The sequence below is a fragment of the Brienomyrus brachyistius genome, chromosome 23, assembly GCF_023856365.1.
Source record: "Brienomyrus brachyistius isolate T26 chromosome 23, BBRACH_0.4, whole genome shotgun sequence".
NCBI lineage: Eukaryota > Metazoa > Chordata > Actinopteri > Osteoglossiformes > Mormyridae > Brienomyrus > Brienomyrus brachyistius.
In genome coordinates this window covers 8,685,915-8,757,646 of record NC_064555.1, presented here as the reverse complement: position 1 = coordinate 8,757,646, position 71,732 = coordinate 8,685,915, and the positions used below count along the sequence as shown (strand labels likewise).

Below are 71,732 nucleotides of genomic sequence, written 5' to 3'. Positions count from 1 at the left end.
GAAGCGTAGAGACATAAAAACAGGTTCAGAGGATAAACCCGTCATTCGGCACAGTTACCATTTTTAACAGGAATTTTAAACTATGGTTCAGAAATTTAAACAGAAGTTCAAGAGCTTCATAATTTCATTTTTTCAGTTCATTTTGGTCTTTGCTTCAGAATTCGACCCGACGATAAATGTAAGGTTCAGCTTTTTTGAACGCAGTCCTAGTCACAGCAACAGATGACCTGATTAGTTTATTCAGATCTTGGAACGTAGCCTTAGGCGGGGAAATTGATCTTCCGTTTTTTTGTAGTTTTTCCAGCACGCTGAATACGACCATAGTAACACAAACACAGCAACTGACTGCAAAGCAGACATTCTGTCATGGCAAAGACCCAGAAATTGTTTTTTTTCCCCTAGATGTCATATAATTTTCTCTAAAATGGCAAATGAGAGCCATTGATACAACTTTAATCTGACTTCAGATAATGAATTAAAAGTGGAAATTTAAGAAATGTGCCTCTTTTGAGCCATCAGCTATAATTAAAGGCTTGCTCGACTTCAGGCAGCCTAATGTTTTTTGGTGGGTGGCACAGCAGAGACCACAGGGAAATGCATTCCGGGGCGGGGGGGGGTTGCTTAGCTGAAGTGGAATACTACACACAAAACCTCTGCTAATCATTACAGAGATGTGCCTTTTTTGTTTGATGTCAGCCTGTTTTGGAAGGACTGCACCATTTATAGCTTTCAGCAGATTTAACAATGACATGCGGACTGAAATCCTTAAAGAGATATTTAAACAAGAAGTAGACTGTTTTTCATTTTTAATTCAGACACGCGGTGATGGGAACTGGCATTTCTAAATTGCCCATAGTATGTGTCTTTGAGTATGTGTGTCTGTGCCCTGTGTTGGACTAGCATCCTGTATGAAACATGCTGTTGCCTTGGGTTGTGTGCTGCCCTGGATAGGATAAACACCCCCCTCTCCCCCACCACTTATCAGGGGTGGGGAGATGGATGGATGAATGGATTTTACCATTTTAATTTAGCCAGAGTGTTAAATTGTTGGATGGATATCTAAAGCAGTGTTTCCTAACCCAGTCCTCTGGGAGCCCCAGACAGTCCATGTTTTTGCTTCCTCTCAGATCCCAGCGCACCTGTACCAGGTATTCGGTGTTCCTGATTGGCTGGGAGCTGGGAGGGAGCAAAAATGTGGACTGTCCGGAGTTCCCCGCGGACTGGGTTTCCTGGAGCAGGTAAAGCAGGGAAGCACAGAGGTAAGCCTTTAGGGTAGAGACACCACCACTGTCTAGCAAAGCAGCAGCCAAGAGCTTTAACTCCTCCTCCCAATGTCATATATGAAGATCCTTCTGGAAGGAGAGGGTGTTCAATAGGGCATCCACCATTTTCTGTAACTGTTTATCCTGGTTGGGGAAATGAACAGTCTGGAGCCTATGGGTGCAAGGCAGCGAACAACCCAGGATAGGCCGCCAACCCATCACAGGACACACACACACACACACACACACACACACACACACCGTTCACTCACACATGCATCATCTATGGGCAATTTGGTACGTTCAATTATCCTCAGCATGTTTTTGGACCGTAGGGCAAAACTGGAGTACCCAGATGGAACCCCATGATGACACAGCGAGAACATGCAAACTCCACACACATGGAGCCATGACGGAGTCTCAAATGCCGCTCCCAGATGTGTGAGGCAGCGGTGCTAATCGCTGCCGCCCCTCAGATTGTTTCTGCTGTTTCCCCATCTGAACAGCTGAAGGTTGGTACGTTTCTCAGTCGAACTGAGCTGGACTCTCACACAGCACCCTTAATGAAGAACGTGAGCCGCTACGCCTGAACCTGCTGAAGGATGCAATCTAGCTAATTCAGTACTTTGGCAGTTGGTCAGGGTGTCAATTAGTTGAGCAGATGTTGAGTGATGAGCATGAGGAGGGGGTTAGGGAGGGGTGGAATGTTACTTTCTCGCTATAAATATTCATGCATGACTGCAGACAGGTACAGAAGGGTCCCAATCGGAGCGCTGGGCTCTTAGACTCGCACTCTCTCTAGACGTCTGTTGCTCCTAAGAGCTAGATTCTCCCTCACTCTTCTGTTATTTCCATTACTGTGTCCACATTCCATTAAAAGATCATCATATTGAAAACTTCCCAGCTAAATTGATCTTATTTCACCCCCAATATGTTTTGATTATAAGTCTTGGAACACAATACTCTTGCAAGAAATGCATTAATTTCTTTTTTCTTTTTTTTTTTGAGCGAACTCATTTAAAATAAAGAGCAGACAATGAAAAAATAAGATGATTTCATTTTAATAAAGGAGCACGAGGCCATCCGACCTCATGAAATGAGCCTGCAGTCATTATTGCGTAAGGGCTGTACTTTGGAGGACAATTACAATTACAGTCCAAGTTAGGAGGCTTTTACAGTAGTGATTGGACATCATTTTCCATAACATCCAAGGAGGAAGAAGCACCCAAAACAAGGGACACCGAAACCAGACTGGTTCATAACAGGACAGGCACACATACACCAGACATGTGTCTGGTGAACCCCCCCCCCCCCCCCCCTCCCATAAGCCCAGTGGTGTGAGGCCACACTTCGGTGTGCTTGTTAAAATGATCGCTTGACAGAAACATACATGTTCCTCCAGACACCAGAAGGCACAATAACAGACTTAAAGCCTAAAAGGACTCTGGCCTATTCACGTTTCCCTGCATTTTAAGTGCTGAATTTTGATGTAAGAAAAGAAAAATAACCTGGGAAAGATTTAGCAACTAGTACAGTTCAGGAGGGACTGATTTTTAATATGATTTATTACACATTTTTAACATGACGTATCGCATTACTTCCTCGTTATCATAGAACAGGGCAGCTCATAATTGCTTTCCAGATGTTAGATTTATGTATTTTTAAAGACCATATCCCATGCAATAACAAAAATAGGACGTAGATCATTGCTGCAGTAAAATGAACTTGTCATCATTTTCCACACCACCGCTGAATTACTGTGCTGTTACATAAGTGTCAGTTCTGTATTGTAAATGCTGAATCACATCATGCAGGTTGTGTCGCTCTTTGTGCTGTGCAAGATAACCAACCTTCCTTCTTTGCAGTTGCAAAATAAGTGGACTTGACTAAGATGAGCTGGTTAGATGCCCGTATTACAGTTTCCTATCAATTAGCTTCGTAGGATGTCTTTGTAATTGAAAGTTCATCTATCGCAGCTTTTCTATAGTTTACGCCTGTCCCCTGCCCCACATATTTTGATTTTAATCATATTACATCATTTGATCTAATGAGTTAATTTTCAAAATATCATTAAAGCAAAAGTGGGATTAATTTTTCAGCCGTGGTCGAGATGTCGTCATTTTATCCATGGGAATAATCGTAAGTGAAGGCCAAAAACAAAGTGAATCAATATGAAAGACAAAAAAGACAAAGACACACAGATGGTAAAGACCCACGATGGCATTTTTCAATCCCATGTTATTCACCAAGATTCCCATTGAAATCTGCTTTCCAAAGGTGACAAAGTCAAGCAAGACAGGCAGAGGCTTTGCCATCACCAGCAGCGACACCTTTCCTGCTTATCCAGGAAGCACCTGCCAGAATCTGAGAGGGGAAATCTATAAACCAGCAAGCAACCTCCAGTCCACTATGATAACCGCAATGTAGCTGGAGTTCCTCCAAGCTAAGCGGCCCAATATGTTTCCGTGACGACTCAGCTAAGCGGGCGGCCTCATTCGGCAATGGGAGGTCTGCGTCAAGGTGCTTGTAATAAAAGGTACGGCGAAGATAAAAAGGCACTTTAAGACCAAGAAAGTAATCTTACAATGCATCCTCATTTGCTTTATCTTCAGAGTACAAAATATTGGCTATTGTGTCTAAAACAGGCTGTTGCACCTGGATCTGATTTTTCTCTAATCTCTAGCAAGAGGCTCTACAGAGGAGCTACTATGAAACCGATGCCAGCCTTTCCATTTTTTCAGCTGTTACCCAGGATGTTTATCCCTTTGTGGCCTCTTAAGAATGGGCAATTACCCTCCGCAACAGAGGCCGCAACGTCTTAACATTAAAAAAATTCTCATATGAAATTAATTATTACATTTAATTTTTTTCTGCGTTGTGTATTTTGCTAATGTTTGAGAATGTTTCACAATCGAGCAGCTGGGTCTGGCGAGCAGCTGAAGTCGACCCCAGAAGCTTCTCCGGATCTTCAGGGTCGCTTCTTTGCGGTGTTTACGCCGTCCTTCCACATTCCAGTGTGGTGAACATCCATATAAATCTGAACCAAAAAAAGCACTTTGGAAATGTTAAGAATTCCATTTAAAGACTTATCAAAGCAAAAATGAGAGTACATTTAGTTACTGTGGAGATGTTTCTGAGCAAAGCAGATCCACCCATTGATAAGGCTGTTTGGATTCAGTATGATGTTGAAGAGTAATAGAGCAAAGCTCCACCCCGAGAGGAGATCACTCCTGGTGTTGAAGGCCTCCTCCTTTCTCTAAACGCCATGTTACGCCCCGAGAGGAGATCACTCCTGGTGTTGAAGGCCTCCTCCTTTCTCTAAACGCCATGTTACGCCCCGAGAGGAGATCACTCCTGGTGTTGAAGGCCTCCTCCTTTCTCTAAACGCCATGTTATGCCCCGAGAGGAGATCACGCCTGGTGTTGAAGGCCTCCTCCTCTCTCCACACGCTGCTTGTTCTGCGCTCATAGCTGTCAGACTTAGGCTCCTAAGCAGTAAGATTAGGTTTCCGGTAGGTAAGTGCTCCAGGACACGGTATCCGCGATATCGCCGTGGCTACACTCTCCGGTACTGTACAAGGAAAGCCGACACCCAGCCCGTATCCCCTGTGAAAATCTACTCCCGCTACATCTCTCTGCCAGCCCGCCAGTGGCCCTTTGAAGCGGTTTCAGGTTCTCCGCTCGGTGCATAACAACGGCGGCTCAGTTTCACAACACTGAGTTGTTGACCCTGATGAGGTTAATCGCCAAATAAAGAAAGACCCCTTTCAGTTTACCATTGTGCAGCTGCTGATAAGGATCGGACCCCAGCGCAGAGAAAAAAGGTCGCTGTTGGACACTTGAACTTCATCCAGACACAGGAAATGCAGTCAGTTGTGTTTCTAGTACTGAAAGGGGAAAAGTGACCCTTTTTTCGAAACTTGTACTTGGATTGAGGGTTTCCCCACACAATGCACAGAGAGGCCAGTGACACCCTCTGAAAGACAGCTTTATATGCTAATATATATCTATGAAAGGTCAGCTCCCTCTTACCTCCCTGGCCCTTACTGTGACCTCTGAGATGACCTGTGTTGACATTCAAGCAAAATTAGTTTGTTTGACCTCTCATCCAATAAACAGTGGGATTAAAAGCTGCAGATTACTTCAGCATACCTCACAAAATATACCACCAGTGTTTTTCTTCGTGGGTTAAATCCATAAAAAATACAAATAGAGCATTAGTACTTCTGTGCCGAGACACTGAAACCCATTTTACGGAAATACTAACAGTGGTGAAGCTGGACACCATCAGCTGAGGACAGAATGAAGAGGCCGAATGTCCAGTCATGACTCCCACGTGGATGCCAGGTCATTGTCAGTTAGCTTAAAATCGCCTAAGACCGAAAACAGTACCAAAGATCATTATCACTTAAGAGCTTGTTACCCATTATTTTGGCTTTGCTGCCGTCACGCAATGGTTTCCGTAGAATATGAAGTAAAACAGAAAAGCACGTGGAACCATCGGTACACTTGTGAGCGCTGCTTACAGGTTGTTTCTCCACTAGGCGGCCAGTGTGGGAATCAGGATTGAGTGTCATAACAGGAGTAAGAACAAAAATGCTGGCTCTCGCTTAGAGAGCAAAGCCTGGGGTAGCATTGGGGTATTAAATCTGATGGAGGTACTGACTAGAAGTGAAAGCAATCGTGTGTATCTATCCTGCAGAGACGCTAAAAAGCTACAGCGTCTAATTGGGCAGTGACTGGGTTGGTAGCGAAGCAGCCAGGGGCTATGAGTGGCTAGTAGTAGATTTTAAGGAGTGGGTGGCTATTGACCTTTAGCTCTGAGACAGCAAGCTAACCACGGGCCATATAACAGAAGCCTGAAAAATACTGGAAATGTGCTGCAGGGCTGTATTAAAGGGCTGTCACAAGGATGCTCCGAAGGGTCACACAATCTGCACATACTGCTGGGTGGACAAGCATAATGTTCCAGCGAACGGGGGCTATGAGAGTGATTCAAGGATCGCCCAGGTGGATAGGTCCAGGTGAGTGCCGTGTGACTGTGACTCTCAATTGTAATTCTCTACTGGTTGGCTGGAGCAAAATCTCGTTCTGGATTTTTACTTTCTGGATCCAATAAGAATCTAATTTCAAAACTGAAAACAGTCAACACAGCCCTGAGGAGAAGCATTGATGATGAGTGGATGGATGGATCCAGTTTAATACGTTTATCCAATGACAGCTGTTGAGTTACAGGGTGATATAATTATCACACCTGTAAGTGACCTGTTTACCTAACCTGTACATTGCTTTGAACAGAAGTATCTATTTAATACAAAAATGATAACTAAAAATTAAATAGTAACCCAAAAAAGACTGTATTCCTTCCCTAAGAGTCTTGTTCCTCAGGAATACAAATTTATGTTATTGACACAATGTATTAGTAGATTCCAATTTTTGCGCATTTTCTTTATGGCGCTAACAAACGGTGAGCATCAAAATGTTTGCAGAGATTATTGTTATATTGCTCTAACCCTGTAAATCAAATGGAGACTGTCATAAAGGTTTCCTGCGCTGAGATCCCTACCCTGTTTCTCCATGGACAGCAGAGGAAGGAAACCTTAAGAAAACACATTTGCGGAAGATGAAGCTCTAGTATCGCCGATGTATCGCTGGTTTTCCAGACATAGGCACTGTGTGGTCAGTCCCCCTCCTCGTCAATCTCACTGTTAGCTCCTGGATCTTGGCCTGACTCCTTCCTATCAGATGGGTCCATCAGTTCTCTGAGCCCAGCAGACACATAAGGCTCATTTTCACAGCCCTCTTCTGTTCTTCAGAGTAAATTCCATCTTATGTGTGATCGTAAATCCCGGAAAACAAGTCTGCTTCTTTATGTGTGTGCTTGAAAGCGAGATTTATGCTGCTGGCTGTGTAACACTATGGGATGTACACCACATACGCACATGCTACTTGCTAAAAAACGTATTATTTTGTAAAACAAGGGATGAATTTACTGGTAATTGGGGGTAAAAAGCCTGTTGCAGTTGTGAGATGTGTTCTGTCCTGGTCATTCTGTTCATGGTTATTATTATGAGTAATGTTTCCTCCATAATGGCTCTGCTGTTAGGTTTATTCCTCATTAGATTGATTTCACTGCAGCTCCGCAGTTGGCATAATGTGACGCCCCCCCGCCACTGCCCCCCTTCCCGGCTTAATGCTGGATTAGTGGCTCTGCTCCACTTCACCTCCTGGAGCACCTCAGCTTAGGGCACAAGTACGCCAGTGAGACAAGCTGAGTAACACCGAAGCCCTCGTGACCTCATTTCCTCTCCGCCTCGCTGTGCGTGTGCTCCGCACTGGCCTCGCGCGCTTAACGGCCCCCGTGATTTAATTGTTGTTTAAGGTCAATTGGACCTTAATGTTTCTTTCTGGTGCCTCACGTGCTATTTAACAATGGAACTGAACAGAGACCTACACATTTACACACGCACTTGTACCACACACACAAATACCTTTGAAAGAGAACCTCAGTTCCCTGTGGTCTCCTCTGCATGTGTGTTCAGTGCATGGAAAGGTTTTTATTTCCTGACATAACCGGAGCGCAGATTGCTGCGCCTGATATAATGTGGGCTTCAATAGGAAGGAGCATTTTTATAAGGTGAATTGTAGCTTGCTGGCTCAAAAGAAACACTAATTTAGCATCTGTGAAATATGTAAGAGGCAAGCAGAACAGCATAGATTTGCAGCTGAGAGCTCGTTAGACTGTTTCGCAGTCACTTTGCAGAGTTTAAAAAGCATGGCAGCCTCTGGAAGAGACGTTCATTTGCACGTAATTGGAACAACAGCAGAATGAACTGATCTTTTAAGAGTGGGCAGCTTGCCACAAATACTTGCCTTGGAACGTCATCATGGCTTAATGTGATAGAGTGGCAGTCTGTCATTCAAAACAATGGGGTCGTTTGCAGAACAGGGGCCGAGAGGTCTATCATTGGTCATAATCCTTCCCAGATCGAACTGAGGTAACGGCTCCCTCATTTACTTTGTGCAATTAAGATTTTCACTCACAGAGACATGGGGGTGTCTTAATGGAGGCCAGCTTTGAGTACAAGTGTAGCAAAGATAGATAGAGTTTAACAATACATTAATGAACATGGCACTGAATACATTCAGAGTTTCTTTCAAAACGACAGCTGAAGGATATCGCCTTACAAATATTAAAAATATGGAAAATGAAAAAATATTATGGTACATAACAGAATGGCTACGATGGGTTGGCCCCCCATCCTGGGTTGTTCCCTGCCTCGTGCCCATTGCTTCTGGGATAGGCTCCAGACCCCCCGCGACCCAGAAGGATAAGCGGTTTGGAAAATGGATGGATGGATGGACGGATGGGTGGATGGATAATAGAAAGGTTGACATTTTTACACATTTTTCTGCTGTTGATATATTTGATATATATATCTATATTTATATCTATACATGTTTTTTAAAAATTCATTAGCTGGGCTAAACTATGAACAAGCACATACTTGCATTAGAATAGCTTAAGTGACAGAAATTTGGGGGAGAGGAAAAATAAAATAAAATAGAGGAACGTGGCTTTAATAATTTTTAAGGATAGATAAATCGTGTATTTATGACAAAATACTTTTTTTGGAGAAATATGGAACATTCATAGAAAGTGTAATTTCTGGGGTTTCAAATTTGACATTTGCTAATTTCTGTTAAATTTCCCTTGTGTTTCTGGTGTAAAAAGTGTCTCAGTGCTTGTATCTTTATACCCGATTATATCCATGTAATGAAAACGAGACAGAAATACAGACTGCGCCTAGACGAGGAGTATTGGATAAACGTGCAGGTTATTGAGGTTACTGAGTGATGGGCTGCTCTGGGCTGTATTCACAGCTCTGTAAAGGACAGGCCGTCACCTTGCTCACCGTAGCTGAGGTAATAAACGGCTTGGGCACAAAAGAGCCCGTCTTTACCGCCGGCCACTCCAACACGCTCGGCCTGCCGCCTCGTTTGCGTTGCGTGTTCGGAACGGCATGGAAGCCCAATCTCCCTATTGACTCAGGACGAGCCAGCAAGTGTGTTCACAGCCCTGGAATTTTAACGGTGGGTCCCTGAATGTCAACACCCCCCAGCCAAGACCCTTGTCCAATATGACCCCAGGGCACCTGGTTCCAGGGGGGACGGTTAACCTTTAGTACCTTGTAGCTTGTGGGCCATACAGCCTTTTGGGCATAAATCTCTAGGCATTATAGAACATGTTTCAAATGTTGCTAGAAAACATCCTGAGGAATTTCCATTAAAATCTCAAGCTCTTCCTTCTCTGTGTCCATTTCCGGTGTTCAGCACTAAACACACGCTGTGTGTCCAGCAGCAGCAGCCTAACAGAGTGTATCAGGATGCAGGTCACATGCGTAGCGGGCAGCACTGTGACCTCACACCTTCAGGCCCTCAGCCCCACCAACTCTTCCCTTATTTGTATGGGTTTCATCATGAAGTCCAAGTACATTTTCAGGGGATCAAATGTGATAAAAACTTGTGATTTTGACATGTGAGGACCACTGTTATTTTATTTTATAATATAATGCTGTGACTGCAATCAAAAACCTAAAATAGCCAAAAGTATTTTGTTTAGTTACTCGTGGTTAAGGTTATGGCTGCATAAGGCTCAGGGCTACCATTTTTGGGATTAAGGTTTTCTCCCCCACAAAGATATGAATGTTTTTTCCATTGAAAGACTTCTTACTCATTGTTATCCTGTACTGGAGAAGCAGTTTTTGAAAATAGATGGATAGACGCAGGGACGGATTACGGACCGGGCCAGCGGGGCCGCTGCCCAGGGGCCTTTGGGGAGGGGGGGGTTGGGGCCTCGCGAACGTTTTGCCCAGGGGCCCACACAACCCATAATCCGCCATATCATAGACGGACACCACACACATCTAACATATAATGGATTTTGGAATGGGTCTGTAGAAGTTTACTTGGAATATTAAAGATCTGTAACGGTGCGTTATATAACAATAGTGACCCAGCTCCAGATGACTGCATGCACATACGTATATTTGAGTTCACATTGGGTTTCCTCCAAAATCCCTTACATGCATGTTGATTAGAGACTGTACATTGTTGACTGTATGTGTGTATATGCAAGGAAGCATAGCAATTGTACTGTGTGTTAACACACTCCCCTTATACCCTCTGCTTCCCTGCCTGGTGCTGTTTTCCTTGTCATTTCCCCATTTGGCCAGCAGGTGTCGCTGGCCATCCTGTTCTTTCTTGTTGTTTCTTTAGGTTTTTGTGGGGGGGGGGGGGGGGGCACACTGGCATAAAACTAATATTTTATGTTAAATGTGGGGGGGTCCAAACGAATAATTATGGAATATGAGGGGGACAGGTCCCCCTCAGATTTAATGGCAGAGACGCCCCCATGCCGCAGGGCACTGTTCACAATGAAGCGGTCATCAGTGTGGGATGTGGCCAAAGGACGTCCACTTCTATACCTTTCTGCGACTCTTCCAGTCTCTCTGTATCTCTGTTACAACCTGCTGATGGCACTCTGCGACATTCTAAGCTCAGTGGCTATTTCCCTCTGAGAACATCCTGTTTGACACCTCGCAATGGCGAGGTCCTGGTGCTCAATTGTTAGGTGTCGTCTTGGTCTCATGATGTCAAGATGTGAACAGCATGATGAGGAGGACTGTTTAAATACCAACTCTGATTGAACCTGGAAGTCTATTGGTCGATTCATGGATCAAACACCTGTTGTGAATTTTGCCGTTAAGCTCCTTGTTAGAGAATAGCAAGTTGTGCAAAAGTACCGAAACACTGAATAGATGTGCCTTCAAAAGTTATGGGAAGGTCACATTAAGGTCACCTGTAAAGGTTATAGTGCACTTCAGGTTCATTCTGAGATTTCACCCGAAAGCCGAATATCCTTAACTTTTTTGTGAGTAGTATATGTGGCTGTCCTGTTACTCTGTCATTTTTTGTATGTGTTAAATGTTCCCTTGCCTTCCAGGTAAGTTCTAGTTAGTTTCTGTGCTATTTAACTGCCTTGGTTTAATGGCTTGTTATGGTTTCATGTCCTTCTTGAGTTCAGTTTATAATGAAGTTATCTATATATCAGCTGCAAATTGGAACGTCATTCCTCATGCCCTGCTGTGATCAACTGGATTCACATCGCCTCTTACACTGTATACATGCCAGACAATTAACTTCTGTTGTGTATTGGTTTCAAATGTGTGGAAACTATTACATACCAAAGCAAACCGTTTATGAATGCGATAAGGTAAAAACCTTACACATTTTACACATGAAAGCAAGATACATTGGCTAGGGGAATAACACACTGCAACATGACTGTGTTTATGACCAAAAGTGTTTAAATCGTTTTCAACTATCACTGTTCATCTTGAGTCTGCCACTTCCATATTTAGTCTCTGTTTTGATGATGTAGAGCTGATGATGTGTGCCAATGAATTTTAGGTGCTTTTGAATGATTTTTGCCACACATGTAGCAATAGAGATCTTGATTTTTTCCATTTTGAATAATTTAACAAATCATGCACCCCCCCCCCCCCAACACCTCAATCTCTCAAATGAGCCATTCCAAAAGAACGATCACTATATTTTTATTCATATTGCTTTAACAGCCTTTTCCCAGTGCAGCCGCAACTGCTGGTCAGTCCGACATTAGTTAATATTACCTAAACAGCACACCGCATTCCTCAGATTTATCATACAGTCTAGCTACAAAAATAGATCTGGAATGTTTCCTGTTGAGCAAGTGAAGTGAAACCCAAAGAGAAAAAGCAGGAATGGGGGGGGTGGGGGGGGGGGAGTCCCTCATAGCGACCTGCCACACTCCTCGGTTGTGGGATGGAAGAGAGGCGGTGGGGGGACATGCAGGTGCCGGCATGGCCATGTGGACCCCGGCCCCCCCAGTGCAGTGCCTTACACTCATTCTCGTCAAAGCGAACGCACATTACAAGTTTGAACAAAATATTTGAATAAATGCCAGTATTTTTATAGAGGAACCTAATGATGTCACAGCCTTATGTCACTTCTGTTAACAAGCTGGCATTGTGCTTCCTTTGGTATCAATTGAGGCCACTGGCATGCTGCATTAATTAGGAGTTTCACTTGGGTGACTGTTGATGGCCTTGTGGCTCCGGCAAGGGGGAGTGCATCACATTTTGAGAGGGAAATGAATTAGCTAATTATTGTTGTATTTGTTTTACGCAATACCTAGCCTGTGGGTTATTTTGCCTTTGCGTTTTCACTTAGCCTCTTGTTGTAGTCAGTCACCGCAGATGTCAAAGCAGATAGAGCTGCATCGTCTCCATCTTTAATTGACATAATCGTGTGTGAAATCAGCACAACAGTCAGCGCCAAAATGCTGAGCACCCCCAAAAGATGCCTGTCGTATGTTTTGCAAGATAAGACCATCGCTTTGGTGCAGAATTTTGTTTTTATAACTTATTCATTACAGGAAGCTGGAGGATTGAGATCAGAAGAAGAATTTGGATTCAGGGGTCTTTTCAGCTGGCTGCTGGGGGGAAAATAATGGAAAAGAATTTATTGACGATTAGTGATGAAGGATGACAGCATGGCTGCCAATAATGTTATTGTGTGAAGAGACTAAGGGAGACAAAAGCAAATGCAAAAGAAAAAACTTTATGGGCCGTTATCCCTCATAGCCAGGACTCCCCACCATCATGTATTTACACATTTTTCCCAGTCCGTTGCAGTTTCAGGTAGTAACAGGCAGTAGCTTCTGTTGCTGCCAATCTGCAATGACTCGGTAGATTGATTAATCCGTTTATCCCGCAAAGTCACTGCAGAGACAGGCAGATTAAGTAATTTCCCATTTCTCCTGGCTTGCTCCAGTGACATTTTAGCATATGACATTTATTAGGCTGCAGCTCCCCCCCCCCCCCCCGATGATTTTATAATCGTAGCTCAGTGACTTTAAGGTGCTCCCCGGCTGATCAGTTGCTCATGGAAACCTTTTCCTGTTTTAGTTCATGGCCTCAGTCTGGCGTAATGGATTGGAAGGACATGCATGTCAATGCGCTGCAGTGAATTAACACGAAGGAAGCGAATGCATCTCTTAAATGAGAATCACTGACCCATTTATCACCGAACTGCGTATCCCAGTCAGCAGGGGCCCGGAACTCCTTGCCAGACACACTGTACAGAGAAGGCAGCGGGATTCCCTTGGTTTCAAAAGTGGACAAAACATTTGCTCAGTACACAATATGGCAGAGGAGAGCCAGCAGGTCTGTTATTGAATAATCCCCTGTATCCTCTGGTGCCATGCAGGGTGAGTCAATGCTCAGCTTGTCTTTGATCAGGGAAAGGCATGTACACTCTTGTAATTTTGGGATATAATTGAAAATCTGATCTTAAGTACTGCAGCACACTTGTTTAATATGATGAAGTGATTTAATATTAAGTAGTTTGATGTCCAGCCTCAGTAATAACAAAGAATATTTAAGACAGGGCAGGTCATTGAGATGTACGTCTCGTGTATGTTTTCGGTACACGTGTTTTAAATTAAGTTACTTAAAACTGAAGCTGCATTCTGTGTAGCAATAATTTCTCCCATGTCTGTATAAATATTATTGAGTTGATGGATTATGTAGATTAAGTCTGTTTAAAATATCTTTTCAACTACCTACAGCTGAACCAATCTGAGGCAAAGATATTTTTCATCCTCGAATGTAATTCACCCCAGTGTGAATTCACTGTCACCATGGAAGAGACGGCAGTGCCACACTGTCCAGAACCTCCGCATCACTGCTGACAGTATAAAGTCTTCACTGGAAGTTGTAACAAGCTTCCTTTTATTAGAAAGACTATGTCACTTATCACTTGTGGTAAAAAAAACTAGTCTTCATTTTCCTATGCAGTGTGTCATCGTGTTCTGTTTATGCTCTTGGCTGTTCTACCTCCACATTAGTTGAACGGATGGATTATGAAATGGGATTAGGCAACTGAAATTCTTGGGGGGTCCTCTTTGCGAACAGAGACGGCAGTGTGATGGATGATCGCTCCATGCATTCTGGGAAGCGTCTCTCTTGTTCATCTGCGGTCTTCACCTTTGTGTGTGGAGCACACTTACATATCGTCCAGACCGCCATCCTAAACATCCTCTCTGCACAGACCCCGAAGAGCTTCTGTCTGATGACGGATTCTGAGAATAAAGTGCAATGGTGAAAGACGGTCCGCAAAGTTAAACAGAACCAAGGCTTTCCGTGAAGCTGTCTGGAAGACTTGCAAATGAATGAAGATAGTAAATGTTACGGTGATCCACACTTGGTAGGAACAACTCTGATAGCTTTGCTGTGATCCTGTCATCTGTACTTTCATACTGTGAACCTGTACAGCAGACATTACACTACTGGACCCTGTCCTGTAGATACCTGCCCTTCAGACTCCCTCCTCACCAAGTAATGAGTGTATTGCATTTTCCCAGACATCAAATACACAACGAATATATTCAGAGGCTTAAAACTGAGTGTGGATTAGATGATGTTCACCTTCAGAGTATTATTTTCCTGTGAGTAACAGCACAATCAGTTCCACCATCGCAAGTCATTAAATGTATGAAAAACGGTTGCGTGAATCACACATTGTTTACACCATATTTACAAAAATTTGCAAAATATGTGTCATGAAAATCCCCCAAGAACCGCAGATTTTGAAGGCAGATGTGGATGTCACACTCAGCTGGCTTCGCAGAATGTTCCTAGATTAACTGGTTAACGTCCCATCTGATGGTTTCAAGTTGCCCCCAATTTTCCTACAGTGGTGTCATGTCCAAGGGGAGTTATGAGAAGAACTGTAAATTCTAAACATGCATAACAGTCATTTTCCGTGTCTGTATCCCATCTATTTTCAAAATGCAAGGGATGCTGGTCTTTTCTATGAGGCTAGCTAGTTCCAGTGAAACAAGCTATTTTTTGGTGAAGCCTGCAGTTTATAATGAGAGGTACTGCTTGCGGTGATGTCTGTAGTTTGAAGAGAGACCTGCTATTTGTAATGAGGTCTTGTGATTGCAGTGAAGTCTGGAGTTTACAGTGAAGATTGCCACTTGCACAGAGACTTTCGTTTTGTAATGAGGCCTTCTGTATGCAGTGAAGACTGTTGCTTGCAGAGAGACCTGCTACTTCTAATGAAGCCTGCTGATAGCAGCAAGGCCTACTTTCTGTAATGAAGACTACCACTGAGACCTGTTTACAATGAAGCCTGCTGTTTTGTAGTACAGCCTGCTGCTTCCAGTGAGCCCTGCTGCTGGTGTTGAAGTCCTCTGGCTGTAAAACGGCAGTAGGCACACCCCAAACACGAAGCACTCCCAGTCACAGACAGGGTCTCACGACAGCTCTAGTGGCAGAGCCCAGCTCTCGCCAAACGTCCCCCCCCCCCAAACTTAATCAAACAACACTTCCTTTAGCAGCCTGTTAGTGTCACAGCAGATTTCCTCTCTGCTCTCAGTGACTCAGAAAAGACCTCGCTGCACCCAAAAAAAAGCCTGCATCTCAAGTTTCCCCTTCATGGCAGGCGACTTCAAACCCAATAGATATATGTTTGATCCTTATTGGCCTGCAACCTTGGTATTTTTCTTTTGTTACTGAGAGAATCACCTATATACCTTCCGCTTTTTATTTACAATGCAAATTGCAGTGGAAGATTAAAGCGCAGATGAGTATGGGCCAGATTTACACTGAGAGCAGCGTGAGCAAGAAGGCAGATGAAGGAATGACAAAAAATGTGGGATGATTAAAGGATTCGGAAGTAAATCGCACAGGACAGTAAAAACCCTGTTTCTGTGTGTGCGTGTGGTTTGGAACTGCGATTTATTACTTACACACAATGTTTCTTGGCCTAGCTGTACATGAAGCCGCTTGGATTACACAGTGTGGTCGCCAGTAAATATTTTAGAAATGCACCCATCAACCAGCCAGGGACCGAAATGGGCCAGTTTTCAGCATGCTCGGCCCGGACCAGAGACCCGCTGGTCAGTCTCATTTGCACGGTAGTGCAGGCAAAAGCCTCACAGCCACGTGCAAACTCGTAGCCACATGCTAACATGTCCTTAGCATGCAAGTTCTTTACTGTGAGTGAAGATGAAACAAAGACTACAGTTTGTAACACTGGTAAAACTAAAGTAATCCATGGGGAAAACATGGTGAAACATCGGAGGTAAACTTTAAACTGATTATTAAACATATATTAGATAATCTTGAAAAGTAATAATCATTAAATTTGCAAAGCTAAATAAGGTTTTTTTCCTATGAGAGAGTGAAAATGTTTTGCAAAATATTATCCCAGCGCTCTATGATGTCCGTACAGTATGAAGGCATGAAAAAGCCTGTTCTTGATCTAGCTTACCAGAGATGTAAGAATTGTATGTGCATAACATGTGATGTTCGTATTAGTAATATTACCCAGCACCTGTTATTATTTGGAAGAGTACAGTACACTTTAGTTTTATTTGGAGGTTTGTAACATTTTGAGTTTCTAAAAAATTTTAAGACAAATGAAACAGAGAAAAATGTTAATGTTGTCTTATCTGAATTTAAACATACTGGAAAACTGACATTTGTTTTGTTATTTAAATCTGTTGCACCTGCTCTTGTTTGGCAAAATAAAATATGTCAGATAAAGTTGGGTGTACAGTAACTCATTTCCAGTTAATTGTTATTTGTGTGAACACTTTATTTTATATATTTGTGTGTGTGTGTGTGTGTGTGTGTGTGTGTGTGTGTGTGTGTGTGTATGTATTTTCTTTAATGTTCTTCAAAATGTTGGAGGGAAGGCTACATTCATGAAAATTCAGTTACTGTTTTAAAGGAGCTTTTCATTTATGCTTTACAGGTGACCTTACATTCTGTACAGCTTTCAAAATTCAAAATGCTGGACTCTTGCTCATCTGCCTGTGGTGTCCTTAATATGATTACTGCTCACCACACTCTCAGGACCGCAGCCTACGACCATCCTATCGATGACAGTACAATGTGAAAGATCTGCCGACAGGAACGTCTTCCAATAGGGGTAATTTATGAAACAGCCTGACAGCAGAGGTGGGTAATTCAAGTCCGGAGAGTAAAAGTCCAGACCAAGATTTTGTTTCAACCAACCAGTTGAGTACTCTGTGACTGTGACTCTTTATACTTGACAGGTTGGTTGAAACAAAATCTTGGTCTGAACTTTTACTCTCTGGACCTGAATTATCCACATCTGCCTGATGGCCAGTGCAAAGGGGGCCTATAGATCTTACAACATTTTTTGTAATTTTTCGTTGTTTAGTTGGGCACAGTTTTTCGACTAATGCACTTTGAATTGGGCCAGGAGATGCTTCTGCAAGCTTTGCTGTTTTTTCATTGCACCTCGATGGTTCATCTCTGAGTTTGAGCTTCAAGACCTGAACCCCGAGGTGACACTAGAGTGTGACCTGCTGACCACCATTGGCGGTACTATCAAAAGACCACCCATTCTTATTGGTTAATCGCCGCAAAGCATTTTGGGAGATCTGTCTTGATACCATATTAAGATGAATTTGCAGAACTGAATTGAAATCTGGGAATCCTGAAAATGGTGCCTTAAATTTCTTCTGACACTTCTGTTGCACACAGGGCTGTTGGGGCACATGTGGACTCAACTCTTAATTTGTGTTTCCTCTGATCTCACAGATTCGAATATGAATGTATTGTGGAAATAAAAGATTGTCATCAAGGGAAGGCTTCGATTTTACACCCCCCAGGGATCGTAAAGCCAGCGCAGGCTGGATTCGTTTTTCTCCCTCCCCCCCTTTGTGGTTTAGCGTTTCCCCTCTCTCTGTCTCTGTGGTTTGGCATTCATTGTGAGTGACTAATTTACTAAAGGGTTACCTTTTTTCCTCTGTGTATGTCATGTATATCAATGTTAAGGAAAAAATCTCCAAAGTGGAAGGACTGAATTTCACTCGTAAGAGTTTCTGAAACTCATTCCAGCATTTTCACATGATAGCAACCACCCATAGAACAGTCCGGCTGGGATTTAAAATGTCTCCTTTTATTACAGGAAGAAAGCAGCACTTTATTTTGTGCGTGTTTTGGTAATAATCATCCAAGCTTCATCCAATATCTTTCATTAATAAGTCTTAAGATTTTTATCACGTTCAGTACTTTTATGTGTATAGAACGCCTGATCTTACTGTTATTGTCTTTCAGCTGCTAATAGTGTACAGCTTCTATTTTTCTCTAATGTCTAAGAGATTTTCTTTCTTTTTTCTTTTTTGCTTTTGGCCACAGCACAATGGCTCTTCAGGTACTGCTGTGGCTTCATACCTTCGGGGTCGCGGATTTCAATGAAGCATCACCTCTGGGTGCTTTTCCATGTCCTCTGCGTGTCTCTTTGGATTTCATCCATATATACTCTGGCTTCCTGCCACAGAGGAACGACACGCATTTCAGGTGAACCGGTGACCCTAAATGACTCTTCCTTGTGACTGTGTGTGTGATTCCCTCTCTAGAGTGTCACCTATTACGTGCCCTGTGCTTCTAAGTATTGCTCTGCTTGATACTGACTTTGGTTCATGGTGAACCTGAATGAGGTATCGATTACTGAAATGGGCAGATAAGTCACACAGTAAGCCATATTGCTATACTTAAGGCAATATCTTTGGAATACGTCTTATATTTATATCAGTAAATCTGTTTCTATGCAACTTGCTACAAACATGGTGTTATATTACAGATACAGACCTGTGTATGAGAACACGATAATTCACATGGACTTAAAGAAGAGCAGAGCGGGCCAATACCTAACTGGGTAAGGCAAAAGCCTTATGAAAAAAGCCTTCAAAACCAACTGATTAAAACCTTGCCCACCAGTTCTGTTCCTGCACCGAATTGTGGTGTTACTGGTGGGAGGGCACCCCACAAGAACGTGCACCGCACTCGCCGCAGTAATGACACAGCTCTCGCACCATGGGTGTATCTGCAAACAGTGCTGTCATAGCCAGATCTCTTCCTGACTGTTCAATAGAAGCTGATCAAACAACGAAAACACCATCCAAGAGCTGTTCCCCCCCCCCCCCCCCAAAAAAATAGCACTGATTTGGAAAGTCACTTGTGCCAGATGTTCCAAAAGAGCCGAACTGGCTCTGTCTGCCCTTATTATTACAGTCTATTTCTCAGCACTCGCGGTAAATACAGCCCTTTCTATCATGTCTCGAATCTTTCAGAACCGAATAAAAAAAAAAGAAGCATAAATCTTTTCATTTGCTCAGAAAGAGATTCGCATACGAGGAACGAGAAGCACATGGTCCATGCAAACCACCAGGAAATGGATACAGGATCATGTAATTGAATTTGGACTGTGGCCCATGCCCTTTAAATTAGCCAGGGGATGGTCCATGGCAGAAGGAGTCCCCTGATGTCTACAGAAGCCCTAGCAATGAGTTAGTGTATGAGGAGGAGGGCAAACCAGTGGGGATTATAATGTAGGTCACGTGCAAGCCTGCACACACTGAGCTGCCTATTTGTCAACAGTGGACCCTAATGATGTGGTTAGCAGTTATATTCTTTGGAAAAGCCAATGCTACACTCCTTCGTACTGAACCACAAGGAGCTTCCATGAGTTAATGATCTTCATCACAGTGGAGAATGCCCGGCCCTCGGGAGGGATACATCCAGGGTGCATTACTGTGTGCATTGCTGCGAGTGAAAGAGATCCCCGAGAATTATGGTGACAGCCCGTTTATACGTTTGACAAAACCTATTTCACAAAAAAATGGTTTGAGGTTTCGCAGAGTGGAGGAAATATTTGCACAGAAAGCAAGAAACCCGCCGCCAGGAAGCGCAGTGTCAGCTGCAGTGATTTATGAACATGTTTGCATGGAGGAATGCGCTGTTTCAAAAGCACAAGTGATTATTGGGGTTTTCTTTAATGAAACACTTTATTTACGCTGTTCTCACATTCTTACACTCTGACGGCCAGTGCCACTCTCATCAGTGATAAGGACCTGGATCTTTGAGCTGAATGCAGAAATCTCATATGTCCTCTGTCGTCCTGCATCTTGTGAGGTTCCTTTACCGTTGCGTCCATGACTGACTGAGAGTTAACTTGGCTCCAGGGGGCGCTACAGTACGCAGAAGTTTCCTTTTCAGTGATTGGGGAAAAGGGGAATTTGCACTGATTAGGAACGAAAGAAGATCATCTTCTCAAGCATTTTTTTTGGTTCCATTTGTTCAGTTTTTCCAGCTGCATAGTTTGGCATGCAAAAAAAAATAATCTCATATCTTATTCTACAGTTTCCTTGACTATCCTTTTTTAATTACACACTAGGTAGGGATACTCATCTAATTCTCTGTGATAATCATCTGCTCCGTATATGAAATACAGACAGTTTACGGATCAGTGCTAATCCATCTCTGTGGCTGAAATCATGGCTCACTATGATAAACATGGAAGCAGGCATCCTTTTACACCTGCCTGACCTTCGATGTATTTTCAGCGTTTCGGGCTTAAACGGCTTAATAGTAAAGTGAATAATGCGACTGTCCACGAAGACAAAGCCCGAATTCGCATCTTGCAGTCATGGCAGAAGGTGACTCATGCATTAGACCTTTCTGTTCATGGAGTTTTAACATTGACACATTTCTGTGCATCCTACAGTGGGCTGCTTGTGGATACTTCAGGTCCCTCCCCTGGCCTTGTTGTCTGTGGAAAGTTTGTGGGGCATTGAGCTGATGCTGATCAGCCAGAAGATATGAAGGTCAGGCAAAAGAGGAGGTAGTGGCCTTGCCGCATGTGGCTGACCCAAAATCTGTGAGCTGCGTGAGTTATATGAAGGGTGTTGATTAGCAGCGGCCAAAACCTTCCCTCTCAAATCTCCGTTGTAAACTCAATTTAAATGAACCCCTTGTGTTAACACATTCCCACCTGATGAGAATAATGGCTTGCAGTTGTGTACTAAGGGTCGTCCGTGATTATAACCGGGCCACCATTAGGATTGCCTGCTCGCATATTTGTTCCTTATGTTTTGAATGCAATAGACTTAATTCTGTTGATTTGTGGACTGACAAAGCCAATGCATGTAATTTTCTTCGTTTGGACGATCAGCATTCTGGACTTTAATATTTTACAAAAAAAAAAGACATTATCTAAATGTTTGAATCTAATCCAGACACAAACTGTTTTAGTTGTTTAAAAAACTCTAGGGGAACAGCAAAACAAGCAGTCCAATCAAAAATCTGAGGTCCTTGTGGGGGAGCGGGAGCCACTTGATTTAAACCAGTTTGTTATCCGGATCTCAATCCAGGTTAAACTTTCTGAGCTCGACCATAGAAACTGTACATTACAAGGTTAAGATCAGGGCATTCAGCGTGGAGCTCAGACTAAACATCCCCCCATGTAAGGTGCTGCTTTCATCTACAGCTTATTCCTACATCACATTGTACATATTCAGCAGACTGTTGTTGTCCAGAGTGAAGTAAAGAGCACATTATAAACACAGATGTTAAGGAGTCAACTAGGCATAAGTGAGGCTAGGCTGAGCTTCCAGTGAATGCCCAGGTACAGCGTAGGCAGAATCAAAGCTGAGCTACACAGCAGCGTCTTACAGAGGAAGAACCCAATAAGACCATTCAAGAACAACATAAGAACATTCCGGGAACATACTCTTCGTAAAATGTTTATAATCATGGGGCAGAAAAGTCAATAGGAAAAAAAACTAATTATGGCCTTTTGATCAAACTCCTGTCCTGTGTCTTCATTCTATTATGGATCGTGAAATGTCACTGCACTAATTTGCATACATTTGTATGTCCCAAATAACATGGCTACTTATTTTTCATGTACTAATAGACCGATACTGTGAAGTTAATTATTTTTTCATGCTAAAAATATATTTAAGAGGCCTAACACCCGAACTGCCTACTGAAGAGCATTTTGTCTGCTTGGAATGGAATGCACTCCAGCCCAGGCTGATACCACGATTTTAAGGATCTTGTTGTATTGAGTAAATGTTAGAAGCTGAAGTCAAAATAATCCAGATTATTTTTTTTTACTTCTCTGGTTGGGTGGGGGGAAACACCAAACAAATGCCTTTGAAACCAAAATATGCCATTGAAAATGTGTTAGAGCATAATTCAGCCTGTGACCTCGCTGACGTTTCACCTGATGCGTAGCTGCATCGGACCTTCACCTTTCTATTGTGTTACCCCCATCTTTATAGCAGATTCCCTGGTTAAATAGTGCATTGTTTTCAATGCCATCTGACTGAATCCACCCTATTAGGGAGGCAGGTCTGATTTAACATAGTGACTATGCAGGCTTTTGAAATTCAAATTTCACGTGATTTCAATTACAGGACAATCCAGTTCTCGGAATCCCTGTTGATAGACATAAAAACCATTCACTCTACAGCATTACATGGAAATGCATCTTGACACGTGTGCGACCATCTCCTTAACAATAATCAAACGTTGTTTCTGTAGCAGACGCCACCCTGGACCACACCCCAGACATACTGCCTTTGATCTCTCTGCTCAGCTCAGCACTACGGTCTTGCTCTCGTCTGTCAGATTAATGGCGGCTGAGCAGTGAGCAGTGAGCTTAACCTTCCTCCTCAATTACCCATGACAACATATTTGTTACTTTGATCCTTATTTTGTTTATATAAGGTTTGAAATGCTTACAGCTGATTACAGGCAAACAATTTTGACTGGGTCCAGTTTTTGAGGTATTCTGACTGCCTGTTATGAGACGACACACCACGATGGATCCAGCACTCCCAGGCTGTCCTGCCGACCCCAGGAGGACGTCCAGACTGTTCTGTTATACAGTGGACAAGATCTGCAGAACCACCTGGATCCTGCTCAATACTTCCAATACCCCCGGACACGATTTTAAAAAGAAAACCGTTTCAAACATGACACGACATGTTTTCATTAAAACTTTCTGTGGACATGTTACATATCAAAAAGTCCGTAAAGACCTCCGGCTGACAGTGATCTGTACCATAAAATATACAAATCAACACACATTCAGCCAAGGTGACATCAAAATTTATATCTTTCACCCACTAAAAATAAGGGGGGGAGGAGGACAAATACTACATAAACACTATCCGTAATTTTTATTAAGCTTTTATGGTATTCTGTAATCTGAATATTAAAGTAAAAGAATCACTAAATGATACTTTAATTTAATATTATATTGTTGTTAGGATAAGAACCACAGAAAGGCATGTGATAACCCTTCCTCCTGCTGTAAGGGCTTAAGTTATAAGTCCATAACTGATAAGAGATACTTATCACTCCCTGCTTGTTCAGTTATATTTTATTCATTTTGTCAACAGCAAAGATCTTTCTAAAGCTTTACTCCAAAGCATTTCTTTGAGTGTCATTTATTGAAGTATCTGACTGGCATTTGTATGCAGTGATAAGAGTATTTCATTTCTGTTTAAATATAAATCCGTATCACTAACTCCCAAGTGGAAGCCTTTTTCATTCCTAGATCATATAAATGTGTTTGTTTATTAACCTGCAACAGATATTTCAGATGCTGTTGAAATTTAAGTAATAGATCCCAAACACACAGGACTGCGGTCAGAGTTATTCCATAAACCTATACTGATCTCAAAATCTTACAGGTGTTAAGTTCAATTCGGATACGGGGAGTTCAGTAGGAATGCGATGGAAGTATACTGCATATTACCTCCAGGAAGACAAGTTAATTTTTTATTGGTGAAACAAAACTAAACACCTCACAAAACATTTCAGGACAAATCCGATGCTTCTAAATAATTAGAGACTGAAAGAACAAATCTGGTATCTTTGCAAGTTGAAAATGACCTTGGTCACAGTGGTCATGTGACCTTCTCTGTTTCTTTTCATTTAACGCTCATAAAGCTTCTGTCTCTACACCCCAATCTACACACTTATTAAATCCCTTATAGATTACTTATAAATTTCACAAAAAGATCACAGGGCAAACTGACGGAGGAAAAGCAAGGCAATTTTCTTTAAACTGTCAATACTACCGTATACTGTACATCTGCATATCAACTGTTGCGGAGAAATTGAGAAATGATACAAAACAGGGAGCAAAACACCAACATGCGCTGTGCATGTTTTATAGAGGGCAGCGCTTGAGAGTACAGTGCACCACATCCAGGGCGGCGGGGTCCTGTCTCTCATGCCACAGGTGAGGACAGCGGCCAGGAGTCATGCCTGGAACCTAAGCATCTGAGACGAAGTGTCTGGGGGGGCTGAAGGGCTGGGAGGGGGGGGGGTGCTGTTTGCTTACGGCGCTCATCCATGGCACAGCGAAGCAGCACCGCGGACCACCTGTGCAAAGGAATGAGAACTTTCATTTTTTCGCCCCCGCCATGCAAGAGAACCCCTCCTTGGTGACCATTGTACACACTAAAAGGCGTATCGTTAGCTGCCATTTGACTCCCTGGCTGAAAGTGCCCTCTGACTTAAAAGCAGTTCATTAAAAGGTCAGACGTGAGCAAGGGGTGCCGTGCGGAGGAATCCCATTTTTGCGGGTGCGGCGTCAGTGGATGAGTGGGTATGAGAAGCAGAATGAGCTGGCTGGTGTCTAGCAGGTATCTAGCAGGTATCTCAGGGTGACAGTACAGCCCTGAATGCTTATCATTCACTCTGCTTCGCCTTGTTCCGCCGTCTGTGTAGGAAAACAGCAGCTCGTCCGAAGCCCTGGTGTCCATCAGGAGCACATTTGGTAAACAGAGGAGCTCAAATTAGAGTAAGAACTGACTTGAAGGCTCATCAGTCACGTCAGTAAGTGACGCCTTACTATCTGTTTGCCAAACAGTTATTCCTGCCCCAGGACCTACTGCAGCAGAGCATATGCTCAGAGTAAACAGCACTTGTGCGTGGGTGAGCGATTGGGAATATTTGAAATATTTAAGATATTGAAACCTGAGAATAAAGGTGTTTACACAAGGCAGGGAGATGGAGATGTTCTTATTTCCCAGAGAGAATGTTAAACGTGACCCTGAAGTGGCTGGATGCATACAGGGGAATCATGTTTTCTTGGTATCTCGCTCTAAATGAAGACCGTGATCTGTGGACGATGCTCAGAGGAGACATGGGGCGAATCTCCTAACGGCACGACTAGACACCCACAGTGAGGCACCTCCGACAGCTTCAACTGCAGCACCGATGAAATGCAGCAATTTCCCAAGAACGTGGACCCTGAGCTGTTTATGCTAAAAGATTCTTTCCAATCGTGAAGCGGAGCCCAGCCTATAAAGTAATGAAAAACACCCCAGATCTGTTTTGTGTGCGAAGGCTTGCAGACTTCTGAAGCTATGTGGCAGCTGACTGATGTAACATGTCAGAAGTATTTTAACAAAGTATTTTCTAAATGTGAGCAATAAAATGCCGTGGCGTAGCTTATGGAAGGTCCACTGTTAATATAGCTGTGACGGAAATCTGATGACTGCGATGGGCAGGCCCCCCATCCTGGGTTGTTTCCCTCCTCGTGCCCGTAGCTTCCGGGATAGGCTCCGGACCCCCCACGACCCAGAAGGATAAGCAGTTTGGAAAATGGATGGATGGATGGAGATCTGATGATTGTAAATGTATTAGACAGAACAATTAGCAATTTCTGACAGAAACAGCTGCTAGATGCAAGAAGGCGGGAGTGAGTTTCCACACCAGTAGGTGCTGGATTGCTGTTAATTGAACAAATGTCTCCTTTAAATATCAGTATTTTATAATCAAACTTTTATGTTAAGCAGCATTATAACATCTCAATGTGAAATACACACATGCACGTTGTATGACGATACTGCCCTTTATAACACAGCACATGTCCTGTAGGATAAACCCCTAACTCACTTCACCAAAGAAATTCAGTTTTCTTTTAAATATGGCAGCAAAATAACACGAAAAGTACAGTCAGCCAATTTATTAGTATAGCAGTGATAATTATTCATTAGAAATATATAACAGAAAATATGTCTCTTTACACTTTAGATTAATGTACCTCAGAACTTTCAAGAGTTTATATATTTTTGAGGTAGACAAGGATAATTGAGTTTTGATCCCCAGTACAGAATAACACAGGCTTTGTACGTTGTTAAAATAATCTCACATAAAATATATCGTTACCTTCAATACCCTGTACAGGTGAAATGAAATAAAATCAACACAGAAAGAGCCCAGCAGACCTACATACAGGCACACATATGCACACTGACACACATTCATGAAATGTTGTTTACCAATGGCATTTTATATGTACAAATACTTACAGCTCAAATTATAAAGCACAGTGCATAAAAGATATTGTGCATTTAGACCACCTCACTGTCTAACTCCATTTGTCCTTTTTTTTTACAGTGACTTGAACACAAAGTTTGTGATTTCCTCTCTGCAATCAGACAGCTGCTTTGGACTTGAATCTGTAAGATCACATCGGTGCCGCACATTGTCGAAATGTCCCCTGCCCTTGTCTGTCCGGACACAGCACAGCGCGTATATGAAAAAGGGCCTGTTTCGGTTATCTCCAAGCTGCGACTAAGTCCATCAATCAACCACAGTTTCAAGCTAACATGCTGCTCTTCTCGCAGAGTTCTTTGGTGGCGCTATGGATGCAGAGGAGCAGAACGTGGAAGATAACACTAAAAAAAAAACATTTCTCCCGGATAATTATTCTCGGAAATAGTCCTATCTTATTGCCGTGCATGTTGATTTCTGTTGCAGGTAAACTATTTAAAAAAGAACTGGGTAATGGCTGAGCTGTTAAATTCCGAATCTGACTTATTTTTGATTGCAATTTTTGAATATATTTCAATATTTGTATTGCAAAATCCCTTATTGCAGCTTATGGAAGGTCCAACGTAAATGTAACTGCAAATGAAATTTTAGGACTGTTGTACTACTGCAGAGAACACTCTTCAGTTTGGATCAGTGTTGTACAGCACAAGAAAAATATTTCTTTGGGTCTTAATAATGCAATGTAATTATCACAATTAAGTTGTTATGAAATACAACCAATTATTTGTTCATTGACCTTTTTAATTAGCACAAACATACCGCTCCTTTGTTGTGAAACTGTTACTAGACCTAACAGTAAAATCATTAATAGTATTTTAGATCAACATTCATAATAGCCTATCAGACTTTATTTAATTAAGAGATTGGTTGGGAAGTCATACACAAAGGGGCACTTTGAGAACGGAGTTGTGAACCACAATTAGACTCTTATACTTTGGTGATAACATCCATCTTCTCAAATAGCCATAAAATTGGTTCATGGTGGTGCTGATGAGATGTGATAAAGGGTTTAAATGATTTGAGCTGTCCTTCACTTGGCTGGTTCCACTAACTATGGAATTTAGTTAAGTATGTTTCCACCGGCTCTTTACTGACCTCTTGGTGAAGGTCCTTACTTTTGTGACTCTCCTCTATACACATCTGACCGCTGGAATCCAACAGATCAGCACTGTGACTTGCTTTACTTTGCCCAGCAACCAAAAGGACATTTTATTGACGAGTTTTATGAAAACCATCAGGTTACGTGATGAATCTTCCAGATACGGGTGCGAATATGGTGCCTCCATTTATAAGCACGACTCGAAGCTGTAAGTCATATTCTCCGCTGTTGATAAGCTTCTGTAGATCATTTATATACCAGAACCTTACAATCTGCAGAAAATTCACTATGTTAGTCCTTCTTTAAATCCATGGACCACTGGTCATGTGTCTGGATCTGCACCATAGAGACTGTCAGGAGAGGGGGGGGGGGCTACCTGCAACCACAAGACTCCACCACCATGTCCTCATACTGCTTGTACACAACATTGTTCCCAGAGTCAATGTACAGTATGCTGATTGGACTGAGCTTGGCTGGAACACAGCAACTGGGCGGCGTGCTGCTGGGGTCCATGGAGTTTATGAGGGTCTGGATGATGGCGTGGTTTGTGGGCTCAAGGTGCGACCTCAGAGGGAAGTCGCACAGCCCCTCACAGTGATAGGCCTCATAGTCGAGCGGTGCTATGATCCAGTCGTCCCAGCCAAGCTCCTTAAAATTTACGCGAAGAGGTTTCTTGCTGCACCTCGACTTGGCTCTTTTACCGTTTCTTTTTCCATGACGATTCGCTAGGACCGTCCTTCTGCTCCTCCTGGCTTTGGATCGGACGCTTCCCCTCCGCGCCGTTTTTCGTGACCCCCTGAACTTCGCACTTCCTCTCCTGTCACTGAGTGGGTTCTCCGTCTTCTGAGACCTAGTGAAGGCGACCAAGATTGCCTTCTCCTGCTGGAGCCTATTGGCTCGGCCAAATCCAAGATGCGTCAAGTTAAGTTCTCCTTCTGATTTATCAGGAGAGGCCTGAAGTTCAAAGCAAAGCTCGTCACCTTGTGAAAAACGTAGTTGTTTTTTAAAAACCTCCCAGACATCCAAGACTTCCCACGCCGGTGGGCTATGATCTCGGACAACAGCAGACCAGGAATCCAGATTCTGTTCTGAGTGACAAGAATATATGTGAATGTTGAATATACCTGCGTCTGGCATGACGAAATTTGTTTGCGCTTTTCGGAGTATCCTCAGTTCGGCACCCATCAGTTCATCTTTGTCGGAAAGGGTTGAAATATTGAAAATGTACTTTTGTCTTTGCAAAGGGAAGTGAGACACGGGGTCTGGAATATAAAATAGGTGATCAGTAATTCATAGTTCACAGATTCACTTTGCAAGACACTGTTTCATCCGACCAGCCATCACTACATTTTGCTTTACCATCCTTTATAAATATTTGTCATTATCGTCACCATTTTCATCATTATGATTATAATAAACTTACATAATGATCACATGTACATTTTAGGTGAATGTATCACGATTTTTACAATAAGCTCCAGGAATTTATACATTTATTTCTTTGTTCGTTCAGTTATTTGTTTCTCAGTTATTCATCCATCCTGCAACAACTTATCCTATAGGACACCAGCAACTATGCGACACATATGTCTTATTTTAGAACACGCGTGCAATTGAAACTAGATCGCACTGATGTCCACACTTTTTGATTCATATAACGTTTTGTATAAACTAAGCACAAATATGATAATGTAATATTCCAGTGAATTAATTAATAAAATGAACAGGCTTTAAAGTCTACAGATAGAATAGAACAAATTTCATTAATTGGCAATAAGCGATTATTCTTCGGCATTAGCACATATGTTTCTTTTCACAAAAATGCTCGTGCAGCACCGAAATGATTACGGTCCTAACATTGAGGATATTTCACTCGCCTTTCATTTACTTTCACTCGCCTTTCCAATGCCTTTCCGTGACAATTATTGATTATCATTTAACGGGCACAATAATCCCATTTAACGGGATTCCCTTCTGGAAGATTAAAATGTGTTTTCAGTGCCATGCAGCCTATATGCATGTAGCAGTTTCACATAAAAACGACCATCTTGAAGCCTTTAAATTAATTGGTAAAAATACAAATCACATAATTCACAACATTGTTGTAAATTTTAATGGCATTTGTAAATATACGCACAAACTAATTTATGATAGACTGCCGTACGAAAAAACTTTAGCATCCTGCTTGATCCGCCCAGCAGAGCGACAATAGTATGGGAGACTGGGACCTTATGTGTTTCAGCTGCCTGTTTTACATTATACATATACGTTATAGAAATGGAACACGAAGTCACGAAAAAAGCTCTTGTGCACTTCTTGGTTTCATACTTATTTCATACTTATATATTCCCACCTCTGTGCCGACGAAATCCTCACTTTTACGATTTATGCTGATGCGTATATTAATTAACAGTCACGCAGTCTTCTCGTGAATTTATGCTGAAAAATGTGAAAACAAATGATAACGTTTAAAATTCATTAAATTTTTTGGCAATGTATTGTTTCTCATATTATTATTATTATTATTATTATTATTATTATTATTGTTGTTGTTGTTATTATTGTTATTATTATTACTGCTGCTGATGCTGTTCTTATTATTTGATTGATTTCATTATTCTATTGTTATTCAGAAATTAAGTTTTCGCATAGGACAGAATAGAGTAAGAATGAATTTCTTATGAAGGATGCATGATGACATTCATAAATTCAGTCCTAATTATAAAACGGAATGTGGTCGGGGTAGAATTGCATTAAAAGATGGCTTCTTTTCTCTAAATGAAAGTACTTTGACCTGTAATAGTTGTTATTGGTAGTTTATGCGACATCCGAAACTAATTCCCCTGTGGACTGGAACAGAACCTGCTGTCAGCGCAGCAACTGGGGACACTGGGGACAAAGTAGAGGAGAAATTTCATTAAAGTGGTGGCCACATGGGAAATTAGTCGCAAATTCTCCTAGTTATCGCTCTTTATTTGTTTGTTTTTCTTTGCAATGTGGTAATTGTTCTCTATAGACAACAATAATATATATCATATAGTATTTATTATAACGTGTTCACAGTTTAAAAGTTCAATAACATGCATTTACCGCAATATCATTTACCTTTTTTTTTCATTTTAGGGCAGCTCTCATGTTACTTATATTTTTTTTAGTGACGTATATTTTAAATAACATGCTTGACGATAGTTTTTAAAAGCTTGTAATACATGTTTTACGCCTAACAGAGTTCACCGTCCTGAAATCAAGGGCCACGGTTTAAGCACTTGCACGCGATAGCGAATCCTATGAAGCACGCGTTTCTCTGCTTAAAATTTGCATGTTTTGTTTCTGAATTTAATTTCAGTACGGCCCTCATATGCGCAAGGATATAAAATTTATCTATCCAGACGAAATATTTATTGTACAAGGCATTTGAAGATGTCTGTGAATATTTGTCCAATGGATATTTAATAATTATTTTAGATAAATATCCTAGTGAATCAGATGAACAGCATCATGGTATATAGGATGGTATAATGCTTTAAAATTAAAGCAAACAAAAAAAAACAACAAAAAATACCGCTCAGTTTATTTAGCATTACATGTTAATTTCAGTACGTGTTATACTTTTAAATATTTAATACTTCGAAGCGTTAAACTTTAAGACACACTAGACAGCAAATGGCAGTAACTGATCCTATATTTTTGTACTTTATGGTGTTTTGGTTTTACTGACCTTGCCCTTTGTCCACAAAACTTGTAATGATGTTAGCTGACTTTGCTGACTGAAAAAAACTTGCATTTAGCCCCAGTTTCTCGGCGGTAGAGTATGTCCTATAAATGGAAAGCATATACTCATGTGGCACAATGGTGCCTTTGAACCCACTCTGGTGATGCTGTTTGGTCAATGAGGATGCAAAAATATGTTTTAAGAATCTGCTTGCCCGATGTCCATTATTGTACATTCTAGTCGCTTTGGTGCCCCGTTGAATAGATGAAGAGTAAATAAAAGCCGACTGGAAGATCGGTAAATCCCAAAGAAAAAAGAAAATCAGACACATGGTGACTCCTCTGAGAATATCCATAGTAACAGGATGTAATAAACGACAATCGTAAGCTTTAAGATTGGTTTTGATATGGAAATTGTTCGAAGCTTGAAGAATGACGACTGTAATAACTTAATTTAACAAGGAGAAGATTGGGCTCTCCTATGACTCTCAGAGCCTGAAAGTCTGCTGAAGCAACAAAGAAACACGCCCACTTCAAAAGACTGTAGCATTTATTGGAAACCTTAGCCCTCTTATGTCCACCAGTATATTAAGAACCAGACCCCTCACGCGGCTAGCAGACCACGGCGAGGACTGGTGACCAGGTTGACCAGAACCTGAACAAATCCCATACAGTCCCAATTATGTACGCCGGACAGATATAATAAATTATGTAAAGTTATATGGCATGTTTCATGCAAGTATTGCGTTTCAGATTATCTAATAATAATATAAGAAATTTGCATATTGGGTAAGAACCTTTATTTAAATTTTAAATTTAAGGTCAATTGTCAAAAACACACAGTCGACGTCTGATTATTATAGTTACATGATTGTAAGCCACTGGAATTAGCTGTATTAGCATAAATCGGCCAAAATTATATACATCATAGATCTAGTTTATAGTAGACGGTAAGGTTTTTGTCGGTTATATAACTGGATCGTGCCGCTTAAAATGAAAACGGCACGCAAATATTAACCATGTAATATTACACATGATTCTATAGAATGGAATGAAACGGGGCAGACAAAAAAAACAGATGCATGGTTAATATTATTTCAACAGAGAATCAACCCTGATGTTATCACCGAATACCGACAAAAAACACACAGAACCATTTGTCATATTTTCCCGACTTCAATATTGCGGTATAGTTTTTCCCCAGGGGAAAGCTTCTCTGAATGGCCATAGCTAAGCTCCTGGCTGAAGTCTTGCTTAGATGCGTCTCCTTTCCCATCATTTACGGTCACATGGAACACGGCCCCCAAACCAATTAAATAAAAATAAAAAAACAACTAACAGCATTCATAAACACTCAGGACAATGACGATATTATCCCTGGATAACTTCGATTTCATGGTTAACTACCCACGACGTAACCTGCCCGATGTACTAAAAAAGAATGCATATTTACCACGCTTGATTACATTGTGATTCCAGACCGATTTTTTCATATTCTTAAATTCGATTCCAATTTGATCAACTGTAAGCTGATCCAATTTTTCCTTTTCAGGTTAATTAACCGTTGCCCTTAACCCACAACAGCCAAAACAGTCATATATGACTTCAACAATTTTAGCATTAAATAAATAAATGCAGTCCAATGTAAATAATCATAAGAAATATACGCAGCTCATATTCACCGCTACACATATTTCTGGTATTACTACATGTCAGGAAATATTGACCTGACAAAAATGGTTTAAATCAAGAAGTGATTTTAAAGTAGTACGTGGATTATACTGCCCCCTAGCGGATTTCTCTGGGAAGTCACAAAAAAACTAGTTTTTCCATCCAACCATTTTCAAACCACTTACCTTGGTCAGCTTGATCTATGAGGAATGCATTCATTAGCGGACAATTGTTTGAATGGCTGTCTTTAATGTTATTTAATATTTGCTACTAATATTTTTCGTTTCAGCAACTGAGAATTAATTAAAACCCCAGTTGTTAAATGTGATGTAATTAATGGACAATACCAGGCAGTATTTTTTAGATTTAATATTTCGTGGGTATCTTTCTTCCTCCGTTACATTTTTCCACTTACTGACAAGGGTCACGCATTTCCTTCCCTCAACGTCCACTGTCCTTCAGACGTCAGAGTAACTTGTCAGTTGGTAACTGATTTAAACCTTAAGCACCAGGTAAGATTACTTAAGCCTAAATTTCCAAATAATGACTTCAGCAACAACCAAAATAAAATTTAATAAAGCTACTGTTGTTCAAGGGGAAGCTACTTACCATAATGAACAGTAAATATAGATATCCATAAATTATACGAATTGCGTTGCGTCATGTTTGTTAAACTTTGATTTCATCCATCTCGTCCCTAATTTCAACAGAGAGCGGGCTTTCAAAGGCTTTCAACGTCATATTCTCTGCTATCATGTTTCCATTTATCATTACGAATGATAATAGCAGTGGGCCTATGCGAACAAATTTCTTGCACAAGTGTTTCGGTAATCATTGGGGAAATTCTGTAATTTACAGGTTCGGATTGATATTGAAATAACACAGGAAATATCACACATTAAATATTTTTAAAAAACTTTAACATGAATCGCAACACCCCATGACTATGGGTTACCTCTCAAGCAATCAACTGACTTCAGCACCATGGACAGCCGACGTGTTAGGGGGTCTTTCGCTCATATATTTTAAATGATCTATCTATCTATCTATCTATCTATCTATCTATCTATCTATCTATCTATCTATCTATCTATCTATCTATCTATTATACAGCAAATAAAGAATGAAGTAATTGGGTACTACCAGGGCCGGTCACTCCTATATGGCGCCAACGTATGAGGAAAACTGATTTTCAGTCAAACATAACATGGAGCAAGCAATTTGTAGAGGAAACAAGTAGTATAAAATAATAGTAAAACCACTGATTGAGCTGTTGTTATACGAATTGGGCTACATTTTCATGTCTTTTCAGTTTTCTATGTATGATTAACGAACAAACATTGCTGAATGAAAGTCGCGGTCATTACAGCATGCATTATGTACAGGAATTACCCCTATAACTGCACATGAATAGACGGGGGTAATAATGTATGGTACGCCTGATCACACCCTTTCAACCGTGATGTAAGCTCTTTTTTAGACAACTGTCCCGCTGTCTTAATCACAAATGATTTTAAAATTGGAACTTTTGAGTAGCCTGCTTTATATTCTACCGATAAAGGCTGGCAATAAAGTAATAATTTAGCCACGCGGGAGAAAGAGCTTTGTTGTGTTTGTGGTCTTTCGCTCACGTTAGACCCAGTAGGCCCGTTAGTGTATGTACTTCAATTCATAGGCATGAATTTAACGACTGCTCCAATAATCAGGAATGTCAATGAATGAATAAATCAATCAATCAATCAATCAATTAATCGATCAATCAATAAATCAATTGGTCTTCGTTTGTTTTTCCAGACTGCTTCATTTTTCACGCAAACTACCTCTACTAATTTTTTATAAATATGCCATTTGAAATCATCGTCTTCTTCGCAAGAACTATAACTCATTACGATTTTAGAAAACTTAAGAGAAGCACCTAAATAGTTAACTGTGTTATGTAACGTAATCCTTATAATGTTAGTCGAATTTCTTACGTCCAGTATCACGTAATTCAGATGGGAGCTGCCTTCTTACATGACTGCTCGTCTCAGCTAGAGTATTGCTATATATTAGGCAGTCAGGCTAACGCATTCAGATCAGTCGATCAGTCGGTCGTTCCTTCAGAAAAGCAGGAAATTGGGTGAATTGTTTAATAAGTGGATCCGCATCTTCTTTAGAAGACCGCTGAATTATTTCTAAACGTTTCGTCATAAAAGGCAAGTACATTTCAATATATAATTTTTATATATATATATATATATATATATATATATATATATATGGAACCTGCCTTATTTAAACAGGTAGTAACGCGGTTATACAGCAAATGCATTACTAATTATATTCAGTCGTTGCAAGCTAGGATTCGTATTAAATGGATTTAACAAACAAGTAGTGCAACTCGCGAGTAATGTTAGGTTTTCTCGGTATCTGTTGGGGGCAAAAAATGCATTTTATTTTTTAGCTTGGTGGCTTTCAATAAGACGTTAACGCGATTTTCTTGTTGATACGCCCTTATACAGTTTTCATGCAGGATCCAGAAATCACGAGGTATTGGGTTGAGTTTTATTATTTATAATAGCATTCAAGTATTTAATAACAGGTTTACGCCTTACGTCTGAATAAAACCTCAAAATTCACAAAATATTGTTGTGTTATATTTTAAATCAAATTGTGCTTTATATTTGAAGGCTTTGAGAGAGCCTGATTTAACAGTAGGTTACTATAGCGACATTATTAAGAGCTTACAGTGCTTAGATTTTTAATGATGGTGCCTGGTAAGGGCGTAGGTTTGTTTTCAATACTGTAACCAAATCAACTCCGACCCCCTTAACACACGGTACTCTTACAATATTGGTAGGTAGATGGACCTAACCTGCATACCCAAATTTTTACGCCCTTGGTGCCAGGTTTTTTTTTTTCAAAACCACAACAATACCTTCATCGAATCGCAATCGGATTATTCTGAGCATGCTTTTGAATTACCGGAACACCTATATGCAGATACAAGGAGGCGCAACTTCTAAAATGGAAATCAAACTAACCAAGAATACAGCTTAAAAAATAACTACTTAACATGGGCGTCGTTAGCCCCGATGCCAGTCTTCCTTCCAAATAAATAAAAAAAAGACAAGCCCCGGGAAAATTTGACTTAACCCCTGATCATTTCAACAGTTTGAGCCCCCCTTGCTATATTTATAGAACCGGCTGCTGCATCTTTATTTATGTACGTAAGGAATACGGACGAACTGAATTGCGTGAAGAAGTTAAATAAGTGGTCTGACCAAGACTAACAGCTGTTCCCAATATATTTAACATGACAATTAATGTGAAGATCGAGTTAATGTGAAACGCGATTCTCTCATCCAAATACTGACAAAACCCACCCAAGTGCAGAGAAAAAAATCCCAAAATGCCCTGCGCGTTCGCTGCCTTTCTCAGTCGGTTGCTGTTACTGTGGTTCAGGCAGGCGACCCACTGGTAACCGGCTGCGCCTTCGTTTCCTATCGCTGTGATGATGCCTTGGGACACTGGATGAGAGGAAATGCTGCCACGGAGCTGCGCATTCCCGGTGATCAGCTCTAACAGGCTGTCAAAAATGTACGGTGTGCTGACTACGTAATCGCTGTTGCTAAGGCTGCAACGTAACAACAGGAAATGCGGGAACATTTTCCTCAATGGACTAATAAAATATGAACATGAAAGAGGAAACGCGGAACCATGTCCCCCCGCTTAGGTTAGATTGGTCCAATAGATTTTGTTCTTATGACATCACACAGCGCCATATTTCTGAATTGCGGTTTTACTGCTTTACCACCATTAGCTGCGATAATAGGGATCCCCTTCCACAGTGGAGACCTGTTAACAATGCGGGACCCAAGTCTGAAACAGCACAATTCTGCTGTCCTCTGCCCTTATTTCCAGGACCAAAATGATGGACACTGTCCTTCGAGCACCTTTCCTCTGCTGCTATTTGCTAGTTCTGTTGCCAGCCAGAGTGTAGCAGCTCTGCAAAGCATCACCTAATTTTACTCTTAAATGTAAATGCCTTCATGCCAATGTGACAATGTTCCGAATGCAATCAAGGAGAAATGAAAGTTTCCTCAGAATGATACATTACGGTAGCCCTTGTGTGCTAATCATAAACAAGCAATAATGAGCTCATTATTGCTTGTTTATAATTAGCACATAAGGGCTAGGGTAGGAGAGGGAAGGAGAGGGTTTGGAACTGCTTTTGCTATGGCAAGAAAAAGACAGTCCTGTTCACACTACAATGCGAAAATAACATTATTAAACTCTGCAATATACTGGGGCCTTAAAAGTCTACAGAACTTGTTTATCCTGTATATGGAAGGCGACAGGTAGGCAGTGAAGTTAACAGAGGGGGGCAGTGATATGTGAAGACATTTTATTGCCAGTGAGATCTCTAGCAGATGCCCTTACAGGTCGATGGTCTGGAGTAAACAATAATAGGAATGGAAGAAGGGGACAGAGCTGTGCTTAATGAGATCATGGATATGAAGAGTGTTAGACATAGCCGGGTTTTCAGAGAGAGAATCTCAGAAGGACAGGATTCATTTGTAACAGTATTCTGGTAGTTTTTGAAATTACAAAAGCTCTTGTACACGTAATCCAGGAGTCTCTGCTCCACTCCATGAACAAACCGAGGATTAGCTCTTATATTAGTTAATTATTTAACCAAAGTTAAATAATGTTGACATATCTGTGTATGTGGCCAGTCTTTTTCCTTTTTGACAGCTTAGTAGGTCAGATGTGAGAGATCAATACCACCTCACACATTCATCTCCTTTTCTTACTAGGAATTTATACTGTAAATATATCAAATAACTTCCTCTTTCTATCTAGTTCCAGCATAAATCAATCCAGCAATGAAGAGTACAGCAAAAGCTATTTTATAAGCATACATTAAGCTCCAGTCAGACTAACATTGCACAATGTTAAAATTCCAAGCAGTATCTTTTACTGAAATAACCAAACAACAGGGCTTAATGGCAGCTTTAATATACCTGTACTATTATCAAATAGGTCTGTTGTACATGTAACATAACAGGAAACGCATATTTGTGCAAAATAGTATCGAAAATCCAAATATTTCACTAGATATAACATTAGTTTTACTTATAAGGTACTTGCACGGCGTAATTGTGCCCAATAAATAGCCCAATGCTCAATAAATTTGTACTGAAAGTTAAGTTGTGTCTCCTCAATATCCCACTTTCTTTTACTCCGTCAAGTATTTGGATTTTAGTGTGACACCACATTAATAAAAAGGAAAGCAGCGACAGGCTAGGAGTTCATTTTAGCATGACTTGGATGACTGAGTAAATGTCATCAGTAAGGAGCGCTCGCACCGTTATCTTCCAGTGACGGCGCTGAAGCTTCTTTTTCCTGAATGCCACGTGTCTTAATGGCGCAGTGCCGCATGAGTCTAAACTCGTTTTTCTTCCCTTGGCAGGTTTACAGCTCACAAACTGCCTTTTCCAGCGGAATGGGACCATTCCCAGAACACGAGGTGTCTGTTATGCTTTTCTTTTATCCCGGCCGGTGCTTTGCTTGTCTGCATGCATTTTTTAATGAGAGCGGATTCAGAAGTACTTTTGATTTTGTTGTACCTACCTTTAATCGTAACATGCGATCTCTTAACTGGAGTATTGTCGCAGCGTGGGATATTAGCCGTGTTTTTTTCCTTCTTGCGGATTACCAGCATTGACTGTTTTTTATGGTCGAATGACTTTGCTCTTACTTGCACTTAAGACATTCATTCATTCATTTATTTATTACGCTGTAGTTAAAAATATGTATCCCAGATTTTTAGATGCGCATGCTGCGTATGATCTAGCAGAATTTAAGGAGGCAGGATCCGTGAAAGACGTGTAGAGTTTTCCGCAGAAAATATAGTGCATACATGTACTAATGTCTTAAATAGATTTTTCGCGGCCTCTCGGAATTACCACAAATGACTGTAGGGCTGGTCGTGTTGCTGGCAGGAGTACCGGGCGCAGGGAAAGGAGAGGCCACGCAGCCGCATCCCACGGCTGATCCTTCGTCCTCAGAGCCCCGATCAGGCAGAATCGCCGCTGACGGAGTCACCATTTTCCGAAGAGGATAACAGAGACTGCGACCTCATCTCCGATCACTCCAAGGGAACAGTTAGCACCAGCAGTTTCTGTTCAGGTACCTCCTTACTAGTCGCAAATATCAGTGTAACAAAGTTTAAACCCGAGAACTTTATTTAATGTTTTCAGTTTTTTATATATATAATAGACTGTGTAACTTATGACGCATGCATTTATACATCTGCAAACATACAAAAACGCTTGAACGCTTGAATTACATGGGCTCCTGCTACAAAGCCACCCAATTCCCCGCTCCCGCCCCCCAGTATAGTTAAAAAAATTAATCTTGTAAATAATAGAAGTAACCTAGTACTTTGTGTGTTCAGTATGTTTTCATTGGTATTCCGAGATTTGCTGAGATAGCTGTCATAGCAAAAATGATTGTCGATTCGAGAATTTTGCAGGTGAAGAGCTCAGAGGGGCCAGCTGTGGAGGTATCAGTAACAGATGGTAAAATGTACAGCATGTTGGCAGATGACTATGTATTTCTCATAGAACTTGTCTTTTACAGTATCTGCACAGAATGTATAGCTCTATAGTAGTGCAACAGTGATTATTTGACCTCATTCACTAGCAGCACTGTTAGCAGGACGCTAGCTGGAATTAGGGCTGCACTGGCCATCTGGAATCTGAGGCATTTTCCCTGTGGGCCAGTGGGCTGGCAAAATTTACCATGGCGGACCCCAAAGTCCTATCCTAGTCTAGCCCTGGCTGGAGTAGTTGTTCCTATTGTAGATCACCATCTTTGCAGACCATTACTTTGTACACTGCCACCTTTGTAGACTACTACTTTGTAGACTGCCACCTTAGTGGACCACCACTTTTGTCTGGATGCTGTGCCCTACTGCCTCCTCGCTCTCCCACTCAGATGACACGGGATGCCCTAGTAGCCAGTTGGCTTCCCCTTCCAAGACCCCCACTGGCTCCGAAAGCAGTCCCCTGGGGTCCCCCTCGCCTAACGAGCGCAAGGGGAAGGTGAGAAGGGCACGGACCCACGCAATGGCTGAGTGGAACGTACCCCCCATCAGGCCAAAGAGAGAGCAGAGACCCTCGGCAGGCCCCAGAGGTGAGACTTTTCTCTGTATACATTCTGGATATAGGCCTACAATATTGGCCAAACACACATGTGATATTATTCATTGAAATGTTGATAATAAAATGTTTTTATAGGCCTTTACTTGAATACATTTTCTTTAACTAGACATTACTGTATATTTGATTGTATAGGTGGAGCAGGTGCTCTGGCAGAGGGATTAATGTTGCTGGTTACTGGTTCAAGGCATAACTGGGGCCAAGTGAGTCCTGAAGGAGAAACATTTATATTGTTCTAATAAAAAGAACCTTCTGGGTAAATTTATTTGGAAAGGATTGTTCGCTAAGCAGGTGAACATTAAATTTTGTCCAGATGGGATGAAAAAAAGCATTGGTACAATTATTAATCACTAATTAATGACCATATAGGGATATTAGACACTAGCATGAAACAGAATGACCCATTTGAGGGGACAGGAAACAGCCTTTGGAACAGGTAAAATGCTTTATGTTTTTGAGATTAACACCAATTTTGTTTTACCAGAATACAGCTAATCTTAATATATCATGACCAGTATTTGCTTCCACAATGAAAGGTGGAATGTGCTTAATTGGTAAATTGGGTACAAGCCTGGTAGATAGACTAAAGCGTAATTGCCAACTAAAAGGAAGGTTTGAATGACACTGGGTGTGAACCTTTCTTTCCAATTAAAATAATTACACCGCAATTTATTTTCACCATGCGGGGAGGTGAGGGTTTGATTGAAATAATTTTCCTCAGCACTTTTCCCCCCCACCCACAGTTTTTCCTCCTGCCTTTGTTTGTTCGACCACAAATGTTCTAAAGGTTTGCACTAGCATGGTTATATCACAGGGTAAGAGGTATCACTCCTGTAAGTTGATCTTGTTGACATTATAACTTTTTTTCCTTTTATTTAGTTTAATTGTCGCCCATAAAGACTGGGCTTTCATGTTCTCTCTCTGCTTGTGAAGCAAGTTTTACTACCATGGTCTATTTTTAGCCAGACATGGCGATTGTTGTACCAGACGCTTTGCTTGAATGTTCGTTTTATCCCACGGTCAAAACTTTTAATAAATTTGTTAAAAGGTTATGCTGGATCTTATTTTGTTGCTCTAGGTTTAATGGACTTACTACAGTAGATTGATTTAATTGGATAAGGGTGTTTTTGTGCATTTCACTGATATAAATGCAAAATGACTTCTCGTCTGAGTCCAATGTTTTTCTCAATCAATCTGCCAATAGTCTGGCCCCTGAACTACCCAGGCAGGTTTTTAAAGCGCTTGTTGTTAACAAATTTGTTGATGGTCCCTTCTTGAAGCAATAATCTTGATCCTATTGAACCCTCCAAACCCTTTATTGGGCATTTTTGTGATTCTCTTGTCTGGCTAATTGCCAGCAACTGTACACTGCTGGAAGGCAGAAGTGGGATGAACGGGTGTTTACAGTGACCAATTCTCTCTCCCTGTCAGGCAGTGAAGCAGACTTCAGCTCATCCAGTAGTGCTGGTAGTCTTGGGGCAAGCCGGACATTGGCCACCAGCTCTGGAGGGAAGAAAATCTGCTACCCACGCAGGTGCTGCTGCAGTCAGGAGTGTGCTGAACAATTTTTTTGACTACATAAGATGAAAGAAAAGACCTAATGCTTGTCAGGGTGTATATTAGTCCATAAACATGTTCAAATGTTGCCTACCAGGGGGTCAGAATCCAAACAAAGCAGAATGATTCTATGTTGAGACCAAGTATGAGCAATTTAATGGCTCCCCTATTTGGGAGCAAACTTAGGCTTGCAGTGCGTGTGAATAATTTTCATTCAGAAATGTTGTTCCATGGGGGGAAAAAGCATTCTACATTACACTGATGGGTCATCTCTGAGGGTAACCCTAACATTCCAATTACCTAAAGAAGACAACGGTTCTTCATGTGCCTTTAGAAGGATGCTGCCAAGGGGTCTTCCATGGTTTGACAGCCCTCTCTTATCTTAGCCGTGGTTCCCAGACCAAGGGTGGCGTCCTACTGAATAAAACTCTGTTAAGCACCTCCATGGCCCAGGACAAAGAGCTGGTCTCTGCACTCTACAGGACATCCCCACGTGCTCCTCCCTCCAACAGCAGTAGCAGTAACAGCAGTCCTACTACCAGGTATAGTTTCACTTGTTGAATTCAAGCACGTTGGGCATGGCTACCAGCATGTTCTGCTCACATGGCACTCAAATATATAGGTAGATATATTTATCTACAGAGCTTTCTGTGAACATTCATATTTGCATTTGGAATATACAAGTATTTGAATGTTTGGCCATTCCTAAAATCCCTTCTGAATATTGATGGACTTTCTCTTCAGGAGGTCAAGCTCTGGCCGCTTGTCTTGTGTGGAAAGCTATGGAATCAAGGCCCCCAACCCTGAACAGTATCTGACTCCATTACAACAGAAGGAAGTTGCCATCAGGCACCTGAAAACCAAGCTGAAGGACTCTGAGAGCAGAGCTCAGGAACGGTGGGCTATGATGTCTACAGCAGTAATAAATTACTAGGAGCAGGCAGACTTCTCCAATGTACTGCCGACTCTTTGCGTAATAGAAGCGGTTCTTTCTTGCAGGGAGTCTGAGATCGAGGAGTTAAAGGCGCAGCTGGAACGGATGCGGGAGGACTGGATTGAGGAGGAGTGCCACCGAGTGGAGGCCCAGCTGGCCCTGAAGGAGGCGCGTAAGGAGATCGGGCAGCTCCGCCAGGTGGTGGAGACCATGAGGAGTAGCTTGACCGAGAAGGACAAGGGCATTCAGAAGTACTTCACAGACATCAACATCCAGAACAGGAAGTTGGAGTCATTGCTCCACAGCATGGAGATGGCACAAAGTGGTTCCCTGCACGATGAATCTGCCTTGGACTTTATCTGTGACTCCCCTACTGGGTCGATGGCCAAACTGGAGGGTGGACTGGCCCTGGAGGACCAAGCTATTGAGGAAATGGCTGACAGTGGTTTATTGGTTAATGATGAGATGGCAAACCAGACAGACATTTTTGAGCAGGTCTTGACATCCACTGCAGTTGACCCTGGCAGTGATGCCCACTCAAGGCTGGGGGCAGAGACGCTGGTCCTGCTGCATTGTGAGCAGAAGACCCATACCAGTCTGCCTCCAGACATAGGCTGGGACAGTCCTAGTGAGAAGGCTGTCCAGACTGATATCACAGGTGCTTGGGATCTCCAAGACTTCCTCTGTCATCTATTGAAATTGCATGCAGAGGGAACGCTCCCAGTGTCAGTGCTGAAAGCTGTGGACATCAGCCCGTTACTGCACTTGGCCACCAGTGGCCATGCTTCCCCTATCCTGTTGACTCCTGAGAAATCGAGTGACTCCGGTCTGTACTCCGAGTTGGCAGATTTAACACGCTTTGAGGAGCCGCATGCCAACCTGGCTCAGGTTGTCCCCAAAGACACTGGCATTTTGGAGGTGACTTCTGATCTTATTTCCAACACTGGGCTGAGCCTATATGACCATGGGTCACATCCACCCTGCTCTCCGGCAAATGAGCGGCAATCGGCAGTAGTAGCTCAGAGGTCATACTGGAGCAGTAGCTTCTTGGTGGACCTTGTTGCTCTTGCTGTACCAGCTTTGCCAACTGTAGCTTGGCTATATGCCATGCACAAGAGGAAGGGCGTGCCAGTGTACAACATCGGAATGCTGATCCGTGGTTGCTGTCTTGTGGGCCTGCATAGCCTCCGTCAAGCCTCCCTAGGGCCAAATGCTTAACTGGCTTCACCCACGGGCACAAACTCAAAGAGCACTTCACGTCTGCTTTGCTGGTTATTCACAGCTTTTCGTCATGTTAATTTGCACTGCGCACAGTTATTGGCTGAGACAAATGCTGAAAGTTTGAGTAATTTGCACTTTATGGAAGATTGCATGGAATATTTAAGTTTGGTTGGGGGGAGGGAGGGTAGATGTTAGTTATTTTTTGTGTGTGTGTGTGTGTGTGGTCAAATTGACAATTTTAAATTTTACTATAGGTATTTTAGGGAACTTGATGGTATACAAGCTGTTCATGTTTACTTGTACATGAAATGATGCTCTGGTATAGTAGACGTACGTGACCTGTGTAATATTTACATATGTTCTACCGCATTAAAGCATGACTCATCTCCTACGTCGTGCAATCATTTGAGCTGAAGATTTTTGGAGCTTAATGTCTTAACCTCCACCAAGTGCTGCAACAAATAGCCTCTGCGTTTCTATCAGGAAACTAGATGTTCTTATTCTTTAATTACTAGAATCTCTGGTGCCTAAAAGCAGCTGCTTATCCTGCTAGCAGGATCCAGGGCCGATCTGTTCAGGTCCCTCTACTGGAAGATATGCTACTGGAGTGAGTATAAGCTTGGGAAGTAACCCTTTTCTGAGAACGGCGTATTGTAGTTTATTCTGAAAAGCATGGACTTCATAAATTTAGTGATTGCAATAGGAGGGAATTTTATTGGCCTGATGTTTGCTGTGCCAAACTTCTCATCCCATATAGTGAGGAGCCAAACGCTGCTTTTATTCTAAATCGGGGCGAGTGTGCAGAATAACTGCAGTAATTCCATGTGGGTTGCAGTCATGTGACTGACGTCATACTGGCTCATACACGCCATTCCGTAAGCAGAGCAATGCAGTTTAGTATCTTGCTGGTCATCTGAAGAGCAAAGTGGCCATTGCAGGTCAAAAAGGAACAAGTGCAACCCTTCTGAGAAGAGCAAATTTACTGCCTGCGTATTGTATAATCCTAGAGATATTCACGGCTGGATATTAAAAATACCCCAAATGTTATGGATTTACCCATGTCAAAAATAAACTTTGGAAGTGGATCACAGTCTTTTGTAATTTGTGAAACCTGTATCAAAAGGAGGCAAAAGAAATGGAATGATTCTGCCTACAGCACACTATACGCCGTCAGAATGCAGCACGTCGGGACATAAACGACCCCATTGATCCTCTTAGCCCTAGTTCACAATCCACATTCCTAACCAGCCACAGATATTTAAAATTATATCACCAGTGAACATTATTCTCGCACACGCACATACTCTGCCATAAAGAGAAGACTGTGGAAGGACGAGCTCACAAAAACAGTCTCTCAGAAACTCGGTTACTTTGCTTTTATGCCAATAGCAAAATCACCACACACAGAATGGGAGATGTGGCCAAAACCAACCTGCCTTCTCTTAACAGCTAAATGAAGATATAACCCCCCCGCCCCAATCCCGAGGAAAATCGATGACAAAGGGTACGGACCCACATGCAAAATAAACTCCAAGAGTAATTATCGTGCTGCATGGGCACTGGAAGAGCCAGCTGCCAGGGCTGTGAGAGATTCTGTGTCCAAAGATACATGATACGAAGAAAATTCAGTTGTACTGCCAGGGCAACCTGTTCTTCAGAGCACATGAACCTGCTTTTCTTTCCAGCTTGTTTTAAGGTGTTCATTGCTTGCAGTAACGCAGAAATCCTCCCAAAAATAGCTCCTGCAGTCTGAAATACTGGTGTAGCTCTGCTGCTAGGGAAGCCTTCACTCTGGCTGGGTTTTAGTGATATAACAGCGGCTCACTCCACCATCCCACTGTGCCCATGGGAGTTTTACTTACACAAAAATGTTCTGAGGGCAGAGGGAACAATGATTGGTTGGTCCTACCTCCTCTACAATGTGATTGGTTATATCCCTGAACCAATCTGCTGATGACCAGATCAATTAAAACGGAAATAACACCATAATCATCATCATCAACACTGTCATTGTTGTGCACAGTCTCGTACTCTAAAAACCTGGGTGTGAACACAGAAGGATTAGCATCCTCAGATAAATAATATGAACACCATAAATAAAGTGAATAAGATATAACAATATGAAGTGACCAGGATGGGTGGAAGGTCATCGTCCATGAGCCGAACATCCAGTGATAAGACAAAGAAGTTAAAAAGTCCCCTAAAATTGTGGAAATCGGCTGCTGTGAAAAGCAGGCCCGCTGCCGGCAGTTTCCTCACTGTCTCCAAAGCAGTAACTAACAGGTAGCTTTATGAGGATCTGATCTACTGAAGCAGGATACAATGCAGAAATCCATAACATCCCTTAACTTGTATCATGACCAGAGTGCGGCCACTGTTAGGAAAGCTTGACAGCTATTTTCTGTTCTTTCTTCATCAGTCTCTGCACTTCCTTTTCCATTTTCTTCCTCTGCTGTTCCATCGCCCGTTTCTCCCTCTCGGCCAACTTCTGCTGCCTGCATAAAAGAAGAAAAACGATCTATGAACCTGGAAATTATTATTTTTTTTTTTTTACTGTTGATGAAGTTATTGAAGGGAAAGGTATGTGTGGCCACCTGCTGTTTCGGAGAAAAATGACAGCAAGGCAGATGCGACATTTTCCAATAAAGAAGGGAACTGACTGGCGTTTTTCCAATATTATACACTAATGATTCCTACAGTGTGAAAATTAAAAGTTCTAGCAGTTTCCTTACGCTCACAGGCTTAGGAGTGCTTGTGCTTGTGAACATAAATCAGAGAGGGAAGGAGGGGGACGGAGGAGAGAACACACCTCAGCACCTCTTCTGCCTCCCAGGTAGCATCAGACTCATCCTCCCAAGCATTCGTCTGCTCTTGCCAGGTGTCCAGGTCTCCCAACTCAGCCTGTGACAGAGACATCACTGGGGTTCAGCCGTGAGCCGAGAGCCCTCGGACCGTCTGTAAGCAATAAGCAGCTTTTTTCAAGCCAACAGGCATCAGTATTTTTAAGTGCTAATAAATCTCTTGGTTTCTGTTGACCTCCTCAAAGGTAAATAAAAAAAATAATAATAAAAAAAACAACAGGCCATCAGAGAACAAAGCAGCAATGTTCTAATAAAGCCATCCCTTATTATACTGCAGCTAGAATAAGGGTCCCACTGAGAGCACAAGCCCCAAAGAAGGGACTGGAAGGATCACACCCACCGACGGCTGGATGAAAGGCATGTCCTGCGTGACGGCCAGGCGGCTGGAGAAGCCAGTGCTCCCATCAAGCAGTGAGAAGTTCAGGGGCTCCCGCTTCTTCAAGATGATCTAGGCGACATGGAGGAGGACCATGTTAGAGCTATGCACGCTCATGCCAGTCTAGGTCGTTAGGTATAAACCGCGGTCATATGAGGCTGGGCCTCCAGCCCCTGTCTGATCTTCAGCGTCAAGATCAAATTGGGAAATACTGCATGCCACCCAGCTTCAAGGCTAAAGGCTATCAGTCCTGAGGAGGGTCACCTTCTGCGTTTTCCTGATGGTGGGGGCCATGTCTTTGAAGTAGTCAGGCTCCTCCTCATTCTCACTGGGTTGGAGGGGCACGGCACCGTTGCCACCCTCAATCTTGATGCTTGTTGGGGCGTCATCATCCCAGGAGCTCCACTGCTCGATCTCCGGCTGCAGAAGTGGGACAGAGACAAAATGAGCAGTCCGAGCAGTTGCTTGGCATTAAATGCCACTGGAACAGTGATTTTTGACTGCACTGGTTTTCCAGTGAAAGAATTTCACATTCCCCACAGGGAATGTTCTAAAGAAAATCAGACCTGAAGAAAAGCTAGCCAGCTACGGGCCATGGGGTTATTGTTACTGGCCTGTGCAATTATTAAAAAATTTAATAAAATTTTTTTTTTGCAAAGTTTCATGTTCAAACCAGTCTACTGACTACTTCTATTCTCTCTCCAGTGGTGCAATTCACTGCAAAACCAAAATGCTCCCGAACCATCAATTATAACTCACTGTAACCAGTTATAACCAACTTACAGCCACAGTTACATAATGTTTTCAGTGTTGAAGAACTACTTGTAATTTTAGGTTCCAACCCTGTCAAAAAAAAAAGTATTCATTCATTCATCGTATTGTATTGTGTGCCATTAACTAAAAATGATGTACCAAACAAGATACAGCAAGATGTTTCTGCATACTTATGTAATAAGCTAGTTAAATTATAAATCAACCTCACAGATAACTCTGGCTGAGCCACTTAGAATAAAACTCCGGACCTCTCAGTTGGTGAGCAAAGTTATTTCTTTTATTCAAGCAATCCAGCAAAGTGCTCCCGTCACATTCTGGCACCAAAGTTGTTAGGAGAATGCTACATAAAACGAACACGTCATATCGGGGTCCCAGGCAGACTTAAAGGAGAACTTCTCTTCGGCTGGGAATTGATTCTAACCAACCACAAATTCTTTAATGTCATGATTACATATTCTAAAAAGAGGCTGTATATTTTATATTCAACGAACATAGATCTCCTTTGACAGAAAGGCTCTGTTCAGTCATGTTTTCACATTTCCTTAAACAAGGTGACAGATAGTGTCACCTGGGTGCATGATGAGTGACGATCACTCGCAAAACTAGCATGAAGAGTGACACCGTCCACTAGTGCTGCTATTTCAGTATCGTTTCCTCCATAATTTCATCTATCTGTTTTACATAGCGGGGGCGGCATGGTGGTGCAGTGGTTAGCACTGTTGCCTCACACCTCTGGGACCCAGGTTCGAGTCTCCGCCTGGGTTACATGTGTGTGGAGTTTGCATGTTCTCCCCATGTCGTCGTGGGGTTTCCTCCGGGTACTCCGGTTTCCCCCCACAGTGCAAAAACATGCTGAGGCTAATTGGAGTTGCTAAATTGCCCGTAGGTGTGCGTGTGAGAGTGACTGGTGTGTGAGTGTGCCCTGCGATGGGCTGGTACCCCATCCTGGGTTGTTCCCTGCCTCGTGCCCATTGCTTCCGGGATAGGCTCCGGACCCCCCGCGACCCAGTAGGATAAGCGGTTTGGAAAATTGATGGATGGATGGATGTTTTACATAGCCACTTACTGGGTACAGGGTGACAGTGACCCTTGAGAACGATATACAAGATTTCTAAAATCATCAGTGCCCTACTGCAACTTGGTAGGTCACACACTTGGAATATCAATCCTTTGAAATCACACTTGAGCTTTACTAACCTGTTTGGGTAATGAGAAATCCACAGTTGTCGGTAAAGAAATCTGATCGCCGCTGAGCTTTCGAAACCTTCCGGACCTAACAATGGATTGGATGGGGAGAAGAGGGACAAAATTGATACGTAATCTTCCTCCTAAAACAAAACTTACCTTTGATTACATTTCTTCAAAGTATGTTAGATTAAATATAGGAAAGAATTTTTATTCATCGCTTTAACATGGGTCCCAACACAACAGAACCTACAGGTCCTATATAAAAACTAACAAAGTACAGTCAAACCTCGGATTGCGAGTAACTTGGCTTGCGAGTGCTTTGCAAGACGAGCAACAATTTTAAATTAATTTTAACTTGACAAACGAGCGAGGTCTTGCAATATGAGTATTATGTATACGCTTTGTCTGGTGAGCGTCACGTAATCGCTACTGAGCCGATGGTTCTTCTATCTCTATTACTGCGGGATTGCAGGTAATCGTTTCCAAAGCTTGGTCCGAGTTAGCATGCCTCACTCGTATAGTCGTAATTTAGTAGAAAAGCACCACCCAAATAATGGTACAGCAGTGCAAGTGATGAATCTGTTTGACGACAATGCAATGTCCACATTTCTGTGAGATTGGAAAGGAGGCAAAAGCGGCTGTCATTGGATAGGTTCCTTGTTGAAGTCGCACAAAAAGAAAATGATTCTAGTGAGCCAACAGATAGCAGTGATTCCGTTAATTATAGTGAAAGTTGTCCTACAAAATAACCCTCCTCTTCTCCTCTCTCGTCTCCCTCACACCATCCACGATTCTTTTCAAAGGTAGAGTGGGGCTTAATTTGTTTTATGTATTTTTACTTTATATTTTGTATTAATTATTTTTATATAAATGTTTTGGGTTGTGGAATGAATCATCTGAGTTTCCATTATTTCTAGTGGTAAAATTTGCTTTGATATATGTGTGCTTTGGATTACGAGCACGTTTCCAGAACGAATTATGCGCACAATCCTAGGTTTTACTGTACATGAAAAGTAAACTAGCAGACTTTTAAAAATGAATAGAGGAAAATAACCACTGTCAATTTTGAAAAACATCTTATGAGTGACAGTACAGTTAATAAAGGGCTCTAGACAGAAGATCAGCAAGCAAGTTCCACACACAAAGTCAGGGCACAACTGAACCCCAACACCCATGAGTAGTGTGATGCACCAGTGCTACCCTTTAAACATATAAACACACTGCACCTGATGCCCCCCCCGAAAAGGGTAGCAATACAATGCACAGTAAATTTCCAAAAGAGGCAGAAGACAAACTGAGAGAAGATAGGAACAAATGCACCTGAGAATGAGAAAAATGCTGTTCTCCCCCATAGGTTTGTAACACACCAGCATCCTAAAATTTATAGTCATGCTATGAGATGCTACTAAGATGTGACATAGCCTCGTCAATATTTTATCATTGACTTAGGCTGCAATACTTTACAAAACTTCCTTAATTTATGTATTGATGTGACAGAAAACAGCCAGTTTGCTTAAAATCTAAAGTACCCCAATATCCCATTACGTCTTCTAACACTTACCTGCAGATTAATCTTTTAAAGAACGACAACAGCCATGCAAGACACGTGCAAATCCTGAAAAGGCGGAACTGGGAGATGGCCATCTTGAACCATATAGCTGTGCCAAAAAAGGGGGAAATAGTACTATCAATTTACCATAAATGCAACACAACAGCGAAGCAAAAATGGTATATGTACCATCTCCATTCCTAATCGGCCAAATATAAAAGAAACAAACTTTTCGAACACTGACCATAGCTACCAGTCAGCTTTTACAATACCCACCTAAGCATGGATATTTATGCGTCCTCACAAATCATACATATTGCTTACTTCCGAATCTATACAGTGATGGACATGCATACTGGCAATTCACATACGGTGACTTGCATTCGTTATAACATTTTACACATAGTGACCTGCAAGCAGCCTTTTAACACGTACGTATCATCATAACATACACACAGTGAGGTTCTCTTTCGCGTGGTTTAGCAATCTCCTCTTACCTCTAGCACAAAAATTAAACTGAAACCCACCACAAGAGCCAAGGCAGTGGATGTCCGTGTGATCATTGAGCTGGCTTACGATAACGATGACTTTGAGACCAGCTCGGCTCTCAGGCTACCAGCAAGCAGCCCGATTCATTTAAACCCAAGATCCGCCATCGGCGTAACACCCCAGCGGTATGGATGAAATACACCATGCTTTTTCCTGTGCTCGGTTACCTACCTTGGAAGCCCTACACATTGTTAATTTATGAGACGAATACATCTACATAACCTAGACCAGGATGTAGTCCCCATATTTATGCTGACAGGCAAGAAGCATTCATGTTATTCTATGAAACGTCGTAGCAAAACTCATGAGCGCCATCTACCGTTCGGCGGTGAACAGTTCTCTGAATCTATGCCGTAAAGTCTACGAGCCATATTAAAAACCACCAAAGAAATCCAAATTTAGCAGTTATTTGGCCGAAATCTTTACTTTATGTAAATAACATTTACACACGTGAGCTTTGTATTAAGCATTATTCTGAAAATTCTCTTTTTAAACTTGCTTTGGTACTGTCAGAAACGACAGCATTGTATAGTATTCCCTGGATAGCCCAGTCATTAGGTCCAGTTCATCCCACACTGACCAATTTGTACAATATCTAGAAGCACTGGATGGGTCGCCTGGAAATGTAAAAGATAATAAATGTGCTTTTACCTGAATGCTGTGACTCCTTGTTGTGTTTTGTAGGTCTGAAATTATACTTTTATTGCACATTCCACTGATATGACCATTTTCAGAATCTATGAACTATTCCCACCAATTATCCCCTACCCCCCCCCCCCCCCACACACACACACACCATCTCCCCTCAAGAGACCATGGAGAAAGTTCTAGCTGCTAGCCTGCTAGTAGTGTTAAAAGACAATGTGATGGCAACAGTGTTTTAGTGATTTGAAGGCCCCAACAAAGACAAGTGTTAGGCCCTACTTCTTTCTGCATAACACAATCATAGCTAGTGAACAAAGCCCATCTAGAGGTGGTTATTTTCAGAGCCACAGAACTAAAGGACAAACCCAAATGAGAATCACAACTCTTCTGGGGATCTTCAAATGACCTGCAGTCAGTTAGTGGAAGACTATATATTTAAATTATTTTTTATTGCCAAATTGTCTTTAAGTCTTTCAAGATTAAAGTGTAGGACATGCTTTTTGATAAAGTATTTGAACATCCAGTATTCTTTAGGGGTAACAGTTCAAAGTCCACCACTGTGTGTGTGTGTGTGTGTGTGTGTGTGTGAGCAGGTATACCTTACCATATGGGGACACAATGTTCCCACAACGTGATGAATACCCGTTTTTTTTTTCCTTTATGGGGACCAGTTTCTGCCAGGACTTAAATGGGAATTGCTGGGAAGCACCTTTCCCTGTATCACTCTGATTACATACTCTCCATTTAGGCTGATGACATACAACATTAATGAATCTGTTGGTCAATTGTTTATTCACTGAGCACAACCCATAGAGAAAGCCGGAACCTGCCCAACAGAAAAAGCTCAAAACACGTAAATCATCAGCCACGTTAAAGGAAAGTTCTGTATATCACTCATTAAAATGCAAGTATGTAGTGCTTTTAAAAGAATTCCCAATTCATTAGCAATGTGTTTTCCTTACACTGTATGCAGAATTATAAGAGAATTGTGCTAGTTCTATTTTCAGGCCAATATTTTCAGTCCAGATTAATCTCTAATTGAAAATGTACTGTTTAAAAACCGAGCATGGCAGGGGCGATTAAACACATATGCTACTTCTGTCTGAAGTATATGTATTATTATTACTATGATTATTGTTGTTTACATTAATATATGTGGGCTAAAATGTTATGCACTGGGAACTGGCTTAACACATATGTAAACACATTTCCTTGACAGACGTTTAATGTGGTTAAGTTGCTCCAGTTGGTGGAAAATGAAGTTAATGACAGAAAAATATTAAATAAAGTTTGTGGAAACAAGACAGTCAGAAATCAGAGTGAGTTACATATTTGTAAAAACTCTAAAATGTGACTGCAAAGCATTGCATAAATAACACTGATTTTCAAAATTGTCTTTTGCTTCTTACTGCTGGCCATCTAGTGCAAGTAATACTTGGAGGACATTAAGGTTACATAGGAGTCAGTGCATATTCTGCAATATACATGCCTTCATAATGCATGACCTTAATGCATACTCTGGGCACGAGGCAGGAACAACCAAGAATGGGGCGCCAACCCATTGCAGGGCACACCCACAGAGGAAACCCTACAATGACACAGGGAAAACACGCAAACTGCACACGCATGCCATGTCTAAACTAAATATGAATTTTAGTTATTATAAAATGAAGTCAAATGATCTATTACTGATTACCATTATCAAAGGCAAACTCAATGTAGAAAAACAGCAGCAGCATCGCGGACGGTGTAGTCTCCACCTGCTTTGCAGACTCAGAAAGAATACCATATCTCCTTGCTGGACATATCGTGACCAAAAGTCATTTCTCAAGTGGAGAACTATAAAAACGATCCCAGAAAGAATAGTTCGAGATTATGACTGCAACGCTCACCAGCCTCTATAAAATCCCGAGCAGTGTAACTAACATTAACCCATTCCTCATTTACCGTGCCGGTAAATTATACCGACCGAGGGCATTGTCTTCGGTTATTTTTTATATTTACGTAATTTTATTATATGCACAAAAATCCCTGATAATTCACATTGTTCTTTTCTCTTTTTTCTTACTTCCAGTCACAGTTTTTCCTTAAGATAAATTACCTTAACGTTGCTGTTACACACATTAACAATTTTTGAAAAGTCACTTTGCTTTGCGTAGGTTATGCTTCCTTATAAGAATACCATATGGTTGGCTGGAATTTAAGCCACCTTAAATTATCTTAAATAAATTACCTTAACGTTGCCGTTGCACACATAAGAATTTTTTAAAAAGTCACTTTATGAATGGACTGCAAGCACACATTTTTTTATTAATAATTCATACAAAAAGCAAACCGTTGCGTGTCGGACTTTAAACTGCAAAAGGAAAAAAACTATCGAAGTCTTATACCGTGTTTATCCACAATGTCTCCAAAATTAAGCTATTGTGGCTTCACCGACAACCGAAGCTTCCTCTGAAGGAGCTCACGATATTACCAACCAGTAGTATGCCTGCTCCACTAACTCAAGCACCCTTGCTTTGCGTGGGTTGTGCTTCCATATCAGAATACTATATGGTTGGCTGGAATTTCGTTAGTATACATGTAATCCCATGTACTCAACTGGCGGATACAAACACTATTTAATCCTGATCGCATGATCGATCTAAAATCTTAAATCCATTTGACTAATGGCTCCAAAAACACAAGTCTGGCAACCATCCATCCATCCATCCATTTTCCAAACCGCTTATCCTACTGGGTCGCGGGGGGTCCGGAGCCTATCCCGGAAGCAATGGGCACGAGGCAGGGAACAACCCTGGATGGGGGGCCAGCCCATGGCAGGGTACACTCACACACCATTCACTCACACACGCACACCTATGGGCAATTTAGCAACTCCAATTAGCCTGAGCATGTTTTTGGACTGTGGGGGGAAACCGGAGTACCCGGAGGAAACCCCACGACGACATGAGGAGAACATGCAAACTCCACACACGTGTGACCCAGGCGGAGACTCGAACCCAGGTCCCAGAGATGTGAGGCAACAGTGCTAACCACTGCACCACCATGCCATCCCCGCCTAACAAACTTGAGTTTCTGAATTTGTAATGAATACTCAGATATAACGGCATTTTTTTCAAAGTTAACAAAGAATTCTTGTGATGAGTGCAAATTCTAGTTAGATAATTATTACAGATAGCGTTATGACACCCTAACAGTTAGATTAATACCGTATTGACCCGAATATAAGACGACCGTGCTTATAAAACGATCCCCCCACAAACACACACACAGAAACACACACAATACCAAACCTTAGCTTTATAAAGAAAAATTATTTTATTTGACAAGAACATATACGTTAACGAGCAACCACAAACAATCAGGTTCAAAGAAGCGTATTAAACAGCCAACATTCCAAAACAGATAATGAACATTATAAACTCCACAAGCCTTGAGGGCGGAGAATGTTTTCGATGAGCAGACCCACATGTAGACAGTAAAAAAAAATTGCAGAGAAATGTTGAGCCAAATTAATAAATAATATGACGTCTCTTTTAAAATGAATGTCTCTGTCTTTGACAACCACTCTAGGAAAACCACACATTTGCATGACACTCAGTGATACACGCTAAACACACGTATTGCCAGGGTTGCAAACTCGCACGTATCTGGCGTGACACTCATGCCTTCAGATTCTCACGCTTACGTAAGAAATATTATGGCAAATCTCTATGTTACGGTATGTCAAAACACTCGATAAAAATACCGTATTTAGTTTTTTGTCTAGACCCCGAATATGACACCACATTTTAGATATATTTTGAGGGAAAAAAAAACTTATATTAGGGTCAACACGGTAGTTAACGTGGCGCACAACTAGTTCTAGAACGCGTCCCCTGAATCCATGGTGATATCATAGATAAGGAACCACTATAAAAAGGCAGCTTGCAGTTAAATCTCATCATATCAGTTTTGACTTTGAAGGGTACAGATGTCTTTGGCCAGTATTATGGATTCTCAGAATACATTTCAATTCTTTCATTGCCCATTATTGTACCAAGGCAATGGTAAGTATGTATTAATTTTCACATGCATTTTATTATATGGACTTTTTTGTGTGATATTTTTCAACACTTTGGATTGAAATTTAAAGAGAAAATTGTGTTTGCCTCTACAAGGCGACGAGGCTGCCCTTCAATCACTGCCACCTAGCAGCACCCCGGTGGCAGAGAACCCTCCCAAGAAAAGGAAGAGGTGCCACAGAAGGAATCCCAACAGCTTCTTCTCTAAACACAGGAGGCTGATGGAGGTCATGAACGGGACTGCTGAGTACTGGTCCCAGGACACCACAAGCAACATGGTATCTAAAAGACCCCCTGCACGGGGAACAAAACGAAAATACAGTGATGAAGCAGGAGCCCAGAGTGAGGCCCAGCAAAAGAGGAGAGATACCAGGCAGAAGGATGAAGATGTGGTGCTGAGTGGTGAGCAGCAGCAGTGTAATGCTGCTCCCTCCCAAAAGGACAGGAATTTAAGTGACCTGGACTTCCTGAATGACATCCCCCAGTCTGAGTGGACGTCACTTCAGGCTATGATGAAGGACCTGGACAATGATGTGATTGAAGGACTGATTCTGGACCTTCACCAGGACCCAACCTTCGGGAGCTGGGATCTGAGTGGCTACCTCCACCCTAATTAGAGCACAGATGCTGCATGAAATTATTTATGTATTTATTTATCTATCTATCTAAAATAAATAATAACACATTACAGAGTGGTGTTTTTTTTATTATACAATATATCTAAAAGATAACACTGACCTGGATGAAGGCATGGTCCACGTGTGCTGTGTGATGTACGTACCATGGTCTGTGAAAGTAGCAACCAAGTGAAAATAAGGTCCAGTGAGTCCCCAGCTGCACAAGTGTGTCTCAGTTACACCTTCAGAGACATTCTCAAGCAGTAAACACTATTAAACCTAAATGCAATTTTATTACAAGGTAGGTAAAATAAGGTCAAACTTATTCCCAAGAGGGGTTTGTGTTAACCAAACACGACCGTTTAGCAGTAGCAGTGTCCTAGTCGTGTTTGAGCGAAGTGTAAATGCAGTTTTTAATGGTTAAGTGGCGTGTTGGTGTTAACGGTCGTGATTAGCGAGTTAGCCCAGTTAGCTAGCCCCTGTTAGCGCTTCAGCCAGCCATCAGCACTATACGTAGACGGTGAAATGTACTTTGTGTATACTTTAATATTTAGATTTATATCTGATATACATAGTTGTCTATTGGTTTCTTTTATTTTCAGCTTTTGCTCTGTAAGTTTGCACTACAAGAGCGTCTTAAGATGTGTATAGTATTCGGGTATTTGTTTATATTCCTATGTGTCGCGGTACTATTTGTTTAAACAGTTAGATACCGTGAGTATGGCAGGATGTTACTGGGCGCGTTCGACTTGGCCTTAGGTCTGTCTGCAGCAATGCTGCAATGGGCACTACTTGTCCTTTTCTGGATTGCGGGGAGTCCGGAGCCTATTCCGGAGACTCTGGGCACAAGGCAGGAACAACCAAGGATGGGACGCCAACCCATTGCAGGGCACACCCACAGAGGAAACCCCACAATGACACGGGGAGAACACGCAAACTGCACACGCATGCCGTGTCTAAACTAAATATGAATTTTATTTATTATGAAATGAAATCAAATGATGTATTACTGATGACCATTATCAAAGGCAAACTCAATGTAGAAAGAGGAGTAGCATCGCAGACGGTGTGGTCTCCAGATAAGAATACCATATCTCCTAGCTGGGCATATCGTGACCAAAATGCATTTCTCAAGTGGAAAACTATACAACCAATTCCAGAAAGAATAGTCCTAGATTATGACTTAAACGCTCACCAACCCCTATAATATCCGAGCAGTGTAACTAACATTCATCATTTATCATGCCGGTAAATGTTACCGACCGAGGGAAGGCATCCCTTTCGATCATTATTCACATTTACGTATTTTTATCATATGCACAAAATTCCCTGATAATTCACCTTTTTTTTTAAATTCCAGCCACAGTTTTTCCTTAAAATAAATTATCTTAACGTTGCCACTACACACATAAGAAATTTTTAAAAAGTCACTTTATGAATGGACTGCAAGCACAACATTTTTTATTAATAATTCATACAAAAAACAAACCGTTCCGTGTCGGACTTTAAACTGCAAAAGGAAAAAAACTATCGAAGTCTTTTACCGTGTTTATCCACAATGTCTCCAAAATTAAGCTATTGTGGCTTCACCGACAACCGAAGCTTCCTCTGAAGGAGCTCACGATATTACCAACCAGTAGTATGCCTGCTCCACTAACTCAAGCACCCTTGCTTTGCGTGGGTTGTGCTTCCATATCAGAATACTATATGGTTGGCTGGAATTTCGTTAGTATGCATGTAATCCCATGTACTCAACTGGCGGATACAAACACTATTTAATCCTGATCGCATGATCGATCTAAAATCTTAAATCCATTTGACTAATGGCTCCAAAAACACAAGTCTGGCAACCAATGAAGGACTATTAAAATCGATGCTCATATAATTCTCCAATTTAGGCTACAAAATACGGCATACGTTAACATGATGAAAGAAATAATAATACGGTATGAATTTAAAACACGCATATATTTCCGGAATTTGTACTAAAAGCCTGTTTTATCGCGATAGTCATAATGAAGGCCGCATTTGTATATTTTGATTTAAACATCAACCTATCCTTTCCAGCGTACGCGGGGCCAATGTTTACGTCATTGTGATCATTTGAATACACTCTGACGTGTGGCTTACTATAAAAGGACTTGCTGCAACGTGCTGGCACTCACTTTGCGAACTTCGATCGTCAGAGATGGACATGCAACTTTTGAGCTCCTGCATCATTGATATGGATGTTGATGAAGGTAAGTTTTCTTATTTCACTTTATGGATTATGATATTTTAAAATAATGTTCATATTTTATAATATGTAGGTGTCTGTTTAAAATGCTTTTATGATGGCTGATGACAACGGTCTGATTATTTGATATAATTTTTCCCATTAGGACCCTTCACAGTAGATGGGTTCATTGACATCCCACTGGATGAGTAAGTTCTTCATTCTGTTCTGTACTTATAACATGTAATGCAGTTGATGATTGGGTGCCAGAAGCTGAGCTCTTTTATAATATGGTTGTTGATTAGGTTTAATTTTTAGTTTGCTCAAGCATGTTACTATCCCTAACGAGCGTCCTGTGGCTTTCAGGAGTGAGACCATGCTCATGGACAACAATGAGGAGTCCTTCAAATTTGAACATGCACGCTTGGTTCTTCTGTCAGACTCCGACCAGGAGACAGAAGAAATGACCACAAGCTGCATGACAACTTTAAGAAACCTACGTCAGAAGTTGTCCAGAGCATTCTCTGGATTCATAAGCTGCTTTAAGTGCTGTTGACTTTGGGTGCGCCCTGCGATGGGCTGGCCCCCCATCCTGGGTTGTTCCCTGCCTCATGCCCATGGATTCTGGGATAGGCTCCGGACCCCCCGCGACCAAATGGGATAAGCGGATTGGAAGATGGGTGGATGGATGTTACTATCCCTAAAGAGTGTCCTGTGTCTTTCGGGAGTGAGAGTGCCAAGCTGCTGGACGATGATGAGCAATATTTAAGACTCGAACATGGACGCTTGGTTCTTTTGTTGGATTATGACCAGGAGACAGAAGGCATGTCCACAAGCTCCATGGCCATCTTAAGAAGACTGTGTCAGATGTTGTCCAGAGCATTCTCTGGATTATTAAGTTGCTTTAAGTGCTGGTGACTTTGGGTGCGCCCTGCGATGGGCTGGCCCCCCATCCTGGGTTGTTCCCTGCCTCGTGCCCATTGATTCCGGGATAGGCTCCGGACCCCCCGCGACCCAGTGGGATAAGCGAATTGGAAGATGGATGGATGGATGGATGTTACTATCCTTAAAGAGCATCCTGTGGCTTTCAGGAGTGAGAGTGCCAAGCTGCAGGACAATGATGAGCAGTATTTAAGACTCGAATGTACACGCTTGGTTCTTTTGTCAAATTCCGACCGGGAGACAGAAGGCATGTCCACAAGCTCCATGACGATCTTAAGAAGACTGTGTCAGATGTTGTCCAGAGCATTGTCTGGATTCTTAAATTGCTTTGAGTGCTGGTGACTTTGGGTGTTTTTGTCAGACTGGCTGCCAGACTTGTCATCTTGGTGCCAATAAAATACTTTTTATTTTTAATTATGTGTTTTTTGTATTTTATTATATATTTTTGTATCTCCATATCTATGCATATATTTCTAAACAGGGACCAAGTTCCAGAAGTTCAGTATGAAAGTGCCTTTCTGATTCCAAAATTTGGTATAAAAGCGTCTTTCAATTCAGTCTGAACACTAGTTAGGATTTCTCCTTGAAATTTCACTACTGACATGAAATCTAAATAAAACTGCATACTTTTGTCTTGATTTATGCATCTGCGCATACAAACCAAATTTAAAACAACAAATGGGAAATGTTATGCTGTGAGTTTTGTTCATTGAATATACAATGTATGGTAAGCATGTACATATTAATGTCACAATGCTGCATCTGGAACCTGGAAACCATAACGGCTCCTGCCCAAAGACAGGTGGCTGCCAGCTTCAGTCAGCACCACGGACAACAACCACCTGTCAAAACTTCTGTTTTGGAGCAGCTCCCAATGACGGCTTCACCCCTAATTCCAGATACCTGGTTCCCACTGAAGGTGGGATAAGTGACGTCCCTTCTGGAGACAACTGTCAGATGTCATAAATGTAGTTTGCAATAAGACAGAACAGCACATATAACATATGAGTCAATAAGTGTCATACAACATGCACATTGCACATTAGTGCATTAAGCATAAAGAAGACAGCAGGAGATCAAAGGAATAAATTAAGGATTTTCAGGCACAGATCACAGCTGGCAGTTAAAACCAGAACTTAAACAGGGTCAAACTAAACACAGAACCACTGGGGAAACATGCAAACAACACGGTTACCTATGTAACATTCACTCATAAAACTTACAATGAGTTGGGGGCAAAGGCAGGCATATATATATATATACATATATACATATATATATACGGTACAGGCCAAAAGTTTGGACACACCTTCTCATTCAATGTGTTGTCTTTATTTTCATGACCATTTACATCGATAGATTCTCACTGAAGGCATCAAACTATGAATGAACACATGTGGAGTTATGTACTTAACAAAAAAAGATGACATAACTGAAAACGTGTTTTATATTCTAGTTTCTTCAAAATAGCCACCCTTTGCTCTGGTTACTGCTTTGCACACTCTTGGCATTCTCTCGATGAGCTTCAAGAGGTAGTCACCTGAAATGGTTTTCCAACAGTCTTGAAGGAGTTCCCAGAGGTGTTTAGCAAGTTTCCAATTAATTATTTACCCAGATACTTTTGCCCTGAGTAACATAAAAGCAAGTAAAAAAGTACAATACAAGCATGCAACTGCCAAACAAACTTGAGTTCAGCTAGGCTGAAATTGTAATGAATGCTCAGATATAACTGTATTTTTTCAAAGGTAACAAAGTATTCTTGTGATTTGGTGAGTGCAAATTCTAGTCAGATAATTATTACAGATAGCGTTATGACACCCTAAAAGTTAGATTAATACCGTATTGACCCGAATATAAAACGACCGAGGTATAAACCAATCCCCCCACAAAAACACACATAAATACGCACACAATACTAAACCTTACCTTAATAAAGAAAAATAATTTTATTTGAAAAGAACATATACGCTCACCAGCAACCACAAGCAATCAGGTTCAAATAAGCGTATTAAACAGCCAACATTCCAAAATAGATAATGAACATTAAAATCTCCACAAGTCCTGAGGGCGGAGAATGTTTTCGATGAACAGATCCACATGTAGACAGTAAAAATGTTTTGCAGAGAAATGTTGAGCCAAATTAATAAATTATATGACGTCTCTTTTAAAATTAATGTTTCTGTCTTTGACAACCACTCTAGGGAAACCACAAATTTGCATGACACTCAGTGATACACGCTAAACACACGTATTGCCAGGGTTGCCAACTCGCACGTATCTGGCGTGACACTCATGCCTTCAGATTCTCACGCTCACGTAAGAAATATTATGGCAAATCTCTATGTTACGGTATGTCAAAACACTCGATAAAAATACCGTATTTAGTTTTTTGTCTAGACCCCGAATATGACACCACTTTTTAGACATATTTTGAGGGAAAAAAAACTTATATTAGGGTCAACACGGTAGTTAACGTGGCGCACAACTAGTTCTAGAACGCGTCCCCTGAATCCATGGTGATATCATAGATAAGGAACCACTATAAAAAGGCAGCTTGCAGTTAAATCTCATCATACCAGTTTTGACTTTGAAGGGTACAGATGTCTTTGGCCAGTATTATGGATTCTCAGAATACATTTCAATTCTTTCATTGCCCATTATTGTACCAAGGCAATGGTAAGTATGTATTAATTTTCACATGCATTTTATTATATGGACTTTTTTGTGTGATATTTTTCAACACTTTGGATTGAAATTTAAAGAGAAAATTGTGTTTGCCTCTACAAGGCGACGAGGCTGCCCTTCAATCACTGCCACCTAGCAGCACCCCGGTGGCAGAGAACCCTCCCAAGAAAAGGAAGAGGTGCCACAGAAGGAATCCCAACAGCTTCTTCTCAAAATACAGGAGGCTGATGGAGGTCACGAACGGTACTGCAGAGTACTGGTCACAGGACACCACAAGCAACATGGTATCTAAAAGACCCCCTGCACGGGGAACCAAACGAAAATACAGGGATGAAGCAGGAGCCCAGAGCGAGGCCCAGCAAAAGAGGAGAGATACCAGACAGGAGGATGAAGATGTGGTGCTGAGTGGTGAGCAGCAGCAGTGTAATGCTGCTCCCTCCCAAAAGGACAGGAATTTAAGTGACCTGGACTTCCTGAATGACATCCCCCAGTCTGAGTGGACGTCACTTCAGGCTATGATGAAGGACCTGGACAATGATGTGATTGAAGGACTGATTCTGGACCTTCACCAGGACCCAACCTTCGGGAGCTGGGATCTGAGTGGCTACCTCCACCCTAATTAGAGCACAGATGCTGCATGAAATTATTTATGTATTTATTTATTTGTTTATCTATTTATGTGAAATAAATAATAATAACACATTACAGAGTGATGTTTTTTTAATTATACAATATATCTAAAAGATAACACTGACCTGGATGAAGGCATGGTCCACGTGTGCCGTGTGATGTACGTACCATGGTCTGTGAAAGTAGCAACCAAGTGAAAATAAGGTCCAGTGAGTCCCCAGCTGCACAGGTGTGTCTCAATTACACCTTCAGAGACATTCTCAAGCAGTAAACACTATTAAACCTAAATGCTATTTTATTACAAGGTAGGTAAAATAAGGTTAAACTTATTTCCAGGAGGGGTTTGTGTTAACCAAACACGACCGTTTAGCAGTAGCAGTGTCCTAGTCGTGTTTGAGCGACGTGTAAATGCAGTTTTTAATGGTTAAGTGGCGTGTTGGTGTTAACGGTCGTGATAAGCGAGTTAGCCCAGTTAGCTATCCCCTGTTAGCGCTTCAGCCAGCCATCAGCACTGTACGTAGAAGGTGAAATGTACTTTGTGTATACTTTAATATTTAGATTTATATCTGATATACATAGTTGTCTATTGGTTTCTTTTATTTTCAGCTTTTACTCTGCAAGTTTGCACTACTACGGAACGTTCACTCATAAAACTTACAATGAGTGGCAGGGAAAGGGGGCAAGGGCATGCATATATATATATATATATATATACAGTACAGGCCAAAAGTTTGGACACACCTTCTCATTCAATGTGTTGTCTTTATTTTCATGACCATTTACATCGGTAGATTCTCACTGAAGGCATCAAACTATGAATGAACACATGTGGAGTTACGTACTTGACAAAAAAAGATGACATAACTGAAAACATGTTTTATATTCTAGTTTCTTCGAAATAGCCACCCTTTGCTCTGATTACTGCTTTGCACACTTGCTAAACACCTCTGGGAACTCCTTCAAGACTGTTGGAAAACCATTTCAGATGACTACCTCTTGAAGCTCATCGAGAGAATGCCAAGAGTGTGCAAAGCAGTAATCACCCCTCGCCTGTGGGACCTTGTGCCAACTCGGATTACTAAGTCAGGGCCGGTAACACTTCGTCTGTGGTGTGTCATTGTTAGTTAACTGTATATATCTGCTCCCTGAGCCTAGAGCCTGGTCCTATTTATGTAAATGTGTAGTAAGTGCTACAATAGCGTGTGGAAATAGGAACACTTTTCCCGAGACATTGAGAATGAAGCCTCATGCGTTTCCTGAGAGTATGCATAGGCGAACTAGGCGCAAATGTACAACTTCTTACAATTTAGAGTGGTCCAAAGACTCCCATGCCCGAATCCATGAAATCCCATGCCTTCTGCAGGCTTTGCCAATATGATGTAGAGATGAGCAAGAGCGATGGATGGAAAACGCTCAAATATCGCACATGATTGCAGAAGTGAGAAATTACTTCACCCACCAGCTTATAAGCAATTTTAAATTGATTATTAGTTTTTCTTTTATCGTGGCATATACTGTATTACTGAATCTCACCGCATGGAAAATAAAGAGCTGTTTTCCATTTGTACCAACATCACCTTTTATTCTGCCCCCCCCATCCTGGAACGTCTATTATGGCCTGGCTTAGAGATCAGATTTCTGGATTAAACCAGACTTCCAGTCCAGCCCTGCACCGAACCATGAACCCAGGTTTGTACCAAACCCTGAACTTTGTGTGCTGCAGTTTACTGGTCATGCTAGCTCTCCTAGATATGCAACTCCTCTGGCTTCTCTATCCTAAGTACTCCTGTACGGGGCTTGTAACAGCACAATGGTGCTGCCCTGGCTAATTCCCCAGTCAGAGAAAAAGCATCAGTCCCTCTGTTACATAGCGACTGAGAGAGATCATCCTGCGGCTTCACTGGCACCATTAGCTATCTGAGACCAGACCCACGGTTTCGTTGGCACCATTAGGTCTGTCACTGGCTCCATCACAGTGCAACCAAGAAGGTGAACCTTGAGCATGACTGTGTACTTAATGGTTCACCTGTCGCGGTGATGGGTATGGCTTAATTAGGTAATTCCTGTAATTAGTGGGGTGTCCACATACTTTAATGTTTTCTTCCCTCCTGCTCTTTCCTCTGTCTTACATCACACAGATTTGTCATGCATGTCATGAACCTGGAGTTACGTCAAACATTGTTTGTGTACAAACAAAATGCATCACATTTTAGTGCAGCAAGTTCCATATGCTCACAGATTTTGCATTTCTTAACTAAGTAATACACTTGCCTAAATAATGGCCCCTGCAGACAGCAGATGCTGTAAACAAATTCTCCAGGGACCATGAAACTTATCAATACTTTCACTGGGGTAAACCAAGCAATGTTATTTTATTATTGATGATTGTACATTATTTGATGGGCTATTACTGCCCCCTGGGCTTATAACTTGGTCCATCACATATGGTCACGCAATACTTTCTATCTACAATCGATTTATACTGGCATACACTATATTGCCAAAAGTATTGAGACACAGCTTCAAATCATTGAATTTAGGTGTTCCAGTAACTTCCATAGCCACAGGTGTATAAAATCAATCGCCTAAGCATGCAAACTGCTTCTACAAACATTTTCAAAGGAATGGGTCACTTTCAGGAGCTCAGTGAATTCAAACATGGTGCCATGATGGGATGCCACCTGTGCAATAAGTCCATTTCTCCCTACTAAATATTTCACGGTCAACTGTTAGTGGTATCTCAACAAAGTGGAAGCAATTGGAAAGGTCAGCATGGCTCCCCCTGCAGGTGGCACATCTGAACTACACCTCAGAATTCTGTAATCAGCACACAGTGGTTGGTACTCAGTCAATTCTATATGTCAGAACCAGCTAGTAAGGCGTTGGGTGAGTGTGTGGTCTTATAGAAAACAGCTAGTTGTGAGTGAACCTGTGTGTAGAAGTACAGACACCTTGAAGTAGATCTTCAGCAGATCTTGCACTGACAAATGTAGGACCTCCAGGGAGAGATTGGTAAACTTTTCCGTCCTGGAGGACTGTGCTCCACAGCTGCAGGAATCCAAGAAAGTCGAAAGAGATACTAAGAAACTGAATATTTCTTATATTCTCAATCACTAACATCCGGAGCTTCAGTAAGGACTAGATCCCCAATGCTGGCGTATCACTGCTTTGTGTCTTTGTGGCAGCATCATGTAATTCATTCACACAGGCGTGCAAAACCAATAAAAGCAGCAGGGTGAACCTGGTACACGTCCTCTGGCACAGCATCTCGAACGATAGGTTTCCTTCCACAGGACAGGCGTACGTGGCTGTTGTCTCCCAGGCTTGAATTAGCTTCCCCAGCTCATTTAGCTGGGATATCAGGCAGCTGAAGAACTCATGGGCGTCCTAGATGACAGGAGATAAACAGAAAATGCATATCCTGCAGTCTGTATCCCTGATGACCTCACTTGGTGGAATCCTGTGCAGACTCTATTGATTTTCACTAATTCTTTTTACGGTTGAGTTTTGGAACCTTTTCATTTCATTGCAGGTCTGCCCACCAAGAATGCAGGGCCCCCCATTTACAGTGAGCAATACAGTATGATCAAGTGTCTGTCTGACATGGTGTGTGTATATGTGTGTGTTAGATCAGCTGGAGGAAATGTGCTGTTGACAGGCAAACAGGTTTTTCTCTCTCGGTTTGGTCTTAGTAATTCCACAGATCATTTAAAATGATTGTTTGGGGACTGGCCCACCTGATTTTTCACTCTGCTGTTGCTGAAGGTTGTAGTTGGGCTGTATACCATGTCTGTGACAAATACAGTCATTGCAAAAAAAGCTAAATTTGATGAAAACAGTGATTCATCTGTAACCTTGCCACTCTAGACCACCCAGGTTACATAAGAGACTAGACTACACCACATAAGGCCCTGCCCCTTAATTAATGTATAAGGTTATCCTCTGGGTTTCCACACACAGTCACGTCGCATAAAACAGAGACTCGTATCCCAGTACTAAAACAACATTTATTAACAAAATATAAAACAAAACCCAGCCTATGAATAAAATGTGAACATCTGACAGCATCACTAAAACCAGATCATTGAACAAAAAGGAGAAGTTCAACTAGACCCAGCACTGGCAGTCCAATTCTTATGGTTACACCTCAGCCAATAAGCCAGCCAGGGAGAGTGGTTACCTGGGAAGAGAAAGGAAAGGACAAACCACACCAAAAGCTCAAGTATCCAGGTGCCCACAGCAAGTCCCAGGATGGAGCACAGGCTCCTTACGTCCCCCCTCAATCACCCCATGCAGTGCAGAAAAAGACACACCAACCACACCACAGACCCTCCAGCACCTCACTCTCTGGCTGTCTGGATAAAGAGAGGACCAATGGTAAATAACTACCCGCAGAACCCACACCAATTGGACCGGCCTTTACTCAATTTACCTTAGTAGTTGCCACTCACTTATTTGTTCTGGTATGGCTGTGAGCAACAAATCAAATATTATCACACACACAAAAAAAGGAATAGAACAAAAACAGGCAAAACAGCAATAGCACCTCCTGCAAACATGTACACACAATTTATATATATGAATTTAAAATCATAAGTACAATACGAACACATGCATCTTACCTAGGCTCCTGTATAACCCCAGACATGTACCACTCACTTGGCAATTAGTTTACGACAAGATCGATAATTATTACATATAGTACAAAACACACGTCACCACACCATTCAACCATCATCGCTGAGTACCTTGCACTGCAACCCGACAGGACAACCAGCAGCTGTCAATGATCCCCGGAACACCGGACCACGCCCCCCACCACCGACTTCCCTCGGCTTTTATAGGCACCGATGCCAAACAATATAACTGAGCGCACGGCTGTTTCTACCTTGTCGGAAACTTAATTGCAAAATAGGCTAGGTCCTATAAACCAGCCGCCTATATACCGCAGCCCAACATGTGACCTACGGATGACGTAGCCTCTGTCGCTCACTGGTTACACATCAAAAAGGTGGAGTCTCAAACTTGGCAACTGGAGGCAGACTGTGGCCACTAGTGATGGGAATTCCGGCTCTTTTAAGAGAGCCGGCTCTTATGGCTCGGCTCACTTAAAAGAGCCTTTCGGCTCTTCGGCTCTTTCGGCTCCCAAGTGGCTCTTCAGATTTTATTTGGTGCTTAATATATATTTTAAGAAAAATAATGTAAAATTATTAGTGAAATGAATTACTATGGTTGGAAATCATGTGCAGTCATTTTAGCCAATTCCTCATCAATTGTTTTCTGTTTTACTGGAGTCATAGCTTTTTGCACAAACGGTCTCATAGAGCTCTAGGTTGTAAGTCTAAGTGGTTGTGGTGCTGTACTGGATGACGGTGTAGACACTGACAAACTGGCACTTTCAACAGTTGCAGTAGACAAACTGTGACTTTTATTAGTAGCAGGTTCACTTGCTTGCCTTTTTTCTTCCCACTGCACTGATGGATGTACAGTTCTCAGGTGCAAGTGCAGGTTATTTGTAGAGACTGTTCGATATGAGATTTTAACCTTGCACGCTCTGCACTCCTTTGTATTATCAATGTAATTGAAATGTATCCAAATTTCACTCCGTTTCCTGCAGTCACTCATTTTGTCGTGCGCGTCTCCTTCCTTCCTGTTTCTTTCTCTGTGCCTGCGATTGCTGTATTTGTCTATGGGTGCGTTCGACTTCACGCAGCTGTTGGCAGCGCTGGCTTAAAGTAATGCATTCTGGTCCCGACGCAATGCATCACAGTTAATTTTTTTTGTCCGACTTCAGCCAACGCTGCAAAACATCACAACCTGTGACCATGTCACATGGTACAAAAACCTCACGAGAGCAAGGCGACATAAAACTTAAAGCCCAAGTCGAACGCACCCTGCACCACCGCCCCTCCCCGTCCTGCTCAGAGCAGACGCGCATCGTGTAGTTGACCAATCCGTGCAGCTTGAAAAAAAAAATAGAAATAAAAAAAGCGGCTCTGACTCCGGCTCACAGGCAGGAGCCGGCTCCGATCGTTCACTTCAAAGAGCCGTCTACGAGAGCAGTTTTGTTCGCGACCGACACATCACTAGTGGCCACAAAACAACGGAAGGTGAACAAGCAGGTTTATTATTTACTGACCTTTCAGATACACTTTGCATTCCTGAAAAATCTGGCTTTTTCTTTAATATCCATTTTTTTTACCTGATATGGGCTATAACTTCCGACTATGACGCTTTAGTATTTTACGTGACAACTGGACATTTTTGGTTTCAGTTTTTACAGTAAATTTTAGCCAGCAAAAAATGACCGTTGTTTATATTTCAAAAGTAGTTTGTATTTACTTCACGCTGTGTTACCTTCAGCACTGTGCAGGTGAGTAATTGACTTTGCAGACTCATTTGTATTTATTGTTGCAGTTAGACATTCGTTATGAAATATCTTCAGTACTTCACTGCCTTATTCATACCAGCTATGTTTATATGTATTTAAGGCTAGTTTTAAAGGACACCTATCGTAGCTAGTCATTCAGGTACTCCTAATCTTCCCCCTTGAGGGATCCGCAACAAAAATCTTAAACAGTCTCTCGGTGACTTTTGACTCCTACGTAGTTAGCAAAAGTAGAGCAAATTGAAGTTGCTGACTCTTGGCGTATATACTTTTGCCTCTTCTGAAGTAATTATCAATTTTGTTATGGTGGGTGGCCAACAGTATTAGAGGTCTTGAATGTCCTGATGAGCAGATGGGGAGGGGGGTGGCGACAGTAAACGGTTGGGAGTGAGGGGGGTGGAGGATGGCCTTTGCATCCCAACCTGTGGGCTCTGCCTGGCCATAGCCTTGCCCTTGCATTAAAACCCCTTTTCCTGTATGTTGTTATTAGTCACATACTGTAGCTACCAAAGACACTTCACAAGAGAGTTTATTTCTTTTCCTTTTGTTACAGTGTTTATAATTGATGTGTTTCTGTGGAAGGTGTGTTATGGATAGTGTAGATCAATTAAAAAGCTTTTGCTGAATGCAAGCCTACGATTAGCCTTTTCTTATAGATTCAAAAACCTTATTTTGTTTACTGCGGTGCCTAATTTGTTTATCGATTATTCTTCCTATTTTATAGCTGTCCATTCCATGGAATTTTATTTCATGGGATCACAAGGACTTCAGTTACCTGAGTATCTCGAAGTTATCACAGTGGATAATGTGACAGTGTTTTCCTACAACAGCACAATGAGGTCTAGAGTGCCCCTTCCTGATTGGCTGAAAAATCACGATGAGAAGCAGCACTGGGAGGACATTAACACCATAGCAATATTGAACCAGAATAATATGGCAAAAGCAATGGAAGTTGTTTCCCAGCATATTAATCAAACTGGAGGTAAAGCAAGAAATCATATTGTGACTCATCATGCAACTGTACTAAATGTAGAACTATGTAGAGTTATATTACAGTTTTAACTGATATACTTGCCTTTATCATATTATAGAATCTCCATTAAAAATCCATTCCTACCAAGGATATGGTCGTTGTGATCTACACCCAGATGGACAAAGTCAGGGTTTTTTGACGCATGCGTATAACGGCAGAGACTTTTTGACTTTTGATGTGAACAACAAAGCCTGGATCGCCGTAATGCCAGAAGCTGCTGTCTACAAGAGGGAACGGGAAAAAAGTCCCATTTTGGTTGAACGCATAGCTAACTTTTATCAGTATGACTGTGCTGAAAGGCTGAAGGTATTCCAAAAATATGCTCCTGTGTTGCAAAGTAAGAAAAGTAAGTGGTGTTTACCATCCAGGCGGTCCTATGGCACAGTGTGATACACAAAGTGTAACTGCGATCCCTTACAATGTTACACCTTAACTCAAGTACCACTTAAACACTCCCGCTGTGTCTCAGATACTGAACCAAGCTGATCCACAATCACATGTGAAATTATACTTCATACATGCGTGGGGGAGGCGTGGGGGAGGGTGGGCAGACAGAGAGAAGAGAAAGAGGTGAACTGGCGGCTCTACAACTATCATTTTAAAGCAACATCAACTGTATTGATATAATCAATACTGTCTCATCCTAAATTTCGGATAAAAATATATCAATATATCTAAAAATCTCAATACATCGTCCAGCCTTACCTACATCTAATAGCTCCCACAGTTTGTACCTAATTGGCTACAGTGCTAAGTGAAATGGCTAATCCTAATCTATAAGAAATAAAACCTGAAAAAAAAATCTTAAAATATTATTTCCACTTCATTGTTATGGGCTACGGTTTTTCAGCTGAATCAGTTCAATCAAATATAAATTTCACAAAACAACAAAGTTTGAAAAAAGTTGATGGGTCTGAAAACTTTCTAAAGGCTCTTTAGATTGCATGTGTCCTATTTCATCAAAACGGGAGTTAAGATACTTTTTTTCTATTTATAAACAGAACCAACGGCTTTCTTATATGAGAGAAAAGACTCCGATTTTTTTAAAGTTACTTGTCATGTGACTGGATTCTACCCCTGGGAGGTGCAAGTGGAGTGGCGGAAAGATGGCTGGCTGCCCCTAGTAGAGGGAGTGACCAGTGGTGAGGTTCTGCCCAATGGAGATGGCACTTTGCAGCTGAAGAAGACACTCACAATATCGAGAGGAAACCAGGGATGTGTGACCACTCAGAGCTACACGTGCCTGGTACAGCACAGCA

General features: G+C 41.7%; 4 protein-coding genes across 10 annotated transcripts in view; 2 read left to right on the top strand and 2 right to left on the bottom strand.

Annotated features, from left to right (window-relative positions):
* Positions 1-25,983: 25,983 nt before the first annotated feature.
* Positions 25,984-31,829, bottom strand: LOC125719241 (growth/differentiation factor 6-A-like). The gene is made up of 2 exons (XM_048993832.1): positions 31,371-31,829; positions 25,984-28,914 (listed from the first exon to the last, which is right to left on the bottom strand). Exons 1-2 carry the CDS (start codon positions 31,717-31,719, stop codon positions 28,025-28,027), a joined length of 1,239 nt encoding a protein of 412 aa, XP_048849789.1. The 5' UTR covers positions 31,720-31,829; the 3' UTR covers positions 25,984-28,024.
* A 3,204-nt stretch (positions 31,830-35,033) lies between these two features.
* LOC125719240 (syntabulin-like) lies at positions 35,034-44,343 on the top strand. Of its 3 annotated transcripts, XM_048993830.1 has the most exons (8): positions 35,034-35,229; positions 38,490-38,546; positions 39,022-39,208; positions 40,019-40,216; positions 41,674-41,776; positions 42,186-42,341; positions 42,544-42,696; positions 42,799-44,343. In XM_048993830.1, the coding sequence occupies exons 2-8, from the start codon at positions 38,523-38,525 to the stop codon at positions 43,949-43,951; spliced, it is 1,974 nt and encodes a 657-aa protein (XP_048849787.1). In that variant the 5' UTR covers positions 35,034-35,229; positions 38,490-38,522; the 3' UTR covers positions 43,952-44,343. The 3 variants fall into 3 exon arrangements, with proteins under 3 accessions (XP_048849787.1, XP_048849786.1, XP_048849788.1); XM_048993829.1 differs by lacking the exon at positions 35,034-35,229 and having other exon boundaries at positions 38,370-38,546; XM_048993831.1 differs by lacking the exons at positions 35,034-35,229; positions 38,490-38,546; positions 39,022-39,208; positions 40,019-40,216 and adding an exon at positions 40,251-41,075.
* A 1,600-nt stretch (positions 44,344-45,943) lies between these two features.
* On the bottom strand, positions 45,944-51,540 carry LOC125719242 (receptor-binding cancer antigen expressed on SiSo cells-like). 3 transcript variants are annotated; one of them, XM_048993835.1, is made up of 7 exons: positions 51,423-51,540; positions 50,715-50,811; positions 49,163-49,238; positions 47,456-47,611; positions 47,156-47,263; positions 46,764-46,855; positions 45,944-46,449 (listed from the first exon to the last, which is right to left on the bottom strand). In XM_048993835.1, the coding sequence occupies exons 2-7, from the start codon at positions 50,795-50,797 to the stop codon at positions 46,332-46,334; spliced, it is 633 nt and encodes a 210-aa protein (XP_048849792.1). In that variant the 5' UTR covers positions 50,798-50,811; positions 51,423-51,540; the 3' UTR covers positions 45,944-46,331. The 3 variants fall into 3 exon arrangements, with proteins under 3 accessions (XP_048849792.1, XP_048849791.1, XP_048849790.1); XM_048993834.1 differs by having other exon boundaries at positions 51,200-51,534; XM_048993833.1 differs by having other exon boundaries at positions 51,230-51,533.
* Positions 51,541-69,052: 17,512 nt separating this feature from the next.
* The window catches only part of LOC125719564 (class I histocompatibility antigen, F10 alpha chain-like), a 3,710-nt gene continuing 1,030 nt past the window's right edge, over positions 69,053-71,732 (top strand). The window contains exons 1-4 of one of the 3 annotated variants that reach the window (XM_048994468.1): positions 69,053-69,425; positions 70,271-70,422; positions 70,532-70,819; positions 71,475-71,732. The exon at positions 71,475-71,732 is cut by the window's right edge and continues 30 nt beyond it. In XM_048994468.1, the coding sequence (XP_048850425.1) occupies positions 70,275-70,422; positions 70,532-70,819; positions 71,475-71,732 (694 nt within the window). In that variant the 5' untranslated portion in view covers positions 69,053-69,425; positions 70,271-70,274. Of the gene's footprint in view, positions 69,426-70,164; positions 70,423-70,531; positions 70,820-71,474 lie in introns of all 3 variants that reach the window. The other 2 variants (XM_048994467.1, XM_048994469.1) reach the window with 2 other exon arrangements.

Coding starts and splice junctions, on each gene's coding strand:
- LOC125719241 (XM_048993832.1), bottom strand. CDS start 31,719: ATGGATATTCTCAGAGGAGTCACCATGTGTCTGATTTTCTTTTTTCTT. Junction 28,915..31,370: donor TTTTGTGGACAAAGGGCAAG/GTCAGTAAAACC, acceptor TTTATATTCCAG/ACCCCGTGTCTCACTTCCCT.
- LOC125719240 (XM_048993829.1), top strand. CDS start 38,427: ATGCCACGTGTCTTAATGGCGCAGTGCCGCATGAGTCTAAACTCGTTT. Junction 41,777..42,185: donor AAAATCTGCTACCCACGCAG/GTGCTGCTGCAG, acceptor CTCTTATCTTAG/CCGTGGTTCCCAGACCAAGG. Junction 42,342..42,543: donor AACAGCAGTCCTACTACCAG/GTATAGTTTCAC, acceptor CTTTCTCTTCAG/GAGGTCAAGCTCTGGCCGCT.
- LOC125719242 (XM_048993835.1), bottom strand. CDS start 50,797: ATGGCCATCTCCCAGTTCCGCCTTTTCAGGATTTGCACGTGTCTTGCA. Junction 47,612..49,162: donor ATTTCTCATTACCCAAACAG/GTTAGTAAAGCT, acceptor CCACTTCTGCAG/CCGGAGATCGAGCAGTGGAG. Junction 46,856..47,155: donor TGCCTTTCATCCAGCCGTCG/GTGGGTGTGATC, acceptor TCTCTGTCACAG/GCTGAGTTGGGAGACCTGGA.